The following is a 72089-nucleotide window of genomic DNA, read 5'->3' on the forward strand; positions in this document are numbered from 1 at the left end:
TCTCAGTGACTAGAATTTCACCTTTTGTATCCCTCAAGGGTAGGTAGCCGGGAACAAAATTTTGTCCAGGATGGTTGGGAATGGCCAAGGTGGTTCAGGTGGACAGAGAGCAAATTATGAAATATATCAAGGAGATCCAGGACAAGAATAAGCATAGTTTTGATGCTCGTGAGAAGGTAAAAGATCATGAATGGAAAGTGGGAGAGTTGGTGTATGTGAGGAATCCTAGATTGGTCAACAAATGTTTGAACAGCAAGTACATAGGACCTTCCAGAATTTCTGCAGTTAGGAAAGGGGTAGTCATCCTGGAGGGAGGAGAAGTCTGGTCGAAAGGGAAGATTGCTAAAGCATGTGAAGTGAGAACTGGTGTGGAAGCAGGAGACCGAGACAATGAAGAGGTGATAAGGATGGAGGAGGATGATGATGTTGAAGGTGTGGTAGGAAGGGAGGAGAGTGAGTGTATTCCAAAAGGGTTGAGTTGTTTACAGAGGTCCAGATTCAAGCCTGCCTGGATGAAAGACTATGGGCCTCATTACACGGTAGGCGGTAAGGGTTACCCTTACCGCCTTACTACGAGGTCACTTTGCGGGTTGGAGAATTTAACACCTGCTTTTTGCAGGCATTAAAAACCAACCCGCAAAGGGACCAGGGAGCTAATTACGGTACTGCAATTTGTGGTGCCGTAATTAGCACCTTCCCCATTCCCATTATGCCCTATGGGGCAAAAATGGGAATGGGGAAGGGCAATGGGGAAGGGGGAATTACCGCCCCACCAACCTTGGAATAGGGCGGTAATTCCCCTTTCCACCAAGGCGGTGCCAGTATTTTACCAGCATGGACCAAGGTGCTAATAGCACCTTGGTCCACCGCCATCCGTGTAATGAGGCCCTAAGTGTCTTAAAAATGTATTGGAAGTTATTTGCATTCATGCGTATCACGCATCTTCAAGTGTTATTTAGGATTATGCGGTTGTGTCTCACATATGTAAATTTGATTGGTTTGTTTTAACCTCTTTTCTGTTGTTATGTTATATATAATTTTCTGTTTCCATAAGGAGAGAGATATGTAGTGATTACGTGTTTTTTACGAACTCAGTGCCTCGCGAGCCGTGCTCTTTGTTTACTTTTATGAGAGCTTGAGTCGCGAGACACGGCGTACGTTGGGAGTGTGGCTGGGCGAGGACTTGCCTGCGGGCCCGCACAAATAAACTTAAAGTTTAATCCTTAACTCACCGCGTGGAGTCATCATTACATAAAGCAAGCATGAATTGTATTGTGTGTTTTAAGGTACAATAACAGAAGTGTCTTTTGATGTTTAATGAAAATCCTCATTTCCTGGAGCCATTAGTACCTAACGGTATGCCAATGGTATGATACAACAGTGCAGAGAGGCAAGGACTCCATGCCAAATTCTATATCTAATCTAATGGTCAAATGGTTATTTACATACCACTTTTGGCAAAAGCGCTGTACATACAACATATTTATCACAATTATCAACAAACCAAAGTCGGTACTCCTTTATCGACCTTAAAAGGATGAAAGGCTAAGTTGGCCTTGCCAGGATTCAAACCTGCAACCTACAGATCACACACAGATTGCAGCAATGAGTGCTCAACCGGCTGAGCTATCTTATTGGCTAACATCCTTCCGAGGTCGGTTGAATGAGTATCGACTGAGGTATAATAATAACAGTACCTAGATGTTGGACGAACCATTCATGAAGTGTTACTTTAAGTTAAATACCTATCTGGATTATCACAGGGACAGGTTTTGCTGAGCTTCTATTTCAATTACCAATGTAACTTTCACTTGTTTGTTTTTGAACAGCGCTTGCACTTCCTAGAGAGTCAGGTTTTGGATGTTTAATTGTAGTTTTGAAGATTTGAAAGGCTAGAATGGTGTAATGACAATCATTCATCCTTGAGCAAAGACTATGCTGCCACTGACCATTTATAGTAATGTGTACCCCATTGACTGCAAGGTTGAATGGATGTAAACTAGACTGTACATAGTCATAATTTTCCACACTGTTTTTATAATTAGAGTGTACATTAAATTATAAGTGTAAGAATGATGTGCCACTGCATGATTATGCACACCAGGCCTAAGAAAAATACAATTGTGCAATACTGGTTTGCTTTCACTGGAGAAAAAAAAGCATAATTTCTTACAAAATATTAATTCTCAATCGCAACTTAGTTTTCCATCTCATTAGTTATACAAAACTAAAATTCTAGGAAAAATAAATATGCACATTGCTTCTGTGTGCTCCATTCAAAAGAAGCTGAATGTAAAGAAACCATTCCTTATATCACAGTGTGCAGTTTTTTTTTTAACAGGCTTCAGAGAAATACATTCTGTTTCAGAGGTGGCTTGAAATTACACCCATGTAGATAAAAATCAAAAGAAGCCTTCTGGTTTCTGTCAAGTGCCCTGACCTTTGCACTGCCTCTGCTGTAAACCTATGTGTAAATGTACACAGGAAAATAATAAAGCTGTCGTATTTACAAGATTTTCATGTGTAAAAAGACCTAGTACACACCTTATCTGGAGCCCTGGTTACATCCAACGGGTACACCACTTGCAAGTGTCAGGTTCACTTGTCTCTTGAGATGGTTGTGCATAATTTATAGTAATTCTTTGTTGTTTATTTAACTACTTACACAGTTCAGATTAAAACGTACCTTATCTTCCATTGTTCAGAAGGAGATTTCCCCTGGCCATCATCGTGGTGAGGAGGCAGGGTCCTGATTGGATGAGAACAGTCAACAAGATGATTGGAGGCTGAGGTGGCTTGTGTGATGCTGGAAATGCATCGGAGGGACAGGGCCTCTGTATCTTTGTCCTTTACTGCCTTTTATCGTGTGTTCTGTCATATTTTCCGCACAGGAGTTCATGTGGGACTCCTGGCGGTGCAGCTCTCTCTCTTTTGGTTTGGTGAAAAGACCCGTGGGATACCCTTACAGCACCCATGGGTGGGGGTACAGCCAGACCAGGGTATGGGCTAGTGGCAGCTCCATGCTGAATTTGACAGGTGCGCTGAGTATCCTCCATTTTGGGATACCCCAGCCCCTGCCATTGGAGTCAGTTGATTCCTGATGGAAAACAAGATGGCCCCTGTGGTCTCTTGCTTTCTATTACCTGTTATCTTGTTTTCCCAAAGTCCTGACTCTGTCCCTCCCCCTGACTGGCTGTTGGGTGGAAGTTCCATACATGGTGTTGTTGTGAAGTCCAGTCCAGACTGACTGGAGCCTTCCCAGTGACTGTATGTTGTGGGTACGCCCTGTGGGTGGGACCTGGGTGAATGGAGTGTGTGACTAATAGGCACTTCTTGTTGTGGCTGTCTGGTTTCTGGTATGAGAGACAAAGACTGAGACAGCCCTGCCCGAAACTGGCCTGAATGCAGTGTGTAGTGTTGAATGGCTGGGTACTTGTCCCAATCTACATTCCTTGTTGTGAGTGTCTGAGAGGGAGGAGGATGGCCTAAATGCACTGTGTGCCTGATTGGCTGACTGAATGCATGAATGCCCTTCTGTATGATTGGCTGCTGAGAGTGACCCAGCAGTGTGGATGAGAGACAATATAGTATATCTGGGGACCTCTCACCACTGGAAATTGTTCAGAAGCTGTGTCTACACTTGAAGAGTAACTGCAACAGCTGATCCTCAACGCCCAGCTTGAAGAAGAAGACTTGCTGTTGCATTTGCTTCGACTTGATCTGAAAGCTGCCGAATTCGTCGAAGACTGATCAGAGAGAGGACCTGGTAAGGCACCCTCTTCCCTTGCTCCGAGGGACCATCGAGCAATGCTAACCTTTGCCGAAGCTCCCTGGAAGTCAGAGCCTCGAAAGGCTGCCGACCCGAGACGGGACTGCTCAGGAGAATGAAGCAAACCACCGGACTTTGCCGCTGTCGAAGTCGATTGCCGTCTACCAAGGTTCGCAGGTTTGTGTAACCGCTGGAGGCCCGTCGAAGTTGTGTTGTCCAGCCGTGGGGACCACTTGATGCCGTGCTGCCGACGACCAGAGCCGCCCGCTCCTTTGCCTAAGAACATTTGAATCCAAGGACTCCCTTGTCCACAACGTCGACCGCTTTGTCCTGCCGGAGAAAGTCGAGGACGACCAACGCGCCGAGGAGAATCCGCCGGTGGGTTTCCCGCCACCTGAAGGCCACAAAGACTTCGACGACTCGACACCCTTTTTGGGCCACAGTTCTTCTGAAACTCTTTGCGGTCCTGAACAATCCATCGCCGAGGTGCCCCGCACACCTCATCCTCGCAGGACGTCGCTGACAAGCACCGCCTGGATCGACATCGGGGTCTCGGCACCCTTGAACTTCTCATCGCCGCCGTCGATGACAAGTTCACCATCTTCGTCGCCTCTCGACGATCCGTGGCTCCTGCTTTAAAGGGAGTCACTCAAGAAGGATCCTTTGACGCGTCTTCAAAGAACTCTACTCCACCAGGTACATTGGGGGGGTAAAACCTTAATAGGAAGAAATAAGGCTATTGAACAATATATGGACTGGGCTTGTGCTATATATCTTTATTTTATAGGTTGCTGAGGTGGGGGGATCTCCACACAGAACTGTACCTAGTGGTAGGGGCCAGTAGTCTGCCTACCGCCTCTCTGCCAATGTTATGATACAACAGTGCAGAGAGGCAAGGACTCCATGCTAAATTCTATATCTAATCTAATGGTCAAATGGTTATTTATATACCACTTTTGGCAAAAGGGCTGTACATACAACATATTTATCACAATTATCAACAAACCAAAGTCGGTATTCCTTTATCGACCTGAAAAGGATGAAAGGCTAAGTTGGCCTTGCCAGGATTCGAACCTGCAACCTACAGATCACACACAGATTGCAGCAAGGAGTGCTCAACCGGCTGAGCTATCTTATTGGGTAACATCCTTCTGAGGTCGGTTAAATGAGTATCGACTGAGGTATAATAATAACAGTACCTAGATGTTGGACGAACCATTCATGAAGTGCTACTTCAAGTTAAATACCTATCTGGATTATCGCAGGGACAGGTTTTGCTGAGCTTCTATTTCAATTACCAATGTAACTTTCATTTGTTTGTTTTTGAACAGCGCTTGCACTTCCTAGAGAGTCAGGTTTTGGATGTTTAATTGTAGTTTTGAAGATTTGAAAGGCTAGAATGGTGTAATGACAATCATTCATCCTTGAGCAAAGACTATGCTGCCACTGACCTCTTATAGTAATGTGTACCCCATTGAGTGCATGGTTGAATGGATGTAAAGTAGACTGTACATAGTCATCATTTTCCACACTGTTTTTATAATTAGAGTGTACATTAAATTATAAGTGTAAGAATGATGTGCCACTGCATGATTATGCACACCAGGCCTAAGAAAAATACAATTGTGCAATACTGGTTTGCTTTCACTGGAGAAAAAAAAGCATAATTTCTTACAAAATATTAATTCTCAATTGCAACTTAGTTTTCCATCTCATTAGTTATACAATACTAAAATTCTAGAAAAAATAAATATGCACATTGCTTCTGTTTGCTCCATTCAAAAGAAGCTGAATGTAAAGAAACCATTCCTTTTATCACAGTGTGCAGTTTCCTTTTTTGAAAGGCTTCAGAGAAATACATTCTGTTTCAGAGGTGGCTTGAAATTACACCCATGTAGATAAAAATCAAAAGAAGCCTTCTGATTTCTGTCAAGTGCCCTGACCTTTGCACTGCCTCTGCTGTAAACCTATGTGTAAATGTACACAGGAAAATAATAAAGCTGTCGTATTTACAAGATTTTCATGTGTAAAAAGACCTAGTACACACCTTATCTGGAGCCCTGGTTAAATCCATTGGGTACACCACTTGCAAGTGTCAGGTTCACTTGTCTCTTGAGATGGTTGTGCATACTTTATAGTAATTCTTTGTTTTTTATTTAACTACTTACACAGTTCAGATTAAAACGTACCTTATCTTCCATTGTTCAGAAGGAGATTTCCCCTGGCCATCATGGTGGTGAGGAGGCAGGGTCCTGATTGGATGAGAACAGTCTGCAAGATGATTGGAGGCTGAGGTGGCTTGTGTGATGCTGGAAATGCATCAGAGGGACAGGGCCTCCGTATCCTTGTCCTTTACTGCCTTTTATCGTGTGTTCTGTCATATTTTCCCCACAGGAGTTCATGTGGGACTCCTGGCGGTGCAGCTCTCTCTCTTTTGGTTTGGTGAACAGACCCGTGGGATACCCTTACGGCACCCATGGGTGGGGGTACAACCAGAGCAGGGTATGGGCTGGTGGCAGCTCCATGCTGAATTTGACAGGTGCGCTGAGTATCCTCCATTTTGGGATACCCCGGCCCTGCAATTGGAGTCAGTTGATTCCTGATGGAAAACAAGATGGCCCCTGTGGTCTCTTGCTTTCTATTACCTGTTACCTTGTTTTCCAAAAGTCCTGGGAAGCCCTGACTCTGTCCCTTCCCCCTGACTGGCTGTTGGGTGGAAGTTCCATACATGGTGTTGTTGTGAAGTCCAGTCCAGACTGACTGGAGCCTTCCCAGTGACTGTATGTTGTGGGTACGCCCTGTGGGTGGGACCTGGGTGAATGGAGTGTGTGACCAATATGCACTTCTTGTTGTGGCTGTCTGGTTTCTGGTATGAGAGACAAAGACTGAGACAGCCCTGCCTGAAACTGGCCTGAATGCAGTGTGTAGTGTTGAATGGCTAAGTACTTGTCCCAATCCACATTCCTTGTTGTGAGTGTCTGAGAGGGAGGAGGATGGCCTGAATGCACTGTGTGCCTGATTGGCTGACTGACTGCATGAATGCCCTTCTGTATGATTGGCAGCTGCGAGTGACCCAGCAGTGTGGATGAGAGACAAGATAGTATATCTGGGGACCTCTCACCACTGGAAATTGTTCAGAAGCTGTGTCTACGCTTGAAGAGTAACTGGAACTGCTGATCCTCGACGCCCAGCTGGAAGAAGAAGACTTGCTGTTGCATTTGCTTCGACCTGATCTGAAAGCTGCCAAATTCGTCGAAGACTGATCTGAGAGAGGACCTGGTAAGGCGCCCTCTTCCCGTGCTCCGAGGGACCATCGAGCACTGCTAACCTTCGCCGAAGCTGCCTGGAAGTCAGACCCTCGAAAGGCTGCTGACCCGAGACGGGACCGCTGAGGAGAACGAAGCAAAGCACCCAGACTTTGCCGCTGTCGAAGTCTATTGCTGTCGACCAGGGTTTGCAGGTTTGTGTAACCGCTGGAGGCCCGTCGAAGTTGTGTTGTCCAGCCTTGGGGACCACTTGACGCTGTGCTGCCGACGACCGGAGCCGCCCGCTCCTTTGCCTAAGAACATTTGAATCCAAGTACTCCCTTCTCTGCAATGTCGACCGCTTTGTCCCACCACAGAAAGTCAAGGACGACCAACGCGCCGAGGAGAATCTGCCGGTGGGTTTCCTGCCACCTGAAGGCCACAAAGACTTCGACGACTCGATGCCCTTGTTGGGCCACAGTTCCTCTGAAACTCTTTGCGGTCCTGAACAATCCGTTGCCGAGGTGCCCCGCACACCTCATCCTCGCAGGACGTCGCTGACGAGCACCGCCTGGATCGACATCAGGGTCTCGGCACCTTTGAACTTCTTATCGCCGCCGTCGACGACAAGTTCACCATCTTCGACACCTCTTGACGATCCGTGGCTCCTGCTTTAAAGGGAGTCACTCAAGAAGGATCCTTTGATGCGTCTTCGAAGAACTCTACTCCACCAGGTACATTGGGGGGGTAAAACCTTAATAGGAGGAAATAGGCTATTGAACAATATATGGACTGGGCTTGTGCTATATATCTTTATTTTATAGGTTGCCCAGGTGGGGGGATCTCCACACAGAACTGTACCTAGTGGTAGGGGCCAGTAGTCTGCCTACCGTGTCAACCATCTTGCTTTCTTTCCTATCTCTATTGCTGGTTTCCGCGTTATTGATCTGTGTGACATTTTAACCGTACAGTTGATGCCCTTTAATGAGATTCGATAACATTGGTGGTACTACTTTAGAATTGTATATATTTATCATCGTTGATTTCCGAGTACAAAGTACGTTATTGTGATCGTGTACATACCTTTGAATATTAATTATATAAAGACTGTTTTCAGTAATACAGTGTGTGGACATTCCTTTGTGCGGGTTCGGGGACTATACTGTACTTAAGAACCAGCCTGCATCACCTCCTGAGACGCTAGGCCTTGATTGCTCAACAACGTTACCAATAATAGAGAATCTTGGCTGGGGTCCTCTGTGCCTCTCCTCTACCATATAGAGAGCGGATGTACAGACATCCCCCTCCAGTCTTTACAGATTGGAAACAGAACGAATTCCAAACTGCCTTTCATTGTCCTCACCTTAACAGGAAGGTCCCGTTTTTTGTATCTCTTGATGTAGTCCCCAATTTAATCTTTGAATTCAGACCAGGTTGGTGAAGAGGCAGGTTGGAGTCCAGAACAACAAGGGACAAGACAAACGGAGATCTAATGGGAGCGGCAGCCCTCTGATTTCTAGAGAAAAGTTCTTATACAAATCTACTGAAGAAGTAATTTGCATTCATGAGAAGTTAAGAAGTGACTACAAGTTTATTTTTAATCTCTTAGTTTAGGTATTTAGTCAGTTAGTTTTCAATGCCAAGAAAGCAACCCTTGTGAGTCCAATTTGGGAGCAGCGTTCTGCAAGGTACTGTAATTTTAAGATGACAGCAGTAAAACCAGTCACACTTGTAAGCGTTGATTTCCTCTCTGAAGGAAACTCTAGATTGATCTGCATGAACATTAAATGCTGTTAAGAAAGACTGCTGTCTGGGAAAAGACGTTGATAATAATATGCATGCGCTATGGCAGATCTTTCCTTTATTTGCTGCTGCTCGCTCGCATGTCACTGACAGTGTAATGATCGGTAGCACCTGGCAGTGATTTATAACATGAAAGTAAGCCTCGGACTGCATCTCACTGCGCATGTGCTCAGGGTGACCAGTGGTTTCCCAGGAAGAGAGTCAAGTGCAGCTTTCTCTCATATCCTGGATAGGAGTCTAGGAGTTAGAAGATAATATTCCTTGAAGAATCCAATAGAGGAGATAAAAATAAAGGACACTGATTACTTAAAGACTTATTCCAAGAGAGAGAAGTCTAGCACATAGATTCAAGGTATCTGCTGCCAGTTTGTTACTGGGGGTTTGAGTAGTCTAGGAGCCTGTTTGCCCAGGAGAGTCATTCCAGAAGAACAGTTTTCTAATCTGCCTCCATCTAGCAAATCAACAGACATGTTTCCAGACTGTGGGATGGTACAGAATTAGTTTGAACAGCTATTCCAAAGGGAACTTCTCATAAGGAAAAGTTTATTAAGGTTCTATTTAGAGTTGCTGAAATAAAACCTGCTTCCCAGCTCTCAAGGGAAGCACAACAGGTATAGAAAAGTACAGGGGAACTCAGGTGTGATGTTTTGATTAGGAAGGTATTAATCTTTTGTTTTCTCATCCTCTGCAGGTGCTCGGCTGATTGAAGAGAGAATAACCTGTGTTCTGTTTTTTGTTTTATCCACTTTCCCCTTTCCCTTTGGGGTGTAGAGAATTCTGCTGTTACAATCAGTAGTCGTCTATACATCTTAGAGGGACTGTGGTGCTCAGCAGCTCCCGCGGATTAAGATTCAGGACCGGACAGAATGAAAGGCCAAATAGTAAAATCTGGCTGAGCTGCTGGTCCCACCTAGAGAATATGGCAGAATTAATTAGGAACTGAGGGATGAGCTTCGGGTTCCCATCAGGAGAATGTGAAATTAAGTATGAGGGCAGAGGAGTTAGAGGAAGCCGTGGCTCAGATACAAGTCTCTTTAGGGCAGCCTAGTTTGGAGGCACGCGATCTTCAAGAGTAACCTCCTATGTTGATTAGGGAAGAACATGAGTTTAGGGGAAGGGTGGACAGGGGAATGGAGGTGTCAGCAGTACCTTTTCCTTTAGCCCCTCCTGAGCATTTTAATGGGGGCCCAAAAAGGTTTCAAATTGTCTTAACTCAATGTGAGTTACACTTCCTCTGCAGGCCTGGAAGTTTCCCCACCGAGGAAGCTAGGGTAGCGTTTGTTCTTTCATACCTGACTGGGGAAGCTGCTGCATGGTCAATATTATTAGTTAGCCAGAAGAATCCAGTTTTAAAGAGGTTTTTCTCAATTTCAGATGGACTTTAAGAAAATGTTTGGGAGAAGGCAGTTGTCACTTGAAATAGATGGCAAGTTATTGGAATTTAGGTAGGGGGGTAGACATTTGGTGAGCTACATCACTGAGTTCAAGTCATTGGTGATGGAAAGTAATTGGCCAGAGGAGAAGAGGACAACATTGTTTTATCGTGGTCTCAGGGATGACCTGAAGGATGCCTTGGCTAATATAGTGGATAGACCCTCTACCTTTGACGCTCTTATAGATTTGGTCATGCAGGTTGATTTCAGGTTAAATGAGAGGAGTGAGAGGCGGAGAGGTTGGGGAGAAACCAAATTGGTTCAGCGATTAGATACACCAAAGGATTTGGCTAACAAAGAGGATAAGTGAAAGGTTGCAGAGGCAGGGAGAAGAATTCAAGGTCCTTTGTCCAAGGAAGAGAAGGATAGGCCAAGACAAAATAATTTGTGCTTATATTGTGAAGTGGGCATTTCCTAGGTAACTGTCCGTATACTCCAAAGAGGTCCCAGTCATCTAATCTCAGAACACAGGTTGCTGCTAACACTCTTCAAACAGCTGTGCCACACATCACCATCAATGTATTTTTATTTCATTTGGGGGTCTTGAAGGGAGCTGGTCCAGCCATGATAGATTTGGGGGCAACTGGGAATTTCATTGACCAAGTGCTAGCTGACTCTTTAGGGATTCCCTTAGTGGCAAAGGAGATGTTGGAACAAGTCAGACTGGTGGATGGGTTTTGTTTAACATCAGGCCCCATCACTCACGATACGGTTCCGTTACATTTGTTTGCGAATGGTGATCATGGAGAGGAAATTGTTTTTGAGCTGATTGACGCCCCTCAGCTAAAGATAATTTTGGGTATGCCCTGGCTGACCTCACACAACCCCGTTATAGACTGGAGAAGGAGAGTAGTAGATTTCAGTTCTACCTTCTGTAAGGAACATTGTTTTCATTTCTTGGGTTGGAAAGATGAAGAGGTTAATGAGAAAAGAGTCAGAAATGCGCCTTTGGCAGATGGAGGTGGAGTCAGTCATTCAATTGGGGCGGTCATGGGAAGTTTACCTGAATGTTATAATGATTTTGTAGATGTTTTTGATGAATTAGAAGCCGGAGGGTTACCACCACACAGATCCTATGATTGTAAGATTGATTTGGAGGATGGAGCGATGTTACCCTGTAGTCGAGTGTATGCTTTGATGGAGAAGGAAAATGAGAACTTGAAAGAACATCTGGAAGAGAACCTAGCCAAGGTCTTCATAAAACACTCTCAGTCCCCAGCGGCCTCTCCCTTATTTTTTGTCCCAAAGAAGGATGGGAAGTTAAGGACTTGTATTGACTATCGCTCCCTGAACAGGGTTACCATCAAGAATCGTTATCCTTTGCCTCTGATTTCAGAGATGTTGGATCATAATCAGGAGGAGGTGATCTTTTCTAAGTTAGATTTACGAGGGGCATACCATCTGGTTAGGGTTAGGAGGGAGATGAATGGAAGACAGTGTTTAAGACACGATTTGGACTATTCGAGTATCTGGTTATGCCTTTTGGTTTGTGTAATGCTCCAGCCGCTTTCTAATTCTTTATAAATGACATTCTTAGAGAATTTCTGGATATCTTTGTGGTAGTTAACATTGATATCTTGATCTTCTCTTCTGATGAGGAACAGCATCGGAGACATGTCAGATTAGTTCTGGAAGGGTTGCGTGAAAATCACCTCTTTGCTAAACTAGAGAAAAGTCAGTTTCATACCAAGACTGTGGAATACCTCGGGTTTGTGATCTCTCCTTCAGGTTTAGAGATGGACGACAAGAAGGTGCAAGCTGTTAAAAACTGTCATACTGCAACTCGGGTGAAGGAAGTCCAAAGTTTTCATGGATTTGCCGATTTTATCAGAGATTCATTGAGGGGTTCTCCTAGATCATTCCTCCAATTACAAGGTTATTGAAGAAGGGGGTGGAATTTTGTTGGAATGACAAGGCTGAGAAGGCTTTTCAAGCTCTGATGAAGAAATTCATCTGAGGTCCAGTTTTGCTTCATCTGGATCCCTCTAAGGCCTTTTTTGTGGAGGTTGACGCATCAGATTTGGCCATGGGAGCTATCTTGTCCCAACAACATGAACGAACTGGGCAGCTGCATCCAATAGCGTATTTTTCCAAGAATTTCTCTGAAGCCGAGTGTAATTACACCATAATGGATCGGGAATTATTAGCTATAAAGGCAGCGTTCATGGAATGGCAGCATTATTTGATGGGGGCCAGACATATGGTCACAGTTCTTACAAATCATAAGCATTTGTTGTTTTTGAAATCAGCCATAACTCCTCGACAGTTGCTTTGGTCCCTGTTCTTTGCAGATTTTGACTTGTCATTACCGTCAGGCTGGGTAAACTGAATGGGAAGGTGGACGCTTTGTCAAGGCAGTTTCCTGGGTGTGAGCAAGAAGTGGAAATGAATTCCAAGCCAGTGATTCAAGAAGATAATTTTATCTCAGCTAGTTTGTCCACAAGTAAAGATTTGAAACAAGCGATTCAGAATACCTTGAGTCAAAAGGAGATAGAAGATTGGGTTTGTCAAGATCTGGCTAGATCTATTGTGGAGGGTTTACCTTGTTGTGGCGCCAAATTATATCTTTCCAGTGCAAAGTTACAAGAAAGAATTTTGCAGGAGTGTCGTGATTTTGGGTTAGTTGGGCACCCTGGGTTTCGAAAGACTTTGGATCTTGTGCAGAGACACTTTTGGTGGAGAACTATGAGAGTTGATACATTAAACTATGTGAAGACCTGCAAGACTTGTGCTAAGGTCAAGATATCTTGTGGTAAGCCAGTAGGGCTTCTGGAACCTTTGCCAATTCCTCTGCATCCATGGCACACAGTATCTTTGGACTTTATAGTGGATCTGCCTTTGGATCAAGGATGTACAGTTGTTCTTGTCATTGTGGATTGCTTAAACAAGGAGGCTCATTTTATCCCAATTAAGAATAAGGCCACAGTGCCAGCTTTAGCTCAAAGATTTTTACAGGAAGTGGTTCATTTACATGGTTTACCTAGTCGAGTAATCTTTGATCGAGGATCTCAGTTTGTTTCTAAATGCTGGAGGGCTTTTTGCAAGGAGCCTGGTATGGAAATCCAATTGACATCGGAATATCACCCTGAAGCAAATGGTCAAGTTGAGCGCGTCAACCAAGAACTGGAAAAATATCCTAGATTTTTTTGGCAAGATGGAAAGGTATGGATTGATCTGATTTGGATGGCCGAATTCGCTTACAACAACTCCAAAAAGGATTCGACTTCTATGTCTCCTTTTTATTGCAGTAGAGGTTTTCATCCACAATTTCTCAGAGAGCTAGTTCAGGGAGAATCTTCCAGTCCGGCAGTGGAGGAGAGATAACAAACCATGAGAGAGAGTTTGGTTAAGGCGGCTAAATCTTTACAGTTGAGTAAGGAGAGTTACAAAAGGTTTGCTGACAAGAGGCGTAACATCAGTCCAAGTTATAAAATAGGGGATTTGGTGTGGCTTTTAACTAGGTTTCTGAGGTTGAAGGGTCAAAACAAGTTTAGTCCCCGATTTGTTGGGCCTTTTGAAGTCGAGAGGGTTATCAATCCTGTGGCGGTAAAAATGAAGTTACCAGCTGGGTTGAAGGTGCACCCAACATTTCATGTTAGTTTGTTGAAGCCAGTGGTTAAAGGAACCAGATTACGTCCCATTTCTCAGGTGGTTTTAACTGAAGACAATGCAGAGGAGATTGAGGTCAGGACAATTTTATACTCTAGGACATCTCGAGGAAAAATACAGTATTTGGTAGATTTGGTGGGCTTTGGTCCTGAAGAAAGGTATTGGGAGTTTGCTGACGACGTGTATGCACCAATTCTGGTGGCTAAGTTTCGTAGGAAAAATCCAAGTAAGCCAGGCACTGGGGTCAGGGCTTGAGAAGGGGGTAGTGTGTGCCAGTGCTTGAGAAGGTGGTACTGTCAGGTTCACTTATCTCTTGAGATGGATGTGCTGTCATTTATAGCAATTCTTTGTTTATTTAACTACTTAAACAATTCATACACAGTTCAGATTAAAACATACCTTAACTTCCATTGTTCAGAAGGACAGTTCCCCAAGCCATCATGGTGGTGGAGGAGGCAGGGTCCTGATTGGATGAGAACATTCCGCAAGATGATTGGAGGCTGAGGTGACTTGGAAACAGAAAGCGAATTCCAAACTGCCTTTCAATGTCCTCACCTTAACAGGAAAGTACTGTTTTTTGTATCTCTTGAAGTAGGCCCCATTTTAATCTTTGAATTCAGCCCAGGTTGGTGAAGAGACAGGTTGGTGTCCAGATCAATGAGGAGCAAGACAAGCAGAGATCTGGTGGGAGCGCAGCACTCTGATTTCTAAAGTAAAGTTAAACAGTGACTGCAAGTTTATTTTTAATCTCTTAGTTTAGGTATTTAGTCAGTTAGTTTCAAATGCCAAGAAAGCAACCTTTGTGAGTCCAAGTTGGGAGCAGCGTTAAGCAAGGAACTGTCATTTTAAGATGACAGCAGTAAAACCAGTCACACTTGTAAGAGGTGATTTTCTCTCGGAAGGAAACTCTAGATTAATCTGCATGAACATTAAATGCTGTTAAGAAAGACTGCTGTGAGGGAAAAAGATGTTGATAATCTGCACGCGCTACGGCAGACCTTTCCTTTATTTGCTGCCACTCGCGCACATGTCACTGACAGCGTAATGATTGCTAGCGCCTGGCAGTAATAACACAAAAGTAAGCCCCGGACAGCATCTCACTGCGCATGCTCTCAGGATGTCCAGTGGTTTCTCAGGAAGAGAGTCAATCGCAGCTTTCTCTCATATCCTTGCAAGACCTGCATCTTCATCAATTATCATAAAGATGCCTAATGGTGTGGCGCAGCAACTATGTGCTAGTGTGTGATCACGTGCCACTAATCAGTATAGAAAAAATGTTTAATCCCAGCATGCTGTGAGGAGCCAGGAATGAGACATGGACACAGAGGATTCATGTTGTTTGTCATAGACTTTTATTGAAATTAAAATGGGCTGAAAAATGCCTCACTGTCCCTAATCTAGGAGGCATTTCCCTACCTCAACTAAAACTGTGTCTGTCAAGATGTCCAAAACAAAAATGTCATGGGTCCGAAATCCTATCCTAGACGTCACATCCTAAAACTAACTCTAAGGTGCAAAAGGGGTATTTTCTTTTGTTAAAAAAGTGCACAAATGTTCAACAAAAGGTATAACTCCAACAAAGGTTTCCAATTATCAATGTTAACTGTTCCAAAGGGGATGGATGACTCCATTCCCCAGGATTCTCTCCACCAAAGCAAATGTTCAAAGAATAGCCAAGTTCTAATGATCAAGAGGCTAACTCCCTCCTTGTGTTGCAACTCACTCCATGGGAAATGACTCCCTTCACCAGGATTCTACACTCAATGCAACTCCAAATAACATGACTTGGGTGCAGGTCCCAGACCAGCTAAACACATGCCATACTCTCCTGACAGTTTCTCTTTTACAATTGTTCATGGGTGTGAATCCCCGCTCTTCAACTGGCATACTCTCCTGCCAGCTTTTTACAATGCAATCTCTTCACTCAAACACTTGGTATACTCCCCTGCCAGGCTCTTTTACAATTTCCTTTTGGTGCAAATCCCTTGTCTGCTCTTCAGCTGGTATACCCTCCTGCCAGGACTTTACAATGCAATCTCTCTTTGTCATTCAGCACAAGGGGCATGGGTCTTCCCCTGTTATTTTATAGCAAAGTACTGTGACAATCAAGATGACACTGATTCCAATCAAGATTACTTGTCGACCCTCATTTGGCAACCAATTTGCTATTTCAGGGTCTCTTTGCCTCCTTCTCCACTCTGAGCTCAGCGATCACTTCTGAATTCTTTCAATCAACTTGCTCTCGTTCAGGTTCTCGCCTTGGTTTTCACTGGCCTCGAATGGCTTTCACCAGTCAGTGGGATGGAGCGTTATTGCTCCTTGCATTGGACCAAACCTGGCTTCCAGTTCCCGCTGCAACTTCCTTGTTCGGGTTTTTCTCTGGTTGACTGGTACTGCTGTACTACATGTCCAGTTCACTGCTCGCCTCTTCACTTCTCCCACAGGTAGCACTCTGCAGCCACGGCTCTCGGTTTTGCCTACTTCCTGGTCTGCCCGACTGCGGCAGCTCGGGTCAGCTCCCTCTCTCACTGCCTTCACTCCCCTGACCTCGTGGGTTCACCTCCAGGTTGGGATACCATCAGCTCTGCATCTCCCATCTGCCTCCAAGCTGATACTTGGAAAGGGAAGGTCCTTCCATCTTCTCACAGCAGCTGATTTAAACTCCTGCCTCCAGGCTGGAAGCTGCCCTGACAATCACACTATCCCAAAATCTAGACTTCATATTATGGTTCATACTCTTGCTCATTGCAGTCCTCTTCCACGTTTCGGTATATGTTGTGTCAAAGATGTAAAATATTTGGGTTCTCTGGGTGAGGGTATTGAAGGGGTTTATTACAGTATGCCATTAAGGCATGGGGAATGGATTGGTTATCCCTAATAGGAAAGGGGAATACCATGTGTCATTTGATGATGTTTGTTGGATCAGGTTGTTCTATTTCTGATTTCATTACAATGCATGGGGAGAGACTTCTACGATTGACTAAACAGCATTAAACAGATTCAAGACACATTACAAAGTGTGCTTTTATATCGTTGCCAGTCTTTAGGGTAATTGCAATGCTGGTGCTGTTTCCAGTACAAAGAAATCCAGACCACAGGAATTAATCCTCAATCTTCTCATTTTTTCCAAACTGCAAAGTTTTCAACAACACAGGGCCTGTTAAGATGCCTTAAAATCTCTTTTAAAAGAATGTTTGCTGCCTAAAGAAACTCAGTATTTGGTTAATGGAGTACTGCTTGCTGTTCTGACTGTAAAGCACACCCAATGCTTTGTGACTGGTCCATCCTTTGAACATTTAAACATATGTCCATTCTCATAACATTTCTGACTTCTTTGAAGGACCCGCTTTGGCATTTTCTTGTAGACCCCTGCTTATTCATCACATGCCCTAACTTAACAATTCAAAGAGATACTTCTTAGTAGTTTAAGCAGTTGCCATGTTTGAGTACAACACATTGGGCCTCATTACGACCGTGGCGGTCCGGAAATAACGGTGGCGGTAAACCCGCCGCCACCGTTGTTTCCGGACCGCCTGATCCCGACCCCTGCAGGCGGGAGGTGATGTTCCCGCCAGGTCTGACCTCGCGGGTTTAACACCGCCCGCCTGCAGGCAGACGAGGAAACACCGGCAGCATTACAAGATACTGCCGGTGTTTCCATGATCCCGATTCCCATTGAGTCCTATAGGACTCAATGGGAATGGGGATTTACACCATTCCGCCTCCGTGATTCCCGGAAAACCGGGGTTGTGATGCCCCGGTGATTCCGGGAATCACGGAGGCGGAATGGTAATACGAGTCCGGCGTTAACCAGGCGATTTTACCGCCTCGGTTAACGCCGGACTCGTAATGAGGCCCACTGTGATGCTCTTCAAAATACCCATTCTATAAGGGTCATTATTAGTACGGCGGTAGGGGGTTAACGGCACTGGTAAGGATGCCGGTGCCGTTAACCCCCTACCGCCGCATTCCAAGGTCCCTTAGCGGGAGCCGATAAGGGACCATGGAGCTAATAACGGGCCTGCTTTTTGCGGGCCTGTTATTAGCTCCTTCCCCATTCCCAATGAGCCCTATGGGGGCTCGAATGGGAATGGGGAATGGTTTTCTGAATGGGGACTTACTGGGTCCGCCAAGGTTGTAATGACCCGGTAAGTCCCCATTCAGAGAACCCGGACCCGGACACAAGTTTGTAGGCAAATCCAAAGCTGTGTATTGCTACCCAGCAATCCCAGATGCACTCAACAGTGACAATAAGTACCCTCTATTTTAAATCAAAATTCATTTAAACATTTGGCGCCAACAGGGCGTAAATTCTACGGTGTACAAACACCGCCTAAGTTTCTCTAGTTTCCAAAAGAGAATGTCATTACACAATTTAATGGTGTTAATAAGGATAAATTGTAAATACAGGTGTAAAATGAATGGAACAATCAGAACCAAGACATTAGAGTTAACTTTTGGATTTTAATCCTCTTTATCCAATAAATCGTACATGAATAAACAAAAAGTAATACGATCAGTGTACTCTATTTACATATGGAAAGAGCACTTGTGGGTGTTCCATATAACACAAGTAGGAACAAACGGCGTAGATAGAAAACAGCTCGTATAGAGCACCACAATTGCAAATCTGTATAGCAGTTACAGTTTACAAAGCTCTAAATGCATAGGTTCAACCATTTAACAATTTACAAATCAAGTCTCATATTTTGATATAACAAATGAGGCCGACGCATTTCGGTTCAAAGAACCATCTTCAGGGGATAGACTTCATTTTTCATATTCATAACCATTAAGTCATAGCACAGTCTCTGTGGAGTAGTAAAAGAAAGAAGATTTTTCAGTAGAACTCTTCAGTTTGTAAGAAATCCATTATCAAAGTGAAAAGAGTCAAAGTCACTAACCTTGCTGATGCAAGAGCCGAGACAAAGAAAAGAGATCCAGACAAAAAGCAACGGGTAGCCGAATGCCACAGATTGCTGAGATATCTATAGGGGTAAGATCAAAAGACCATCCATTTAGAAAAGCCAGATGGCTAACAGTCCATAGTAGAAAAATCAAGTAAAAAAGTAAACGGGCGGCAAAAGTACCAAATTAGGGGTGATATAAGTGCAGTAACAAATGAAGGCCCATACATACAAACCGTAACGAGTAACGGAAGTAGAGACATCAAGTAAGCCACACATGTGGAGAAATGCGTGAAGTTTAGGGGTAGCTGCACACCAACTCGAAAAGTGTACATCAGAGACGAGCACACCAACACAGTCAGTAACTCTCTTCAGAGCGAGTAACGTGAACCTGGGATATTCCGAGTGTGACAAGTCATGGAGGGAAACAGATAGCTTACCTTCGGATGCGTGGGAAAACAGATCATCTCGCCGCAGCCGTGCGCGCGAAGTGACTCTGTTCACACAATCCAAACAAAAGCGTCGCCTTGGTAACCTTGCGCATGCACGTGAGTGCACCACGGCGACGTCCATCTTGGTATGGGAAAAAACGAGTGTGGCGTAACCATGGAGATAATGAAACAAACTACAGTGACAATGTCACCGTGACAGAGCGGTCAGTGGGCCGGGCAGTATTGCATTGGATGAAAACAAAGGGACGCAAAATAGGTCATCACGAAGGTATGGAAAGAGTGTAAAGAGAACGCGCGCTTGGGGGCTGCAACCGCAGCTCAGAGGAACTGCGGGGTGCCCCCACGGCACGGAGGTAAACACAGTTCAAAGATCTATCAGCAGCCGTCAGCCAGCAAGTGTAAAAGGCAACAATAGGTCTAAGGTCCAACTAGGAACGGAAACAGCAGGAGATACAACTGGTGGGATCTAAACAAAGGGACGCAAAATAAGTCATCAGGAAGGTATGGAAAGAGTGTAAAGGGATCGCGCGCGTGGGGGCAGCAACCGTAGCACAGAGGAACTACGGGGTGCCCCCACGGCGCAGAGGTAAACACAGTTCAAAGATCTATCAGCAGCCGTCAGCCAGCAAGTGTAAAAGGCAACACATAGGTCTAAGGTCCAACTAGGAACGGAAACAGCAGTTGAGTTAAGAAGCCATCAGATCTTCGTGGCACATATTCCAGTAGCCTCTGGTGGGATTGTTCCTTGTTTTTAAAATATGAGCAAGTTGTTTTCTGAGAGACAATAACATTTAAAAAGAAAGACTTGAAGTATTTTCTAAATGTTCATTCTGCCTTCTGTTCTTAAAGAGTTTAAAAGTGAAATCACTGTTTGATTAAGGAGTGCAGTGCTTAGTGCTAATTTTAAAAGTAAATTAGAAGCCTGTTCAACTCTGTTTAGGAGTCTTCAGTGAGCGCACGAGTGAAAGGGGGTGCGTGTAATTGCAGAAACACTAAAATATAATAAGGCATCTGGCTGAAGGCAGAGTAACTTGTGAAGGTTCACCCACGAGATAGAATCTGATTCCGGTGGTGTGGAAGCACATACCAGTGTTAGTGAGCTGAAGTGATAAGTGATTTAGGATAAGACGTGTGAAGTGGCATTACACGGAAGGAGGGTTTTGTTTGTTTCCGTCTATGCTCAGCAATCTGTCGACACAGAAAACTGACTTTTCACATTAACGGTCGAACGAAGCTGTTATAGTGAGAGTAGCCGGCACTAACTGTTACGCACAGCCTAATCCTAACAATTGTGTGATAAAGACTAGGAAGCAGCATTTCTTTGTGCTCGCCACACTGAAAAGACCAGCTGCTTTAATGTTAAATCACAAATGCACATTAATTTGAAAGAAACAGCAGTTAAAAATCTATTAACTGAAAACTCTTAGGTGTAGCAAGAATAAAACTAAATATTTCGTAACCAGAATTCATTTGTTAAGATAGGCAATTTAAATATAAATAAACCAGTGTCTGTTGCGCTAACATTTTTAACTAGAGATTGATAAGCAAATCTGCACAGGAAGTCTTTCAAGGCACAGTTTCTTCCGCACCAAAGGCTCTAAATAATCCGCTTACCAGGACTCAGTCAAGGACTGAGGAGGTCTGAACTTTTGACCAAGAAGTTACTTTTTTTTAAAGAGTCAAGAAAAGATTCAAAGACGTTTCAGTTCTGAAAGATTTTCTAAGAGGTAGGAAAGAGAAATCAGTTTTATAGTGAAGAGAATAAAAGGGTTCTTTAAGCAACCCCTGGGCATCTAGCAGGGGTTATGCAAGAGCAGCAAGGGTGGAACCATGTGGGAAGCAGGAGTTAGTGAGCAATTTAACTAATGAGATGTCCTTCTCGTTGCACGTTTCAAGTATACTTCAGTGGTAGAAGACGCGAACTGAGTTTATTATTTTGTCCCATTCCCCTTTCCATTTGGGGTGCGAAGTGCATTGTCTGTTTATATTAACAGTTGGCTAAACACTTCAGAGGGTTTGTGGGGCCAGCAGCTTCTGTGGTTACTTCAGGATATTCGCCACCTTTTGCGACATTTGGCACCACCGGTTTGGAATGATTGATTAATGCCATCATCAGTGTGCACAAAAAATACTGAATCTCAATTCACCGGCCAGGACCTGTCATTAATTCCTGTTCAGAACATGGTTTACTACACCATAGAACACTTTGCAGATTGTTATTGATACTTATATGTATGTATGTAGTCTAGGAGTGTGCCCAAATTGAACTTGAGTGACTATTATGCACTAGCAGCAGAACAAAAGTACTTATAAACCATGGAGACCAATAGTTCATTAACATGGTAGTGTTGTCCTTTGTGAATGAATTCACTGCTTTGAAATGGACACTTATGGAGCAGTCAGTGCTAGAGGTTGGAGTCAGAAACCTTCACATCAAATTTGATCGGAGTTGTGGCTTATGGCCACCAAAACAACAGGCCATGTTAAGAATCTATCAACATAATGCGTATTGACTGGGCTGTGTACAATTACACGTTGCCTGTAGAGCCGCTCCAAGATCTTCAAGGAATGAAACATTTATAAAAAAGGACTCTGGTGTAAGCAAGATGTTGGTATCTCAAGTTGACTTCTTGCAGTTAAGCAGTGATTATGCAAGATGCCCATCTAGAGGTGCAATGATATGTGGGTGGTTGTAGCCTGAAACTTTGATTAACATCTTTCAGGAAAGCAATTTGTGACTATTTGTGATGCAACATTAGCACAAGTTACCCTTGATTGTTGGTTTTTGATTGGCACTGGAGGTCATGTGGCAGTTGTAAAGGCTTAAATAGAAATTAGCAAGGTTATAGTGTAAAAGCCAGGTGATACAGCAGGCCTCATAAACACATAGGCCGCTTGGCCCATTATCAGACATTTTGGGGGTAATTCATAGAATTCAGCGCACAAGTGGCGTACGCGGCTGGCACACAGTGTGCGCGTGCGAATCCCTGCGCCAGCTGCGTTCGCCAAAACCCATTTCCGCGCACAGCGTATTCATGGATTCCAGCTACCAAAACCAGCCGTGGCGCACAGTGGCGCAGCGACCCTGCAGCAGCGCCAGTTACGCCCCCAAGAACGCCTTTCGCGCAGGGAAAAGCCATCAAAATCCCCAATCCAGCGCAAAGGGCTGCGTTAACCCTGTACCAGCACGGCAAGCGGGCTACGTGTATCACTGGGGTGCGCGGGAAGTACCTCACGTCATTTCAGCTGTGTACGTGCATTTCAGGGGTGCGCGGGAAGTTCCACACGCGAATGTCCTGGCTACGTGTATTTCGGGGTGCGCGGGAAGTTTCACACGCGATATCAGCAGGGTACGTGTATTCCAGGGGTGCGCGGGAAGTTCCACACGCAAATGTCCAGGCTACGTGTATTTCGGGGTGCGCAGGAAGTTTCACACGCGATATCAGCAGGGTACGTGTATTCCAGGGGTGCGCGGGAAGTTACACACGTGATTTCAGCAGGGTACGTGTATTACAGGGGTGCGCTTGAAGTTCCACACGCGATTCCATCAGGGTACGTGTACATCAGGGGTGCGCGGGAATTTTCACACGTGAATTCAGCAGGGTACGTGTATATCAGGGGTGCGCAGGAAGTTCCACACGCGAATGTCCTGGCTACGTGTGTTTCGGGGTGCGTGGGAAGTTTCACACGCGATATCAGCAGGGTACGTGTATTCCAGGGGTGCACGGGAAGTTCCACACGCGAATGTCCAGGCTACGTGTATTTTGGGGTGCGCGGGAAGTTTCACACGCGATATCAGCAGGGTAAGTGTATTTCATGGGTGCGCGGGAAGTTCCACACGCGATTTCAGCAGGGTACGTGTATTACAGGGGTGCGCTTGAAGTTCCACACGCAATTCCATCAGGGTACGTGTACATCAGGGGTGCGCAGGAATTTTCACACGTGAATTCAGCAGGGTACGTGTATATCAGGGGTGCGTGGGAAGTTCCACACGCAAATGTCCTGGCTACGTGTATTTCGGGGTGTGCGGGAAGTTTCACACGCGATATCAGCAGGGTACGTGCATATCAGGGGTGCACGGGAAGTTCCACATGCGAATGTCCTGGCTACGTGTATTTCGGGGTGCGCGGGAAGTTCCACACGCGAATGTCCTGGCTATGTGTATTTTGGGGTGCGCGGGAAGTTTCACACGCGATATCAGCAGGGTACGTGTATTCCATGGGTGCGTGGGAAGTCACACACGCGAAGTCAGCAGGGTACGTGTATATCAGGGGTGCGCGGGAAGTTCCACACGCGAATGTCCTGGCTACGTGTATTTCGGGGTGCGCGGGAAGTTTCACACGCGATATCAGCAGGGTACGTGTATTACAGGGGTGCGCGGGGAGCACCAGACGTGAATTGCACGTGTGGGTCCTCCCAGGTGTTCCCTCTACACCCTCCATGGCCCCTGCAGGTGGCTCACACCACAGGGGCCTACCCTGCACATGTCCTGCAGGCACCCCATCCACCATGGCCATGCCCCCCAGCCAACCCACATGTCAATTTGCACTACTGCCCTCCAACGCATGTCCCCCTGCACCCCCAGCCACCAGGGGCACCCTCCACCAGGCCCCCACCCATGTCTCCCACCCCCCCACCCCCCAGCAGTGCAGGGGCAGCCTCCACCAGGCCACCACCCATGTCTCCCACCACCCCCACCCCCCAGCAGTGCAGGGGCACCCTCCAGCAGGCCCCCAACCATGTCTCCCACCACCCCCACCCCCCAGCACTGTGGGGCACCTGCCAGCAGGCCCCCACCCATGTCCAACTCATGTCCCCACCACCCCCACCCCCCAGCACTGTGGGGCACCTGCCAGCAGGCCCCCACCCATGTCCAACTCATGTTCCACACCACCCCCACCCCCCAGCACTGTGGGGCACCTGCCAGCAGGCCCCCACCCATGTCCAACTCATGTCCCCACCACCCCCACCCCCCAGCACGGTGGGGCACCTGCCAGCAGGCCCCCACCCATGTCCAACTCATGTTCCCCACCACCCCCACCCCCAGCACTGTGGGGCACCTGCCAGCAGGCCCCCACCCATGTCCAACTCATGTTCCCCACCACCCCCACCCCCCAGCACTGTGGGGCACCTGCCAGCAGGCCCCCACCCATGTCCAACTCATTTCCCCACCACCCCCACCCCCCAGCACTGTGGGGCACCTGCCAGCAGGCCCCCACCCATGTCCAACTCATGTCCCCACCACCCCCACCCCACAGCACTGTGGGGAACCTGCCAGCAGGCCCCCACCCATGTCCAACTCATGTTCCCCACCGCCCCCACCCCCCAGCACTGTGAGGCACCTGCCAGCAGGCCCCCACCCATGTCCAACTTATGTCCCCACCGCCCCCACCCCCCAGGACTGTGGGGCACCTGCCAGCAGGCCCCCACCCATGTCCAACTCATGTTCGCCACCACCCCCACCCCCCAGCAGTGCAGGGGCACCCTCCACCAGGCCCCCACCCATGTCCAACTCATGTTCCCCACCCCCCCGCCCCCCAGCACTGTGGGGCACCTGCCAGCAGGCCCCCACCCATGTCCAACTCATGTCCCCACCACCCCCACCCCCCAGCACTGTGGGGCACCTGCCAGCAGGCCCCCACCCATGTCCAACTCATGAAACCCACCACCCCAACCCCCAGCACTGTGGGGCACCTGCCAGCAGGGCCCCACCCATGTCCAATTCATGTCCCCAACACCCCCACCCCCCAGCACTGTGGGGAACCTGCCAGCAGGCCCCCACCCATGTCCAACTTATGTTCCCCACCACCCCCACCCCCCAGCAGTGCAGGGGCACCCTCCACCAGGCCCCCACCCATGTCCAACTCATGTTCCCCACCACCCCCACACCCCAGCACTGTTGGGCACCTGCCAGCAGGCCCCCACCCATGTCCAACTCATGTCCCCACCACCCCCACCCCCCAGCACTGTGGGGCACCTGCCAGCAGGCCCCCACCCATGTCCAACTCATGTTCCCCACCACCCCCACCCCCCAGCTGTGCAGGGGCACACTCCACCAGGCCCCCACCCATGTCCAACTCATGTCCCCACCACACCCACCCCCCAGCACTGTGGGGCACCTGCCAGCAGGCCCCCACCCATGTCCAACTCATTTCCCCACCACCCCCACCCCCCAGCACTGTGGGGAACCTGCCAGCAGGCACCCAGCCATGTCCAACTCATGTCCCCACCACTCCCACCCCCCAGCACTGTGGGGCACCTGCCAGCAGGCCCCCACCCATGTCCAACTCATGTCCCCACCACCCCCACCCCCCAGCACTGTGGGGCACCTGCCAGCAGGCCCCCACCCATGTCCAACTCATATTCCCCACCACCCCCACCCCCAGCAGTGCAGGGGCACCCTCCACCAGGCCCCCACCCATGTCCAACTCATGTTCTCCACCACCCCCACCCCCAGCACTGTGGGGCACCTGCCAGCAGGCCCCCACCCATGTCCAACTCATGTCCCCACCACCCCCACCCCCCAGCACTGTGGGGCATCTGCCAGCAGGCCCCCACCCATGTCCAACTCATGTTCCCCACCACCACCACCCCCCAGAAGTGCAGGGGCACCCTCCAGCAGGCCCCCACCCATGTCCAACTCATGTTCCCCACCCCCCCCACCCCCCAGCACTGTGGGGCACCTGCCAGCAGGCCCCCACCCATGTCCAACTCATGTCCCCACCACCCCCACCCCCCAGCACTGTGGGGCACCTGCCAGCAGGCCCCCACCCATGTCCAACTCATGTTCCCCACCACCCCCACCCCCCAGCACTGTGGGGCACCTGCCAGCAGGCCCCCACCCATGTCCAACTCATGTCCCCACCACCCCCACCCCACAGCACTGTGGGGCACCTGCCAGTAGGCCCCCACCCATGTCCAACTCATGTTCCCCACCACCCCCACCCCCAGCACTGTGAGGCACCTGCCAGCAGGCCCCCACCCATGTCCAACTTATGTCCCCACCACCCCCACCCCCAGGACTGTGGGGCACCTGCCAGCAGGCCCCCACCCATGTCCAACTCATGTCCCCACCACCCCCACCCCCCAGCACTGTGGGGCACCTGCCAGCAGGCCCCCACCCATGTCCAACTCGTGTTCGACACCACCCCCACCCCCCAGCAGTGCAGGGGCACCCTCCACCAGGCCCCCACCCATGTCCAACTCATGTTCCCCACCCCCCCACCCCCCAGCACTGTGGGGCACCTGCCAGCAGGCCCCCACCCATGTCCAACTCATGTCCCCACCACCCCCACCCCACAGCACTGTGGGGCACCTGCCAGTAGGCCCCCACCCATGTCCAACTCATGTTCCCCACCACCCCCACCCCCCAGCACTGTGAGGCACCTGCCAGCAGGCCCCCACCCATGTCCAACTTATGTCCCCACCACCCCCACCCCCCAGGACTGTGGGGCACCTGCCAGCAGGCCCCCACCCATGTCCAACTCATGTCCCCACCACCCCCACCCCCCAGCACTGTGGGGCACCTGCCAGCAGGCCCCCACCCATGTCCAACTCATGTTCGCCACCACCCCCACCCCCCAGCAGTGCAGGGGCACCCTCCACCGGGCCCCCACCCATGTCCAACTCATGTTCCCCACCCCCCCACCCCCCAGCACTGTGGGGCACCTGCCAGCAGGCCCCCACCCATGTCCAACACATGTCCCCACCACCCCCACCCCCCAGCACTGTGGGGCACCTGCCAGCAGGCCCCCACCCATGTCCAACTCATGTCCCCACCACCCCCACCCCCCAGCACTGTGGGGCACCTGCCAGCAGGCCCCCACCCATGTCCAACTCATGTCCCCACCACCCCCACCCCCCAGCACTGTGGGGCACCTGCCAGCAGGCCCCCACCCATGTCCAACTCATGTTCCCCACCACCCCAACCCCCAGCACTGTGGGGCACCTGCCAGCAGGGCCCCACCCATATCCAATTCATGTCCCCAACACCCCCACCCCCCAGCACTGTGGGGAACCTGCCAGCAGGCCCCCACCCATGTCCAACTTATGTTCCCCACCACCCCCACCCCCCAGCAGTGCAGGGGCACCCTCCACCAGGCCCCCACCCATGTCCAACTCATGTTCCCCACCACCCCCACACCCCAGCACTGTTGGGCACCTGCCAGCAGGCCCCCACCCATGTCCAACTCATGTCCCCACCACCCCCACCCCCCAGCACTGTGGGGCACCTGCCAGCAGGCCCCCACCCATGTCCAACTCATGTTCCCCACCACCCCCACCCCCCAGCAGTGCAGGGGCACACTCCACCAGGCCCCCACCCATGTCCAACTCATGTCCCCACCACACCCACCCCCCAGCACTGTGGGGCACCTGCCAGCAGGCCCCCACCCATGTCCAACTCATTTCCCCACCACCCCCACCCCCGGGCACTGTGGGGCACCTGCCAGCAGGCCCCCACCCATGTCCAACACATGTTCCCCACCACCCCCACCCCCCAGCACTGTGGGGAACCTGCCAGCAGGCACCCACCCATGTCCAACTCATGTCCCCACCACTCCCACCCCCCAGCACTGTGGGGCACCTGCCAGCAGTCCCCCACCCATGTCCAACTCATGTCCCCACCACCCCCACCCCCCAGCACTGTGGGGCACCTGCCAGCAGGCCCCCACCCATGTCCAACTCATATTCCCCACCACCCCCACCCCCCAGCAGTGCAGGGGCACCCTCCACCAGGCCCCCACCCATGTCCAACTCATGTTCTCCACCACCCCCACCCCCAGCACTGTGGGGCACCTGCCAGCAGGCCCCCACCCATGTCCAACTCATGTCCCCACCACCCCCACCCCCCAGCACTGTGGGGCATCTGCCAGCAGGCCCCCACCCATGTCCAACTCATGTTCCCCACCACCACCACCCCCCAGAAGTGCAGGGGCACCCTCCAGCAGGCCCCCACCCATGTCCAACTCATGTTCCCCACCCCCCCCACCCCCCAGCACTGTGGGGCACCTGCCAGCAGGCCCCCACCCATGTCCAACTCATGTCCCCACCACCCCCACCCCCCAGCACTGTGGGGCACCTGCCAGCAGGCCCCCACCCATGTCCAACTCATGTTCCCCACCACCCCCACCCCCCAGCACTGTGGGGCACCTGCCAGCAGGCCCCCACCCATGTCCAACTCATTTCCCCACCACCCCCACCCCCAGCACTGTGGGGCACCTGCCAGCAGGCCCCCACCCATGTCCAACTCATGTCCCCACCACCCCCACCCCACAGCACTGTGGGGCACCTGCCAGTAGGCCCCCACCCATGTCCAACTCATGTTCCCCACCACCCCCACCCCCCAGCACTGTGAGGCACCTGCCAGCAGGCCCCCACCCATGTCCAACTTATGTCCCCACCACCCCCACCCCCAGGACTGTGGGGCACCTGCCAGCAGGCCCCCACCCATGTCCAACTCATGTCCCCACCACCCCCACCCCCCAGCACTGTGGGGCACCTGCCAGCAGGCCCCCACCCATGTCCAACTCATGTTCGCCACCACCCCCACCCCCCAGCAGTGCAGGGGCACCCTCCACCAGGCCCCCACCCATGTCCAACTCATGTTCCCCACCCCCCACCCCCCAGCACTGTGGGGCACCTGCCAGCAGGCCCCCACCCATGTCCAACTCATGTCCCCACCACCCCCACCCCACAGCACTGTGGGGCACCTGCCAGTAGGCCCCCACCCATGTCCAACTCATGTTCCCCACCACCCCCACCCCCCAGCACTGTGAGGCACCTGCCAGCAGGCCCCCACCCATGTCCAACTTATGTCCCCACCACCCCCACCCCCCAGGACTGTGGGGCACCTGCCAGCAGGCCCCCACCCATGTCCAACTCATGTCCCCACCACCCCCACCCCCCAGCACTGTGGGGCACCTGCCAGCAGTCCCCCACCCATGTCCAACTCATGTCCCCACCACCCCCACCCCCCAGCACTGTGGGGCACCTGCCAGCAGGCCCCCACCCATGTCCAACTCATATTCCCCACCACCCCCACCCCCCAGCAGTGCAGGGGCACCCTCCACCAGGCCCCCACCCATGTCCAACTCATGTTCTCCACCACCCCCACCCCCAGCACTGTGGGGCACCTGCCAGCAGGCCCCCACCCATGTCCAACTCATGTCCCCACCACCCCCACCCCCCAGCACTGTGGGGCATCTGCCAGCAGGCCCCCACCCATGTCCAACTCATGTTCCCCACCACCACCACCCCCCAGAAGTGCAGGGGCACCCTCCAGCAGGCCCCCACCCATGTCCAACTCATGTTCCCCACCCCCCCCCACCCCCCAGCACTGTGGGGCACCTGCCAGCAGGCCCCCACCCATGTCCAACTCATGTCCCCACCACCCCCACCCCCCAGCACTGTGGGGCACCTGCCAGCAGGCCCCCACCCATGTCCAACTCATGTTCCCCACCACCCCCACCCCCCAGCACTGTGGGGCACCTGCCAGCAGGCCCCCACCCATGTCCAACTCATTTCCCCACCACCCCCACCCCCAGCACTGTGGGGCACCTGCCAGCAGGCCCCCACCCATGTCCAACTCATGTCCCCACCACCCCCACCCCCCAGCACTGTGGGGCACCTGCCAGCAGGCCCCCACCCATGTCCAACTCATGTCCCCACCACCCCCACCCCACAGCACTGTGGGGCACCTGCCAGTAGGCCCCCACCCATGTCCAACTCATGTTCCCCACCACCCCCCACCCCCCAGCACTGTGAGGCACCTGCCAGCAGGCCCCCACCCATGTCCAACTTATGTCCCCACCACCCCCACCCCCCAGGACTGTGGGGCACCTGCCAGCAGGCCCCCACCCATGTCCAACTCATGTCCCCACCACCCCCACCCCCCAGCACTGTGGGGCACCTGCCAGCAGGCCCCCACCCATGTCCAACTCATGTTCGCCACCACCCCCACCCCCCAGCAGTGCAGGGGCACCCTCCACCAGGCCCCCACCCATGTCCAACTCATGTTCCCCACCCCCCGACCCCCCAGCACTGTGGGGCACCTGCCAGCAGGCCCCAACCCATGTCCAACTCATGTCCCCACCACCCCCACCCCCCAGCACTGTGGGGCACCTGCCAGCAGGCCCCCACCCATGTCCAACTCATGTCCCCACCACCCCCACCCCCCAGCACTGTGGGCACCTGCCAGCAGGCCCCCACCCATGTCCAACTCATGTCCCCACCACCCCCACCCCCCAGCACTGTGGGGCACCTGCCAGCAGGCCCCCACCCATGTCCAACTCATGTTCCCCACCACCCCAACCCCCAGCACTGTGGGGCACCTGCCAGCAGGGCCCCACCCATATCCAATTCATGTCCCCAACACCCCCACCCCCCAGCACTGTGGGGAACCTGCCAGCAGGCCCCCACCCATGTCCAACTTATGTTCCCCACCACCCCCACCCCCCAGCAGTGCAGGGGCACCCTCCACCAGGCCCCCACCCATGTCCAACTCATGTTCCCCACCACCCCCACACCCCAGCACTGTTGGGCACCTGCCAGCAGGCCCCCACCCATGTCCAACTCATGTCCCCACCACCCCCACCCCCCAGCACTGTGGGGCACCTGCCAGCAGGCCCCCACCCATGTCCAACTCATGTTCCCCACCACCCCCACCCCCCAGCAGTGCAGGGGCACACTCCACCAGGCCCCCACCCATGTCCAACTCATGTCCCCACCACACCCACCCCCCAGCACTGTGGGGCACCTGCCAGCAGGCCCCCACCCATGTCCAACTCATTTCCCCACCACCCCCACCCCCGGGCACTGTGGGGCACCTGCCAGCAGGCCCCCACCCATGTCCAACACATGTTCCCCACCACCCCCACCCCCCAGCACTGTGGGGAACCTGCCAGCAGGCACCCACCCATGTCCAACTCATGTCCCCACCACTCCCACCCCCCAGCACTGTGGGGCACCTGCCAGCAGTCCCCCACCCATGTCCAACTCATGTCCCCACCACCCCCACCCCCCAGCACTGTGGGGCACCTGCCAGCAGGCCCCCACCCATGTCCAACTCATATTCCCCACCACCCCCACCCCCCAGCAGTGCAGGGGCACCCTCCACCAGGCCCCCACCCATGTCCAACTCATGTTCTCCACCACCCCCACCCCCAGCACTGTGGGGCACCTGCCAGCAGGCCCCCACCCATGTCCAACTCATGTCCCCACCACCCCCACCCCCCAGCACTGTGGGGCATCTGCCAGCAGGCCCCCACCCATGTCCAACTCATGTTCCCCACCACCACCACCCCCCAGAAGTGCAGGGGCACCCTCCAGCAGGCCCCCACCCATGTCCAACTCATGTTCCCCACCCCCCCCACCCCCCAGCACTGTGGGGCACCTGCCAGCAGGCCCCCACCCATGTCCAACTCATGTCCCCACCACCCCCACCCCCCAGCACTGTGGGTCACCTGCCAGCAGGCCCCCACCCATGTCCAACTCATGTTCCCCACCACCCCCACCCCCCAGCACTGTGGGGCACCTGCCAGCAGGCCCCCACCCATGTCCAACTCATTTCCCCACCACCCCCACCCCCAGCACTGTGGGGCACCTGCCAGCAGGCCCCCACCCATGTCCAACTCATGTCCCCACCACCCCCACCCCACAGCACTGTGGGGCACCTGCCAGTAGGCCCCCACCCATGTCCAACTCATGTTCCCCACCACCCCCACCCCCCAGCACTGTGAGGCACCTGCCAGCAGGCCCCCACCCATGTCCAACTTATGTCCCCACCACCCCACCCCCAGGACTGTGGGGCACCTGCCAGCAGGCCCCCACCCATGTCCAACTCATGTCCCCACCACCCCCACCCCCCAGCACTGTGGGGCACCTGCCAGCAGGCCCCCACCCATGTCCAACTCATGTTCGCCACCACCCCCACCCCCCAGCAGTGCAGGGGCACCCTCCACCAGGCCCCCACCCATGTCCAACTCATGTTCCCCACCCCCCCCACCCCCCAGCACTGTGGGGCACCTGCCAGCAGGCCCCCACCCATGTCCAACTCATGTCCCCACCACCCCCACCCCACAGCACTGTGGGGCACCTGCCAGTAGGTCCCCACCCATGTCCAACTCATGTTCCCCACCACCCCCACCCCCCAGCACTGTGAGGCACCTGCCAGCAGGCCCCCACCCATGTCCAACTTATGTCCCCACCACCCCCACCCCCCAGGACTGTGGGGCACCTGCCAGCAGGCCCCCACCCATGTCCAACTCATGTCCCCACCACCCCCACCCCCCAGCACTGTGGGGCACCTGCCAGCAGGCCCCCACCCATGTCCAACTCATGTTCGCCACCACCCCCACCCCCCAGCAGTGCAGGGGCACCCTCCACCAGGCCCCCACCCATGTCCAACTCATGTTCCCCACCCCCCCACCCCCCAGCACTGTGGGGCACCTGCCAGCAGGCCCCCACCCATGTCCAACTCATGTCCCCACCACCCCCACCCCCCAGCACTGTGGGGCACCTGCCAGCAGGCCCCCACCCATGTCCAACTCAGGTCCCCACCACCCCCACCCCCCAGCACTGTGGGGCACCTGCCAGCAGGCCCCCACCCATGTCCAACTCATGTTCCCCACCACCCCAACCCCCAGCACTGTGGGGCACCTGCCAGCAGGCCTCCACCCATGTCCAACTCATGTCCCCACCACCCCCACCCCCCAGCACTGTGGGGCACCTGCCAGCAGGCCCCCACCCATGTCCAACTCATGTCCCCACCACCCCCACCCCCCAGCACTGTGGGGCACCTGCCAGCAGGCCCCCACCCATGTCCAACTCATGTTCCCCACCACCCCAACCCCCAGCACTGTGGGGCACCTGCCAGCAGGGCCCCACCCATGTCCAATTCATGTCCCCAACACCCCCACCCCCCAGCACTGTGGGGAACCTGCCAGCAGGCCCCCACCCATGTCCAACTTATGTTCCCCACCACCCCCACCCCCCAGCAGTGCAGGGGCACCCTCCACCAGGCCCCCACCCATGTCCAACTCATGTTCCCCACCACCCCCACACCCCAGCACTGTTGGGCACCTGCCAGCAGGCCCCCACCCATGTCCAACTCATGTCCCCACCACCCCCACCCCCCAGCACTGTGGGGCACCTGCCAGCAGGCCCCCACCCATGTCCAACTCATGTTCCCCACCACCCCCACCCCCCAGCAGTGCAGGGGCACACTCCACCAGGCCCCCACCCATGTCCAACTCATGTCCCCACCACACCCACCCCCCAGCACTGTGGGGCACCTGCCAGCAGGCCCCCACCCATGTCCAACTCATTTCCCCACCACCCCCACCCCCGGGCACTGTGGGGCACCTGCCAGCAGGCCCCCACCCATGTCCAACACATGTTCCCCACCACCCCCACCCACCAGCACTGTGGGGAACCTGCCAGCAGGCACCCACCCATGTCCAACTCATGTCCCCACCACTCCCACCCCCCAGCACTGTGGGGCACCTGCCAGCAGGCCCCCACCCATGTCCAACTCATGTCCCCACCACCCCCACCCCCCAGCACTGTGGGGCACCTGCCAGCAGGCCCCCACCCATGTCCAACTCATATTCCCCACCACCCCCACCCCCCAGCAGTGCAGGGGCACCCTCCACCAGGCCCCCACCCATGTCCAACTCATGTTCTCCACCACCCCCACCCCCAGCACTGTGGGGCACCTGCCAGCAGGCCCCCACCCATGTCCAACTCATGTCCCCACCACCCCCACCCCCCAGCACTGTGGGGCATCTGCCAGCAGGCCCCCACCCATGTCCAACTCATGTTCCCCACCACCACCACCCCCCAGAAGTGCAGGGGCACCCTCCAGCAGGCCCCCACCCATGTCCAACTCATGTTCCCCACCACCCCCACCCCCCAGCACTGTGGGGCACCTGCCAGCAGGCCCCACCCATGTCCAACTCATGTCCCCACCACCCCCACCCCCCAGCACTGTGGGGCACCTGCCAGCAGGCCCCCACCCATGTCCAACTCATGTTCCCCACCACACCCACCCCCAGCACTGTGGGGCACCTGCCAGCAGGCCCCCACCCATGTCCAACTCATTTCCCCACCACCCCCACCCCCGGGCACTGTGGGGCACCTGCCAGCAGGCCCCCACCCATGTCCAACACATGTTCCCCACCACCCCACCCCCCCAGCACTGTGGGGAACCTGCCAGCAGGCACCCACCCATGTCCAACTCATGTCCCCACCACTCCCCCCCCCCCAGCACTGTGGGGCACCTGCCAGCAGGCCCCCACCCATGTCCAACTCATGTCCCCACCACCCCACCCCCCAGCACTGTGGGGCACCTGCCAGCAGGCCCCCACCCATGTCCAACTTATATTCCCCACCACCCCCACCCCCCAGCAGTGCAGGGGCACCCTCCACCAGGCCCCCACCCATGTCCAACTCATGTTCTCCACCACCCCCACCCCCAGCACTGTGGGGCACCTGCCAGCAGGCCCCCACCCATGTCCAACTCATGTCCCCACCACCCCCACCCCCCAGCACTGTGGGGCATCTGCCAGCAGGCCCCCACCCATGTCCAACTCATGTTCCCCACCACCACCACCCCCCAGAAGTGCAGGGGCACCCTCCAGCAGGCCCCCACCCATGTCCAACTCATGTTCCCCACCCCCCCCTCACCCCCCAGCACTGTGGGGCACCTGCCAGCAGGCCCCCACCCATGTCCAACTCATGTCCCCACCACCCCCACCCCCCAGCACTGTGGGGCACCTGCCAGCAGGCCCCCACCCATGTCCAACTCATGTTCCCCACCACCCCTCATCCCCCAGCACTGTGGGGCACCTGCCAGCAGGCCCCCACCCATGTCCAACTCATTTCCCCACCCCCCCCACCCCCAGCACTGTGGGGCACCTGCCAGCAGGCCCCCACCCATGTCCAACTCATGTCCCCACCACCCCCACCCCACAGCACTGTGGGGCACCTGCCAGTAGGCCCCCACCCATGTCCAACTCATGTTCCCCACCACCCCCACCCCCCAGCACTGTGAGGCACCTGCCAGCAGGCCCCCACCCATGTCCAACTTATGTCCCCACCACCCCCACCCCCAGGACTGTGGGGCACCTGCCAGCAGGCCCCCACCCATGTCCAACTCATGTCCCCACCACCCCACCCCCCAGCACTGTGGGGCACCTGCCAGCAGGCCCCCACCCATGTCCAACTCATGTTCGAAACCACCCCCACCCCCCAGCAGTGCAGGGGCACCCTCCACCAGGCCCCCACCCATGTCCAACTCATGTTCCCCACCCCCCCACCCCCCAGCACTGTGGGGCACCTGCCAGCAGGCCCCCACCCATGTCCAACTCATGTCCCCACCACCCCCACCCCACAGCACTGTGGGGCACCTGCCAGTAGGCCCCCACCCATGTCCAACTCATGTTCCCCACCACCCCCACCCCCCAGCACTGTGAGGCACCTGCCAGCAGGCCCCCACCCATGTCCAACTTATGTCCCCACCACCCCCACCCCCCAGGACTGTGGGGCACCTGCCAGCAGGCCCCCACCCATGTCCAACTCATGTCCCCACCACCCCCACCCCCCAGCACTGTGGGGCACCTGCCAGCAGGCCCCCACCCATGTCCAACTCATGTTCGCCACCACCCCCACCCCCCAGCAGTGCAGGGGCACCCTCCACCAGGCCCCCACCCATGTCCAACTCATGTTCCCCACCCCCCCCACCCCCAGCACTGTGGGGCACCTGCCAGCAGGCCCCCACCCATGTCCAACTCATGTCCCCACCACCCCCACCCCCCAGCACTGTGGGGCACCTGCCAGCAGGCCCCCACCCATGTCCAACTCATGTCCCCACCACCCCCACCCCCCAGCACTGTGGGGCACCTGCCAGCAGGCCCCCACCCATGTCCAACTCATGTTCCTCACCACCCCAACCCCCAGCACTGTGGGGCACCTGCCAGCAGGCCCCCACCCATGTCCAACTCATGTCCCCACCACCCCCACCCCCCAGCACTGTGGGGCACCTGCCAGCAGGCCCCCACCCATGTCCAACTCATGTCCCCACCACCCCCACCCCCCAGCACTGTGGGGCACCTGCCAGCAGGCCCCCACACATGTCCAACTCATGTTCCCCACCACCCCAACCCCCAGCACTGTGGGGCACCTGCCAGCAGGGCCCCACCCATGTCCAATTAATGTCCCCAACACCCCCACCCCCCAGCACTGTGGGGAACCTGCCAGCAGGCCCCACCCATGTCCAACTTATGTTCCCCACCACCCCCACCCCCCAGCAGTGCAGGGGCACCCTCCACCAGGCCCCCCACCCATGTCCAACTCATGTTCCCCACCACCCCCACACCCCAGCACTGTTGGGCACCTGCCAGCAGGCCCCCACCCATGTCCAACTCATGTCCCCACCACCCCCACCCCCCAGCACTGTGGGGCACCTGCCAGCAGGCCCCCACCCATGTCCAACTCATGTTCCCCACCACCCCCACCCCCCAGCAGTGCAGGGGCACACTCCACCAGGCCCCCACCCATGTCCAACTCATGTCCCCACCACACCCACCCCCCAGCACTGTGGGGCACCTGCCAGCAGGCCCCCACCCATGTCCAACTCATTTCCCCACCACCCCCACCCCCGGGCACTGTGGGGCACCTGCCAGCAGGCCCCCACCCATGTCCAACACATGTTCCCCACCACCCCCACCCACCAGCACTGTGGGGAACCTGCCAGCAGGCACCCACCCATGTCCAACTCATGTCCCCACCACTCCCACCCCCCAGCACTGTGGGGCACCTGCCAGCAGGCCCCCACCCATGTCCAACTCATGTCCCCACCACCCCCACCCCCCAGCACTGTGGGGCACCTGCCAGCAGGCCCCCACCCATGTCCAACTCATATTCCCCACCACCCCCACCCCCCAGCAGTGCAGGGGCACCCTCCACCAGGCCCCCCACCCATGTCCAACTCATGTTCTCCACCACCCCCACCCCCAGCACTGTGGGGCACCTGCCAGCAGGCCCCCACCCATGTCCAACTCATGTCCCCACCACCCCCACCCCCCAGCACTGTGGGGCATCTGCCAGCAGGCCCCCACCCATGTCCAACTCATGTTCCCCACCACCACCACCCCCCAGAAGTGCAGGGGCACCCTCCAGCAGGCCCCCACCCATGTCCAACTCATGTTCCCCACCACCCCCACCCCCCAGCACTGTGGGGCACCTGCCAGCAGGCCCCCACCCATGTCCAACTCATGTCCCCACCACCCCCACCCCCCAGCACTGTGGGGCACCTGCCAGCAGGCCCCCACCCATGTCCAACTCATGTTCCCCACCACACCCACCCCCCAGCACTGTGGGCACCTGCCAGCAGGCCCCCACCCATGTACAACTCATTTCCCCACCACCCCCACCCCCGGGCACTGTGGGGCACCTGCCAGCAGGCCCCCACCCATGTCCAACACATGTTCCCCACCACCCCCACCCCCCAGCACTGTGGGGAACCTGCCAGCAGGCACCCACCCATGTCCAACTCATGTCCCCACCACTCCCACCCCCCAGCACTGTGGGGCACCTGCCAGCAGGCCCCCACCCATGTCCAACTCATGTCCCCACCACCCCCACCCCCCAGCACTGTGGGGCACCTGCCAGCAGGCCCCCACCCATGTCCAACTTATATTCCCCACCACCCCCACCCCCCAGCAGTGCAGGGGCACCCTCCACCAGGCCCCCACCCATGTCCAACTCATGTTCTCCACCACCCCCACCCCCAGCACTGTGGGGCACCTGCCAGCAGGCCCCCACCCATGTCCAACTCATGTCCCCACCACCCCCACCCCCCAGCACTGTGGGGCATCTGCCAGCAGGCCCCCACCCATGTCCAACTCATGTTCCCCCACCACCACCACCCCCAGAAGTGCAGGGGCACCCTCCAGCAGGCCCCCACCCATGTCCAACTCATGTTCCCCACCCCCCCCACCCCCCAGCACTGTGGGGCACCTGCCAGCAGGCCCCCACCCATGTCCAACTCATGTCCCCACCACCCCCACCCCCCAGCACTGTGGGGCACCTGCCAGCAGGCCCCGACCCATGTCCAACTCATGTTCCCCACCACCCCCCACCCCCCAGCACTGTGGGGCACCTGCCAGCAGGCCCCCACCCATGTCCAACTCATTTCCCCACACCCCCACCCCCAGCACTGTGGGGCACCTGCCAGCAGGCCCCCACCTATGTCCAACTCATGTCCCCACCACCCCCACCCCACAGCACTGTGGGGCACCTGCCAGTAGGCCCCCACCCATGTCCAACTCATGTTCCCCACCACCCCCACCCCCCAGCACTGTGAGGCACCTGCCAGCAGGCCCCCACCCATGTCCAACTTATGTCCCCACCACCCCCACCCCCAGGACTGTGGGGCACCTGCCAGCAGGCCCCCACCCATGTCCAACTCATGTCCCCACCACCCCCACCCCCCAGCACTGTGGGGCACCTGCCAGCAGGCCCCCACCCATGTCCAACTCATGTTCGCCACCACCCCCACCCCCCAGCAGTGCAGGGGCACCCTCCACCAGGCCCCCACCCATGTCCAACTCATGTTCCCCACCCCCCCACCCCCCAGCACTGTGGGGCACCTGCCAGCAGGCCCCCACCCATGTCCAACTCATGTCCCCACCACCCCCACCCCACAGCACTGTGGGGCACCTGCCAGTAGGCCCCCACCCATGTCCAACTCATGTTCCCCACCACCCCCACCCCCCAGCACTGTGAGGCACCTGCCAGCAGGCCCCCACCCATGTCCAACTTATGTCCCCACCACCCCCACCCCCCAGGACTGTGGGGCACCTGCCAGCAGGCCCCCACCCATGTCCAACTCATGTCCCCACCACCCCCACCCCCCAGCACTGTGGGGCACCTGCCAGCAGGCCCCCACCCATGTCCAACTCATGTTCGCCACCACCCCCACCCCCCAGCAGTGCAGGGGCACCCTCCACCAGGCCCCCACCCATGTCCAACTCATGTTCCCCACCCCCCCACCCCCCAGCACTGTGGGGCACCTGCCAGCAGGCCCCCACCCATGTCCAACTCATGTCCCCACCACCCCCACCCCCCAGCACTGTGGGGCACCTGCCAGCAGGCCCCCACCCATGTCCAACTCATGTCCCCACCACCCCCACCCCCCAGCACTGTGGGGCACCTGCCAGCAGGCCCCCACCCATGTCCAACTCATGTTCCCCACCACCCCAACCCCCAGCACTGTGGGGCACCTGCCAGCAGGCCCCCACCCATGTCCAACTCATGTCCCCACCACCCCCACCCCCCAGCACTGTGGGGCACCTGCCAGCAGGCCCCCACCCATGTCCAACTCATGTCCCCACCACCCCCACCCCCCAGCACTGTGGGGCACCTGCCAGCAGGCCCCCACACATGTCCAACTCATGTTCCCCACCACCCCAACCCCCAGCACTGTGGGGCACCTGCCAGCAGGGCCCCACCCATGTCCAATTCATGTCCCCAACACCCCCACCCCCCAGCACTGTGGGGAACCTGCCAGCAGGCCCCCACCCATGTCCAACTTATGTTCCCCACCACCCCCACCCCCCAGCAGTGCAGGGGCACCCTCCACCAGGCCCCCACCCATGTCCAACTCATGTTCCCCACCACCCCCACACCCCAGCACTGTTGGGCACCTGCCAGCAGGCCCCCACCCATGTCCAACTCATGTCCCCACCACCCCCACCCCCCAGCACTGTGGGGCACCTGCCAGCAGGCCCCCACCCATGTCCAACTCATGTTCCCCACCACCCCCACCCCCCAGCAGTGCAGGGGCACACTCCACCAGGCCCCCACCCATGTCCAACTCATGTCCCCACCACACCCACCCCCCAGCACTGTGGGGCACCTGCCAGCAGGCCCCCACCCATGTCCAACTCATTTCCCCACCACCCCCACCCCCGGGCACTGTGGGGCACCTGCCAGCAGGCCCCCACCCATGTCCAACACATGTTCCCCACCACCCCCACCCCCCAGCACTGTGGGGAACCTGCCAGCAGGCACCCACCCATGTCCAACTCATGTCCCCACCACTCCCACCCCCCAGCACTGTGGGGCACCTGCCAGCAGGCCCCCACCCATGTCCAACTCATGTCCCCACCACCCCCACCCCCCAGCACTGTGGGGCACCTGCCAGCAGGCCCCCACCCATGTCCAACTCATATTCCCCACCACCCCCACCCCCCAGCAGTGCAGGGGCACCCTCCACCAGGCCCCCACCCATGTCCAACTCATGTTCTCCACCACCCCCACCCCCAGCACTGTGGGGCACCTGCCAGCAGGCCCCCACCCATGTCCAACTCATGTCCCCACCACCCCCACCCCCCAGCACTGTGGGGCATCTGCCAGCAGGCCCCCACCCATGTCCAACTCATGTTCCCCACCACCACCACCCCCCAGAAGTGCAGGGGCACCCTCCAGCAGGCCCCCACCCATGTCCAACTCATGTTCCCCACCACCCCCACCCCCCAGCACTGTGGGGCACCTGCCAGCAGGCCCCCACCCATGTCCAACTCATGTCCCCACCACCCCCACCCCCCAGCACTGTGGGGCACCTGCCAGCAGGCCCCCACCCATGTCCAACTCATGTTCCCCACCACCCCCACCCCCCAGCACTGTGAGGCACCTGCCAGCAGGCCCCCACCCATGTCCAACTTATGTCCCCACCACCCCCACCCCCAGGACTGTGGGGCACCTGCCAGCAGGCCCCCACCCATGTCCAACTCATGTCCCCACCACCCCCACCCCCCAGCACTGTGGGGCACCTGCCAGCAGGCCCCCACCCATGTCCAACTCATGTTCGCCACCACCCCCACCCCCCAGCAGTGCAGGGGCACCCTCCACCAGGCCCCCACCCATGTCCAACTCATGTTCCCCACCCCCCCACCCCCCAGCACTGTGGGGCACCTGCCAGCAGGCCCCCACCCATGTCCAACTCATGTCCCCACCACCCCCACCCCACAGCACTGTGGGGCACCTGCCAGTAGGCCCCCACCCATGTCCAACTCATGTTCCCCACCACCCCCACCCCCCAGCACTGTGAGGCACCTGCCAGCAGGCCCCCACCCATGTCCAACTTATGTCCCCACCACCCCCACCCCCCAGGACTGTGGGGCACCTGCCAGCAGGCCCCCACCCATGTCCAACTCATGTACCCACCACCCCCACCCCCCAGCACTGTGGGGCACCTGCCAGCAGGCCCCCACCCATGTCCAACTCATGTTCGCCACCACCCCCACCCCCCAGCAGTGCAGGGGCACCCTCCACCAGGCCCCACCCATGTCCAACTCATGTTCCCCACCCCCCCCACCCCCCAGCACTGTGGGGCACCTGCCAGCAGGCCCCCACCCATGTCCAACTCATGTCCCCACCACCCCCACCCCCCAGCACTGTGGGGCACCTGCCAGCAGGCCCCCACCCATGTCCAACTCATGTTCCCCACCACCCCAACCCCCAGCACTGTGGGGCACCTGCCAGCAGGCCCCCACCCATGTCCAATTCATGTCCCCAACACCCCCACCCCCCAGCACTGTGGGGAACCTGCCAGCAGGCCCCCACCCATGTCCAACTTATGTTCCCCACCACCCCCACCCCCCAGCAGTGCAGGGGCACCCTCCACCAGGCCCCCACCCATGTCCAACTCATGTTCCACACCACCCCCACACCCCAGCACTGTTGGGCACCTGCCAGCAGGCCCCCACCCATGCCCAACTCATGTCCCCACCACCCCCCAGCACTGTGGGGCACCTGCCAGCAGGCCCCCACCCATGTCCAACTCATGTTCCCCACCACCCCCACCCCCCAGCAGTGCAGGGGCACACTCCACCAGGCCCCCACCCATGTCCAACTCATGTCCCCACCACACCCACCCCCCAGCACTGTGGGGCACCTGCCAGCAGGCCCCCACCCATGTCCAAGTCATTTCCCCACCACCCCCACCCCCCAGCACTGTGGGGCACCTGCCAGCAGGCCCCCACCCATGTCCAACACATGTTCCCCACCACCCCCTCCCCCCAGCACTGTGGGGAACCTGCCAGCAGGAACCCACCCATGTCCAACTCATGTCCCCACCACTCCCACCCCCCAGCACTGTGGGGCACCTGCCAGCAGGCCCCCACCCATGTCCAACTCATGTCCCCACCACCCCCACCCCCCAGCACTGTGGGGCACCTGCCAGTAGGCCCCCACCCATGTCCAACTCATATTCCCCACCACCCCCACCCCCCAGCAGTGCAGAGGCACCCTCCACCAGGCCCCCACCCATGTCCAACTCATGTTCTCCACCACCCCCACCCCCAGCACTGTGGGGCACCTGCCAGCAGGCCCCCACCCATGTCCAACTCATGTCCCCACCACCCCCACCCCCCAGCACTGTGGGGCATCTGCCAGCAGGCCCCCACCCATGTCCAACTCATGTTCCCCACCACCACCACCCCCCAGCAGTGCAGGGGCACCCTCCAGCAGGCCCCCACCCATGTCCAACTCATGTTCCCCACCACCCCCACCCCCCAGCACTGTGGGGCACCTGCCAGCAGGCCCCCACCCATGTCCAACTCATGTCCCCACCCCCCAGCACTGTGGGGCACCTGCCAGCAGGCCCCCACCCATGTCCAACACATGTTCCCCACCCAAACCCCCCTCCGCCCCCCAGCACTGTGGGGAACCTGCCAGCAGGCCCCCACCCATGTCCAACTCATGTCCCCACCACTCCCACCCCCCAGCACTGTGGGGCACCTGCCAGCAGGCCCCCACCCATGTCCAACACATGTTCCCCACCACCCCTTCCCCCCAGCACTGTGGGGAACCTGCCAGCAGGCCCCCACCCATGTCCAACACATGTTCCCCACCACCCCCACCCCCCAGCACTGTGGGTAACCTGCCAGCAGGCCCCCACCCATGTCCAACTCATGTCCCCACCACCCCCACCCCCCAGCACTGTGGGGCACCTGCCAGCAGGCCCCCACCCATGTCCAACTCATGTTCCCCACCACCCCCACCCCCCAGCAGTGCAGGGGCACCCTCCACCAGGCCCCCACCCATGTCCAACTCATGTTCTCCACCACACCCACCCCCCAGCACTGTGGGGCACCTGCCAGCAGGCCCCCACCCATGTCCAACTCATGTCCCCACCACCCCCACCCTCCAGCACTGTGGGGCACCTGCCAGCAGGCCCCCACCCATGTCCAACTCATGTTCCCCACCACCCCCACCCCCCAGCACTGTGGGGCACCTGCCAGCAGGCCCCCACCCATGTCCAACTCATGTCCCCACCACCCCCACCCCCCAGCAGTGCAGGGGCACCTTCCAGCAGGCCCCCACCGATGTCCAACTCATGTTCCCCACCCCCCCACCCCCCAGCACTGTGGGGCACCTGCCAGCAGGCCCCCACCCATGTCCAACTCATGTCCCCACCACCCCCACCCCCCAGCACTGTGGGGCACCTGCCAGCAGGCCCCCACCCATGTCCAACTCATGTTCCCCACCACCCCCACCCCCCAGCAGTGCAGGGGCACCCTCCACCAGGCCCCCACTCATGTCCAACTCATGTTCCCCAATACCCCCACCCCCCACCACTGTGGGGCACCTGCGAGCAGGCCCCCACCCTTTTCCAACTCATGTCCCCACCACCCACACCCCCCAGCACTGTGGGGCACCTGCCAACAGGCCCCCACCCATGTCCAACTCATGTCCCCACCACCCCCACCCCCCAGCACTGTGGGGCACCTGCCAGCAGGCCCCCACCCATGTCCAACTCATGTTCCCCACCACCCCCACCCCCCAGCAGTGCAGGGGCACCCTCCACCAGGCCCCCACCCATGTCCAACTCATGTTCCCCAATACCCCCACCCCCCACCACTGTGGGGCACCTGCGAGCAGGCCCCCACCCATTTCCAACTCATGTCCCCACCACCCACACCCCCCAGCACTGTGGGGCACCTGCCACCAGGCCCCCACCCATGTCCAACTCATGTTCCCCACCACCCCCACCCCCCACCACTGTGTGGCACCTGCGAGCAGGCCCCCACCCATGTCCAACTCATGTCCCCACCACCCCCACCCCCCAGCACTGCAGGGCACCTGCCAATAGGCCCCCACCCATGTCCAACTCATGTTCCCCACCACCCCCACCCCCCAGCACTGTCGGACACCTGCCAGCAGGCCCCCACCCATGTCCAACTCATGTCCCCACCCCCCCACCCCCCAGCACTGCAGGGCACCTGCCAATAGGCCCCCACCCATGTCCAACTCATGTTCCCCACCACCCCCACCCCCCAGCACTGTCGGACACCTGCCAGCAGGCCCCCACCCATGTGCAACTCATGTTCCCCAGCCAACATGTCATCACAATCTAGATCCCTGGTCCCTATGGTCAGCCTCCAAATGCAAAACACCCACCCGAGTATTGCATCCACCCACTCAGAAATGGCAATTACATGACAGAACACCAATTGCAAGTTTCAAAACAAACACATGTCCCTCACATACACCCAATGGGTGTCAGTGAATCTCAAAGCCCATATCATGATATGCATGAAACCAATGAGATGATACTACACATTGAAGTTCGATAAAAAAAATATGTATTAAAGGAAACATAAATAGATTCAAAAATAAAGAAACAGAAATGGGAATGTACAAAAATAAAAAGAAGCATGTCTGTGAAAAAAAGCAAAACCAAAAATCATAATCCAAAGTAATGGTGTCCAAAGTCACTGTCCACAAAAGCAAATCCAATGGGAAATAATAATTGAAAGCCATTGCTCCATGGGTAAATTGTGAAAGAAAAATAAAATCCAACAGTGAACTATGTACAGATGAACAAGCCAGGGTCCATTATCCCAACAAAAGAAATGAAACCTATCTAACAACACTAACTAATAAAATAAACTATATACAAAAATGTGGCCAATGTCCAAGAGGTCCAAAATAAATCAAAAAACAAAGGAAACCTAACACTACCTACATAACTATGTACAAGGGCAGCGGGCTAGTCTGACGGCTCACTTTTGGATGTCCCGGGCCAGGGCATCATCGAACTCCTGCTCAATGTCCCGGAGGCGGTCCTCCTCCATGGCCCCGAGGGTCCACAGGGCCGTCGACGTGTCCACCTCCAACCCCCTGTGGATTGCTTCGAGGCACTCGGCCCGTCTCAGGGCCCTCCGCATGGAGTTCTCCGCCCTGACCATTGTGAGCCGTGCCTCTCCGCCCGCTGCCGCTCCGCATCTATGGCGTGGCCCAACCGCTGCCACACGGAAGCCACTCTCTGTCCTGGGTCCTCCTGCCCTCCGTCCGATGCCTGCCCCTCCGCTGTTGAAGGCCCCGAGCCTTCATGGCTCTCATCACATTGCTGCTGCTGCTGTGCCTCTGCCCGTGCACTGCCTCCTGCTGCCTGCACATCCTCCGCCGGCTGGGGTGCAGTCGTTGATGTGGCCACCACTGCTGGACGTCCGACTCCCGACTGTGGCAGGGATACCTCCTCCACCAGCCTGGCTGCACCGTCAGAGGCAGCTCCACAGGGCACCCAGGTGACTGATGGGTGGGAAGATGGCACGGAGGACGACTGGCGCGTAGGGGGTTCAGTTGAGGAGGGGGTCGTAGCAAGCCCCATCAAACGGAGGAATCCGGCCTGGGTGACCTGTCCCAGCAGGCTGACGTGGTCAATGAGCCATTCGAGATGACGTGCAGTCTCCTCATGAAAAGACTGCAGGTCACCTTGCATGGCCCGTTGACGCAATGCCACACCAGTCAGGACAGGCTCAACCCGGACCCGGATAGCCACGTCCGCAGGCAGAGGAAGGCCAGTTGTCGTTTGCTCATCCCCTGCCTGAAAACGGGTCTGGACATAGGCATCCCTGCTGGTGCAAGATGATGCAGGGACAGGATTGCACACAGGCACCTCCGCGGCGGCCTGTGCTGCCTCCTTTCCCTAGTCCTTCACTGCACCACTAGCACCAGTGGGATCCCCACCTCCAGACCCCATCTCTGTTGCTTGCACGGCCTCCTCCTCCACCAAACCCCCCACCAACCTGGATGACTCCGTGCCATCTTCCCCCGTTGGGCCCTGTGGGGTCCCAGCTGCCCCTTCTGCTGCCGAGGAGTCCAACTCCAACCTCTGCCTCTGGGACCTCCCCCCGGCAGCTGCGCCTGGGACACGGCACCGGACTCCTCACTCCCCGACGAGATGACAACATGGGAGGGGAGCCGGGCCTTGCTTCTCCGGCTGGCGGTGGGATCCCCGCCGCTGTGCTCCACAGCACCTTCTCCGCCCTCTTCATCAGTTGACGCTGCAGACAGGGAGAAATAAAACACAGGCATCAGGGCACTGTACAATGGACACATACACTCATGACAGTTGTACATGAGTGGCATTGGCAAACCTCAGACATGCCATCACAATCCCCAACACACATGTCATTTCAACTCGCACACATGAGCCATACCACAGCGTTATCGCAACTGCCAGCACCATCCATACCCATACAACAGCATGAGCAGGCAAAGCTGAGCCAGACATCACATGCAACACAGGAAGTGCACCACACATGTACAGACACCACCACACTTGCATGCATGTGTACACCTCTGCCAAGTGTCGCAGTGTTCAGATGGGCATCCATGTCACATCTGCCAATCAGGCTTCCACATCCCGCTGTCACATGCATCCATGTTGCATCACTGTTGCACCCTTGTCAAATACACACAAATGCACATGTACACAGTGCTGATACATGCAGCTGAAAACAACATACATGCGTGACATCACGGACATGTCTACTTACATACACATTCATCCAAACATGTGTGCCCGCACTACTGCACTTGGCATGCAAGCCTACACACACAAGCACCATCCATGTCTCACACATTACAGCCCTCGCATGTGTTAGCCCCACAGCCCTGTACACCCCCACCCATACTCGACCCCATACAAACAGATGTGCAACCTGCACACTACTGAAACATCACCACACGCACAGCTCACAATCAGGATGCATGTACACTTACCGCTCAACTCCAGACGGGTCTGCCTCTCAAGGACCTGGACGTGGAGCGCTGAGAATATGCGTTCCAGGACCCTCATCTGGTCTTCCGACAAGTGGCCCCGGCGCCCTTGGCATCCCCTGCCTTCAAGAGGCGCCGGGCCTTGTTCAGGGTCCTGGACCTGAAGTCCTCCCAGCGCTTCTTGACATGTTGGAAGTCGCGGACTGCCACCCCCTCCGCGTTGATGGCAGTCACGATGTCAGTCCAGATCCGAGTCCGTCCTTCCTTGTCGGCGCGGGAACTTCCGAAGAGGGCATCATACTGCCCCAGGACTTGCTCCACCAGGACACCAACTTCGGTGGCACTGAAGCTGGTGCCCCTCTGCCTCTCTGGCCGGGGGTTGTCAGTGGTGCCAGATGTTGTAGTGCCCGACATGACAACCCCAGAGGCAGGAGTGGGTGGGCAACTGGGTCCTGGGGCTGGGCTGTGGAGCGATGGAATCCCAGTCGGGAGTCTTCGGTTCCAGCAGGGGTGGTCACAGCAACAGCACCCCTGGCTGATGTGCAGGCAGCAAATGGCAGGGCACGTGGGCAGCAGGCAGTCAGGCAGCAGCAGATGGCAGGTGGGAGCATGCTCTGGGCTCTGGGGGGCAGTAGTTCGGCCTTCGGGGCAGGAGCGTAGTCTTCCGTGTGCTTACACGTGGCCAGCTTGATACGGAGTGATTTGGCACGTGAAAATTCGGCACGTCAGCGTGTAATTCGAGGAAAGGCCCTTAGCGATTAAGCGCGTCTGCACGCATACGCAATTTCATTGGACAGAAGGCCCCTCAAGCGCAAGCGCCCCTGTGACGTGACGCGCACAGGCGTGCATGGGCATTTCAGCACGCGTGAAAAACTGCACGTCCGCGTGTAATACGAGGAAAGGGCCCATGCGCGTAAGTGACATGACGCGCGCATGCGTTTCCCTCAGCACGGGTTAAAGGTGAGCGGGCCCAGCAGTTCGCTGTACGTGCCTTTCGTGGAGACCGACGTGTGTTGCTGCTTCCGGTTGTTTCGTGCGCCATCACAACTTCACAGCTATCAAGGACGTATCTCTTCTTTTGGCGGCGGTATTGGCTACGCATGTTTTTCTGCATCGCGCTAGTCACACGGTGAGTCGCACACGCTCTTTTTCCCACTGTGGGTGCCCCTGTGTATCGCACCCATTTTCGATGTCATAGTAGCCTGCGTGTCCCACACGTACGCGTTATTCGTGTTACTGGGTGCCACCGCGTACTGCAGGAGGTTGAATCCACGCACGTAGGCTGCAGGGTTGCGTGCACGGTTTTATTGCAGTTTTGGGGTGCCTGAGCATTGCGTGACCCGTCACTACATCACCGGGGTCACATACAGCCTTGCAGGTGCAGGGGGGCTGTTAACATCTTGCTTCCCACCCCCTTCACCCCAATTGGCCAGGTCAATTGTGGTGTACACCTCCCATTGGCACCACTCCATCTGTGCCGGCACTACTACATCTGTGCCATGGTTGGGAGGACATCAAAGGGGAGGGGCGCCTCAGCTGGGCGTACTCCTCGTGGCGGGCGTGGTCGGGGACGTGGCCGTGGTGACCAGGGAGTGGGGGGACTCCAGGGTGTCCAGGGCAGCCACAGAGGGGGAAGAGGCAGGGGTGCGCCACTTGAGCACAATGTTGTGCCATGTGTCGGTGCAGTCATGCCACCACCCCCTGTGGTTCCGGGGGATGCAGCTTCTGCATCTGGCACTGGCGCCCGTGTGACCCGGCAGTCCGTTCCATCGACTGCCACGGGCCGAAAGGGTAGTGGTAGCTGCAGGTGCAGCTGTGGACACCGTCACCCAGGCTCGGGGTCTGCCAGCGCAGGCTGCGTTGGCACTTGAAGAGCCCTTGGTAGATCTCCAACAGGCCAGGGGGGAAACCATAGAGGCATGCCGGGCTGCTCAGACCAAAACATATGTCCCTGGGGGAGTCATGTTATCTGCTGCCCCGAACAGCCGGGTGTTGCCAAGTGCAGGGGCAGATGCACCCAAGAGCACCCCGGTTGTGAGTCTGCCAACCAGGACTGTTGCGGTCAATGACCCTGCCACAGCTGATGTTGCTGCGCAGGGTCCATTAGTGGGCACCCAGCTGCCACCGACACAAGTCAGGCCTTTGGTCATCCCTCCACCTGCCACTCCCTTGGCTCAATCCACCGAACCCACTGGCCATACTGGTCAGGGCGGCATTAGCCAGCCATGGTCTGCGCCACAGTCCAAGAGGAGGAAGGTTGCACCTGCAGCACAGGCTGGGACCGCACACACAGCCACGACCTCCTGCACGTCGAGGAAGAAGCCTTTCTGTAAGCAGGAACTGGACTTCCTCGTGGACTATGTGCGGGGCCACAGCCGTGACATGCTAGTGGGTGCCAATAGTCAGACTACGGCTGCCCAACGTGACACCCACTGGAAGCATGTTGCGGAACATGTCAGTTCATTCGGCCATGAGGTGTGCATGGCGCAAGAGTGCAAAAAGCGTTGGAATGACATCAAACGCAGCACTAAGGCTAAGTGTGCCTCTAATTACAACTTGACTCTGGTGACTGGCGGTGGGCTTGCACCAGAGGAGGAAGAGCTCACTCTGCATGAGGCACTCGTTGCGGAGTTCATACCACCTGAATTGGTCGAAGGAGTGGGCGAGATGCTGGACTTTGATGCCCAGTCCAGTGAGTGTTGATGCGTGTTTGTTGAGGACGTGTGTGTTTCACTTGTGGGATGTGTTGTGCATGATTGCCGCTACATGTGACATGTACATGGTTCTGATGTGTAATTAATGCAATGCTTCCGTCATGCATGTCTCCTCTGCCTGCATGCGGGGACTCCATGTAGGCATGCTCCCTTGCCCCTCCTCCGCCACTCTGCACCCCAGTTCCACCTTTGCACTGGTGTTCTTCAATCTTGCCAATGTGTACTTTCTTGTTCATGCGTCCTGTGTAGATGCTAACTTCCAGCGTAGAATCTGCCAAACATATGCCGTGTGGTACAGCCTTAGTACTTGATGCAGGGTATCTCACTTGTACTGTGCATAGGTCAGATGTCCCGCACGGACATGAGTGCCCATTCATGCTCCATGTGCATTGCACGCATGCCCCTATGTGTCCTTAACTGGATGATCACTGTAATACAAGTCCTTGGTTACATACATTGCCTGCCATCTCTTCAGCCTTCCCATGTCAACTGTGGTTCAGTCCTGCGTTGCACACATGTTTAGGGTCTGACAATCTGTGTGGCTCACAGGCCTCAGCCTGTTCAATGGCCAATGACTCTGTCCAACTGTTGTTGTGTCTTCTTCACACATGGGCGGAATCCAGAGTTTTCATCATGTGTCCTGTTTACTGTCCCAGCATCATTTGCAGTGTTGTCACTTGAATCACATTAAGCTGTTGATGCCAGTCAACACTGCCTGTCAATACACAGGTGTATGGTCAGCCTTTTGATACCATGCTAGGCATCCCTGCTTTGGTACTGGGGTGGAGGGGTGCTTGGCTTCTAGATATGGTACACATTGAATGCACAATGCACGTGATGTCTGAATTTGACATTGCACTGCCTTCACATTTCCTGGCACACACCATGGAGTCCTTGTACATGTAGGTAGTGAGTGGCGTACACATTTTCTGCACTGCATAGACCCACTTCCATGGAAACTGCCACCTTTCAACAGGTCTGATCACAGAAGCAATTCAAAGTTGAACCAGCATGCATGCCAGGTTATATGTTGTGTGTCACATGTCTGCCTGATGCGTTTGCTGTCGGTGTGTGTGTGTGTTGTGTGCTTCTGACATGTGTAGTGACATTTTTTCTCTCTATTTTTCAGGTGATGACGCAATGGAGGCAGAGGATGGTGTTGTCATGCCAGACACAGGGTTGTTACCACTACATCAACCCGGCACTAGTGGGGGTCGTGGGGTGGTAGGCCACGAAAACCCCCAAGTGCTATAGTCCATCTTGTCTCTGGCTGCCTATGAGTCCAGCCTTGATGACGACTCTGACGTCCATGTTGAGTTGGATGAGCATCAAGTCCATGTGTCAGGGGTGAGTGATTCTGATGTGGACACTCCTCTGTCTGTGACACCTGCACTGAGGGATCAGACAGTCTTGGTTCCTCCGCCCATGGTGGATTGGGACGCAGGGTCACCCTCCACACCAGTCACTGATGTGCCTGGGACATCACGTCGACGGGGGCATGTAGTCGTGCAGCTGCGGGCAGTGCCAACAAAGCGAGGACCCCCGGTCCTTGGGTCCCGCAGGGGTCAAGCCCGGCAATGCGGCCGCCGCGCGCAACCGCAGTATACTGAGTGGGAGCAAGACATGACTGCCAATTCAGAACGGCAGGGGGCATCAATGGAGAACATCGCTGAGAGCATGGAGCGTGTGGCCCGATCTGTGCTCCCCCCTGCTAGGCAGGTGCTTCTCCAGCAGCAGGCGGCACGGTCCACGGCCCGCTCGCTCAGGCTGGGCATGGCAGCCTCAGACAGGGCACGCCAGGCTGAAATGTCGTCTCTGCGTCAAGCAATTGCTGCTCACACAGAGGCGCACATGGATGCCCTGAGGAAGGAGTATGCTTCCCTCAGATCCACTCTGGGTGTCCTTATGATGTCCCAGAGGCAGCAGGCAGAGGAGAGGTTTGCACAGCTTGAGCGTACCATCTCGGCTGAGCTACAGGCTTGCCGGGAGGTGCAGCGGTTGTCCAGCCAGGCCTTGCAGGAGGAACTCCGTGTTACACATGCTACCTTGCAAGAGGAAGCACGTGTATCACGTGAGGTTCTGCATACAGACCTACGTCACATCGCCACACAGAACCAGGCTCACCCGTCCGGCAGACTTGCTGCCGACGAGGGGCAAGCTGCGGCTAGGCGTGGCCAGGCTACTGTGCCACGTCCTCCTTTCCAGGATGAGCCAGACTCGGACGACCATCTATCTCCCACATAGGTCGGGTTGTGCAGGCGTTGAGCCCATGGAGGTTTTTTTTTTGGCTCAGCATCATCGCATGTGGATGTTGAGCAGCACCCTGTACCTCCCCCTCCTGGGTGCCTCCCCTCCCCTCCCCGGGTCGTATGTGGCCATTTTTTATTTTTCTTTTAGTTTAGTTAGTTAAGTTTCTGTTTGATAGTTAGTTTAATTAGGTAATGTAGGTTTTCCATAGTTAGTGTAATTAGTTAATAGTTAATATAGTTTAAAATTGCTTGTCTATTGTGCTTTCATGTGACGGTGCGGTACTTTGTGGCTTTTGAAGGCATCCACTGTCTGTTCCAGCTGGGCCCTTCAGGCTTGTCTTGTGTATGTGTTTGCTGCTTGGGGTCCTTGACTCACATATGCCACTCCTGCCTCCCTTATCCATGGGCTCGCAAGGATGGTTCGGTGTCACAAACTTTTGCACAATGGCTTTGGACTGTCATATCTGTGGCATGTCTGGTGCTCTGTGACTTGTGTTTACACCCCTAGTGGGGATGATTTTGGTGTTATTGTCCACTGTTCAGCTTTTTCTAGATGGGGTGTTTCATGATTAATGTGTACATTAATTGCTATGCATTCTGTAGTATGTTTCTTATCTTTACTGTACACGTGCTTGTTGCAATTCATGCTGTAGATAGTGTTCCACACTTTGGATGTGAAAGATGGACTGATGATGTGATTTATGATGTGACTCTCTGACATGGTCAAGTAATGAGATGCCTGAAGAGACACACACAGATGACTTTGATGTATTAATCATGTGTTTCATGCCCTTTCTGCAGGGGTATGAGCCTCAAGAGCACCTTTGCCAGCAGACATGGCCCATTGGACGACGGAATTCTGGACACGTTTGTTGGTGCCCACATGCACATGTGTGCACAAGCAGAGGCACAGGGATTGCAGACCTACATCCTAGAACTGCTGACGTGTTCCAAGGAACTCCAGGCAAGGTGAGCAGCACAGGGGGGCCACAACACAGCAAAGTTTGCACCAGGCGAGTTGCACATGCAGGCTTAGTCACAGCACTGAGGGTGAGCTTGAACGAATATTGGTGTTGAAGCACACAATGCAGCTCAGAAGTTTTGGTGGACTGATGGCTGTTGATTGTAAGGTTGTCTGGGACACCTGCAGGGGCAGTGGCACATACTCTCCGGTACACCAAGGTCCATTGAGGCACTTGTATCAACCATGTAGCCTTCCGAGACATGGAAAGGGGCAGCTCACAGGGACATACAGCAAGGGACATACTCGGGTGCAGTGCATTTCATTTCCATGTACTTTATGATAAATGCACTGCCAACTTTGTTTCGGTCATGGTGGTACGCAACTTGCTCTGAAGTCATGGCCTGCTATATGGGTCTGTCTGCTCACCCAGGGAACATTGCATGTTGTGTGAATTGTGACACATTGGTGTTCCATTTGCCACGCACCCACCGGCGGCTGACTTACTGCATTGACTGTGTATGACCCGACACAGGGGTAATGTTATATATGGGTACGAAGCATCTACACCAGATTGTCTGTTTGTAGAGTAGTTCGTTGCTATGGGGCATGTTTGGTTGTGTGTTTTTGTGTAATTGGCACGTACAGGTTGTTGACTGTGGCTCTCTTTGCAGCATTGCAGTGCTCCTTTAACCGGACCTGAGAGTGCGCAGGCAGGAGGCCAGCACTCAAAACCAGAGCTAAGTGTCTTGTTGTTTTTCTTTCAAACTGCTCTGCATAGGCTTGCTGTGGGGTGCACTAATGCATGGATGTATGTGTGATTCAATTTGGTATGTTTTTTTCCCCCTAATCACCCGGAATCCTATGCAATTTTGAACCCTGTACCCTCTACCCGGTGTTCCTGCTTCCCGTACCTATCCAAGCAACGTTCCCTAACCCTCTTTCCCCGCTGGGGTTGCGGATGCCTGTGTAAGCCCCGAACTTGCAGGCGCCAAAACCCTAGAGGGGGTGGTTGGTTTGTACCACTCCTAAGCCTGACCTACAGAAGCCCATGACAATGATGTCCAGGTTTGTTTGGATTGTGAATGTTTTCTTGCAGGTAGTACATTTTCATGCATTCCCTACTTTCATGTGTCATTCCTCCTCCCCTCTCCTGCCACTCATTCCAGTTATCCAGTGTGCCAACACCTGTCCCGACTGCATATCCCTGAACCTCCTTCCCCACCAGGGTCTCAGGGGCCTGTGTGAGTTTGACCTTGCAGGCACCCGGGACACGGTGGGGGTGGTTGTTTCGTGACACTCCCGCGCCTGTACACGGGACCTGTGACAGTACACATCCGTTCATGGTGCATCATCCTATGTTATGTACCACACATGGTTCACATCCTGTTGTGACATTGTTTTACTGTGCTACCTTGGTTGTTGCACCATTGTGGTAGTACTTGGCCTTTGTGAGGTACTGCTACATCAAGTCATCTACTGGAGGGTGTTCTGGTTCGTTTTTATGCCTTGGATTTTGTGATTTTGGAAATGAGTGTGGATTCTGAGGGTGCAGGCACCTTTTTACACACAAGGTGGGAGATGGTGTTGAAGGGTAAAGGTGATCCTGTGGCCAGCTGGAATTGAGAGTTGAAGGCTCCATGACCCAGGTGCAGTTGTTCAGTGGGTCATGGTCATTTGTGAGGGGGGGGGTTGTTGTTGATAGTTGCCTTGCCCTGCAGTGTGATGGGAACTCTGACATTGCAATGGTGGTATCCTATGTACATGTTGTGTTCTGCTGATCAATGCCTGTTCATGTGTTGTGTTTACCTTTCAGGTGCGAGGGGATAGTTGTGGTTTGACATGCTGGGGTGTACACATGGTGAATGTTCACATGTGATGTGTAGAGAACACTGATGGTCACTTGAGTGCACATGCATATGTTGAGTGCATGTCCTTGCAGACCCACACACTTGCACTCTGATGCACTACATGTACTCCCACCCTTGCATATCCACGTGTACACTGTTTGCCTTCTGGTGGCCACTGTGTCCCTGCAGCACATGTTCTGTGACCAATTAAGGATCCTGTACATGCCTAATTTGCTTTTTGATGTGGTCTGTCGCTTAGATGTGATGCTCAGCGTGTGCATCACACACAATGGCTGTTCACTGTGCTGTGCGCTGAGCAGTGTGTTGCAGGAGTAGGACACAGCACACAGAAGCTGCAGTGTTGATTTTGCAATGCACAATGTGCATGTAGACAGGCATTCATTGTTATGTTACGTCTACAACTCTTGTAATGCATTTGGAAATGACTTATTTTGGGTGGGAGGTTGTTGGTCTGTCATTTCATCTGATTCCAGGTCAGGCATCATTGTCTGATGCCACTGTACATTTTGGACATGGCAATGTGTACCTTATTGTTACTGTGTTGGTGTATGGGTATTGCTTGCCATGTCATGTTGTGGTTTGGGAGGGTTTGAGTGACATAACAGTGATGGCCATGGCCTGTTTTGCAGGTGTGTGTGATGCGCACCTTGCATGTCAGGGTCATCCGCTTCTCAGAGCAACTGGCTGGGGGTAGATCTCTCTCCGCGGCAGGGCCCTCCCTCTGGAACAGCCTTCCTGCCTCACTTGAACTTGAGAGGAACCATCTCTGGTTCGGGAAGCACCTCAAGACCTTCCTCTTTGCTTCTGCTTTCTCTCTGCCTCTCCCTTGCGGAATTCTTCACTGGAACTGCACTGGATCTGCAACTGGGCCACTCTCACCGGCCTCGGTCCCTGGCCCAGCCACTCTCCACTTGCACTGCCTCCCTGGCAACCCCTGCACTGCGGTACTGTCCCTTTATCCCTACAGCCCCCCCTTCCCAGCACTTGTCTGCACTTACCTTTGCAGTTGCCACCAGCTGACCTATGTATTTGTTTTTTGGTCTGCTTCCCCTGTACTGCACTCCCCCCCTCCCCTTCCCCTTGCACTTTTCCCTTCCCCCTACCCCTGCACTTGCACAATCTAAATGACACCTGGCCTAGTAGTACCGTTGTCTGTCTTCCCTTGTTCCCCCCTCCCTGCCTCATCGCACCTTGAAATACTTGTGTATAGGCCATATCATGTCATATGTCATATGTGTGCCTTTTGGTCACACAGGATAGCTTGTGTTTAAGTAGCTAGGGATGCAGACGATGTGGCACTTCCATGGCAACTATCTCAGGGTGGTAGGGTTGTGACAGTTGACTGTCTCTTTGTCATCATCGATTGTCACCTGGTATGTGTCAGGCCTGTGTGCACTCCGCAGGGGTGGGAGTTTATGTGAAAAATGTGGCCACAAGCTAGGTCCCGGCCATCCTTGCCACGTGCCCTGTCCCCTCCCATGGGCAGCGCCTGTGCCTGTGGTTGGGGATGTGGGGGCACCACCATGTCCACCGGGACGCCCTGCCGTTTTGCAACATTGTGCAGGACACATGCTGCCACAGTGATCCTGCACACTACTGGTGGTGCATAGAGTAGTTGCCCGCCAGAGCGGTCAAGGGAGCGGAAACGTGACTTGAGCACTCCGAATGTGCGCTCCACTATGGCCCTGGTTGCAATATGGGCGGCGTTGTATCTTACCTGGGGTGGTGTGGTGGGGTTCCGGATTGGCGTTATCATGTGGTTGCTCAGAGGGTAGGCACTGTCCCCTGGGGAGGTGATAATAGTTGAGATTATTAGGGTTTGGGTATTTGTCTGTGTGTGACTTGCATGCATGTGCAAGGGCATTTGTACTCATCTAGGAGCCATGCGTCGCCATGCTGCCCAGCTTCCAGGGCCCGGCTCAGGCGGAAATTCTGTATATGAAACTGTCATGGGTGGAGCCAGGGTAGTTTGCATAGACAGAGGTGATGATTCCCTTTGCATCGCATACCACCTGTACATTGATGGAATGCCAGTGCTTGCGGTTTTGGTAGATGTGCACAGTGGCCCTAGGTGGACGTAGGGCCACATGGGTGCAATCTATGGCACCGAGCACTTTGGGAAGTGTGCCACCCTGAAAAAATCCAGGACAACGGCCTGCCTTTCTGCGGGTGTTCTGGGCATGTCTATGTGCCTGCGGACTGAGGGGCACGCTGTCATGATTGCCAGTACCTGGTGTAGGCAGCGTGACTGTGTGGCCTGTGAGACCCCCCCCACTATGGCAGTAGTCCGCTGAAATGACCCAGTGGCCAAAAAATACAGGACATTGAGCACCTTCTCCAAGGGGCTCAATGCTTGGGAGCAAAGGGTGGGGGATGTAAGGTCATCTTCCCACTCCCTGACCAGGTCTAGGATGATGTGGGGTGGAAACCTATACCTGCCATAGACCTGGTCGTCAGGCATCCCAAAAAGGCTTGTCCGTGGTGCCCTGGCTATTCTCCTCCTCCTGCGGTGTCCCACAATCAGTGCTGCGACAAATGGGGCATTCATCGTAGCTGCATATATGTGTTTGTTGTTTGCACGCACTTTTGTACTGTGCGCCGGGACGCTTCCGCCTGCATTCGTGTGGCGGACGCGTTGACGCCTCTGTGCGTCTTTTGCCGTGCGCGGATTTCCCGTATTCGGATCCATGAATACTGGTTGTTCGCGTGCGTGTGGGCGTTCCGTGTACTTCCCTGCAGTACTTCCCCAGTTACGCCTTCTTTTTCACGCGTTGTTCCCCATTCCGCGTGTTACGCCCACTGTTCCACCCACTTTGGTTGTGTGCGCCGCGCTATGTGCGCTTTTGCTGTGCACATAGCGCATGCCGTGTACGCCTGCATGCGCCATGGCTGGATTGGGCGCACGGACAGCGGGAAACACGTGCAGCATCTTCCTTGAATCGCACGCGTGCGCTGCATTTCTCACGCTTGCGCTCCCTTGCGCCTGCTTGCGCATGGATTTTCGGCGCACGTTTGTTCCATGAATCGGCCCCTTTGTTTCTTGTTCCCACACTGTTCAATTATTCCCTTTACTTGCTCCTATCTGAACCACACCATACTTTGTATTACAAATAAAAACACTTGTGCATTTCCAATTAACTGGACCTGTGTTGTGTCCATACTCAGCACCGCCCATGATATTAATAAAACAGAACTTCCTTTCACTGCTCAGTCAGCATAAGCATGGTTGATTGCTATCTAATTGCAACTTACATGATCAGTAGAATTGAAAACAAGGCAACAAGCGCATCCTAGGAGCAGGTAACCCAACAGATAGTTAGAATTGATAAGCAGTGGTGGCTCGCTAATAGGGGCATGCTCAGGCATTGCCCCTCCATTTGGGACCCAAAAAGTTGCTTTAAGATAACATGTCCATGTCAAGTTTCAAAACGGGAATAAAGGCAATCACTCTTGATGTCTGTAAAAACAGTCAACTTTTATTCAAACTGAACACAAACTTAAAAGCAAGATAGATTGTCTGGGCCTCATTACGAGTATGGAGGCAGCCATGCCCTTAATAAGGGCATGGCTGCCTCCATACCGGGCTCCAGTACCGGGTTCCTCCAATGAGTACTTACCGGGCTATTCCAACCATGGAGGACCCAGTAAGTCCTCATTGAAAAAAACATTCCCCATTCCCATTTGAGCCCACATACGGCTCAATGGGAATGGGGATGGAGCTAATAACGGGCCCGTTAATAACGGGCCCGTTATTAGCTCCTTGGTCCCCTCGCGGGACCCGGAAAGGACATCTGGTTTTACCAGACGTCTGTTCCGGGTCCTGCAAGGGAACCTCGTAATAGGCTTTCCCGTAATGAAGGGTGTTGGTCCTGTACCCGCACCCTTCATTACGGGAGTGCCTATGTTGTAATGAGGCCTCCTGTCGTTGTTTAGAAGTCTAGCTTCTCTTGACTACTGAAATGAAATTTCTTTAGATTCTTCCAGAAGCTGTGCCAGAATCAGTCCCTCAACTTGTCACTTAACCAGAACTTTTCTTATCTACTAAATTTAACTTGAACGTTCTCCACCCACGTTCAATCCCATCTTAAAAGTCTTTGCATTCTTTCTTCTTTGTTTTTATATTTCTCTCCTTCCACTTTGGACTCTATTTCTTATTATTGAATTCTGACTTTCTCTTTATCCTTTTGTTAGTCTCTTTTCCTAGCTGCAGCTCCACTGATGACTCCTAGAGTTCCTCGCAGCAGGCTTAACATTAATTCTTGGTACTTGCAGTTCCACTGATGGCTCCTAGAGGTCCTCGCAGCAGGCTTAACATTAGTTCTTGGTACCTGCAGTTTCACTGATGGCTCCTAGAGGTCCTCGAAGCAGGCTTAACATTAGTTCTTGGTACCTGCAGTTCCACTGATGGCTCCTAGAGGTCCGCGCAGCAGGCTTAACATTAAGTCCTCACAACCCAGGCCTTTCTTTTCTCTACCAGGCCTTTCTTTTCTCTACATTCGGGAAGTGAGATCAGCTGTTTCAGCTCTTCAATCTTTCAGCTTGGCTGAGTCCCTTATCACTTCTCTTCACTTCTCTCAGTGCTCCTCACAAACTCAGCTGTCAGTTATCAGCTGTTTGTGGAGCTTCTCTTTTCACTGACCACAACAAAGTCAATGGGCCTCATTACGAGTCAGTCGGTCCGAAAATAACGGTGGCGATAAACCCGCCGCCACCGTTGTTTCTGGACTGGCTGATCTCGAGTTCTGCAGGCGGGAGGTGTCATTCCCACCAGGTCTGACCTGGCGGGTTTAACACCACCTGCCTGCAGGCGGACGTGGAAACACTGGCACCATTATGAGATGGTGCCGGTATTTCCACTTCCCCATTCCCATGGAGTCCTATGGGACTCCATGGGAATGGGGATTTACCGAATTCCGCCTCCGGAATTACCGGGTCACTGGGGTTGTAATGCCCCAGTGATTCTGGGAATCACGGAGGCAGAATGATGATACGAGTCTGGCGGTAACTTGCCGTTTTTTCCGGCTCGGTTACCGCTGGACTCGTAATGAGGCCCAATGTCTATAAATATATTAACTTATTTCTGCGGATTTTACTTCAGGCTTCCTTCCAGCGCAGCTCACACTCCGATCAATGTTTCTTCCTCTAACTATTTAAAACAAACTCTTTATCTGAAGATCATTTTTCAGGGCTACCTTCTAATAATCCCAGGCATAACGGCACTCCCTCTCTTCATCCTCCATCACCTGGCAACCAGAACACACAGGAGGCTAGCTTAGAAAATAGCACCTACGATCTCTTCTCCAATTCGCCAGTTATAAATGTCCTTTATCTTGTATATGTCCCGCCCTCATACTCATTCCTTTATTCTGAATAATGCTGTGAGGTGCTGTGAGGCTGATGTTATCAGATAACATCCTCTGGTTTCATATACTTTAACCCCTCATGTGATTGACCCCTTCACAGAGTCCACCATAATGCAAATGTAGCTTTTGTATTCTAAAAAGAAGCAACATGTGTAGACTATTTGTAAATAAACAGGGCATTTTCTAAGTCCCCAGGCCATTAAACAAGGAGCTTCAGAAAGAAGTAACACGTTTATGCCTGCCTTATCACACTTTTTGTGTTCCAGGTTGTTTTAATGTTTTTTGGAGGCAGAAAGGTGGGGTTGTAGGCCAGCATGCCCTTTACACACTGGTGTGAAACTAATGTGTTCCTATGGAATCCACATGTGTTTTGAAAATGACTGAAGCTAGGTGAATTCCACAGGAATCTATTATAAATGATGTATGCCATGTTCAAATGGCAAGTGGCACTTACAATGTTTTTGTTATTAAATGCAAAATGGAGGCATAAAGGCAATTTTGCCTGTTTTTTTACCCCTTTTCTTTTCACTTTGTACTGCAAATGACTACTATTGAGATGCCCCCATGGAATAGGATCAGTCTACTACCACAGTTCACAGCTTGACTGCCCCAGTGGGTGTTTTAACTGCACAATATCTCAGCAGATGGACAGGGCACTTACAATGTTTGTATTATGAAATGCAAAAATGTGGCATAAAGGCAATTGTGCCTGTTTTTACCCCTTTTCTTTGCACTTTGTACTGCAAATGACTACTATTGTGCTGCCCACATGGAATGGGATCAGTCTGTTACCCCAGCTCACACCTTGACTGCCCCAGTGTTTTTTTTTCTGCACAATATCTTGGCATGATGGACAGTTTTATTGGCAATGACCATTACTATCATGCTTTATCCACACTTGCTGGTAAGTTGTTCCAATCAGGAGTAGGGATGGAGGAAAAGGGTGATCAGAGGTGTAATCACTGGGCCTGACAGGAGCTCAAAGGGACTTGTGCAAGGACTGGGCCTTAATAACTGGAGAATCAGGAGTCTTCTGATCCCATATTGTTTAACCATAGAGGTTGCCCTCAACCCCGCTTCTCTAGTAGTGGTCCTAGCTGGCATTCCATCCCTCACAGGAATTCAGGAACACTTGGGCTTTGATGAATCAATCAGCACACTGGCTTAAGGTCAGGAGAACGTTGGGAGATCTAAATCCAGCAGCCATAATTATGACCCGCAGAGTGAGATTGGTGAGCCCTAGAATACAAAACATAGCTGGTGATTGTGAGGTCTTGTTCCTTTCACATAAGTAATGGGTATGGAAGGTACTTGAATCCAAGCAGAGAATCTGACCTCAGATTGATGGAACAGGCATAATATTGCTTTTAGGATATTGTTATCCTCTGCATCGATTCCAACCAATGACTCGTAGGAAGCCAATTAGATCTTATCGCCCAGACATATTTCCTTGTATATGGACTTTCACGGGTTGAAGGCCCCACTTGTTCAGAGCTACAAAGATTAATCAATGGTACAACCTGCCTCCCTCTCTCCTAGGCTGCACCCTTTCTTCATTGTTCTCACTTGCCTATTGCCTCTACCCTCCATCATGTATCTTGATTTTCCTCCATTCTTCATCCTAAATTTCTCCTTTCCTTTTCTCATAGCCGTTAGGCTCGAATTGGTGTAACTTCCACATCAGTCTCAAGGCTTCCCATCTTCCTTCCCGCTGCACCCACTGCCCTCAAGATGCTCTGTGCTCCCAGGATCTCCAACCTCATTTAGCCCCATCGTCTACCGCACAAAACCTGCTCCATTACTCCATCTCCTTTCCCTCTTTCACTTGGCCTCTGGAATGCACAATCCCTCTGGAACAAGTCGTCCTATATCACTGACCACTTCGATTCTTATCACCTTCAATTTTCATTTCTTGCTGTCACAGAAATGTGGATCGTCCCTCAGAATTATGCAATACTAGTAGCTCTCCACACTGACTCTGCTACCTTCTCCCACTCTTCCAGACAAGTTGGGAAGGGCAGCGGTGTGGGGTCACACATCAATAAGGCCCTCAGAAATGTCCCTCTACCTCTCTTTGACATCAACTCTGCTTTTGACACGCCACTATTCAAAAACTTTCCTCCTCTCATTGTTCTAGATCTATATCAACCCCCTGGTCCTCTTAAGCTCATTCTTCCCTAATCTGAACCTTCTCCTTGAGTCACTTTCTACCGATATCCCTATTGTAATGCGGGGGGACTTTACCTTTCCAAGCCCTCTGCAGCCGCCTGCCTTGAACTGAAACCCCTCCCATCTGATCACTCTCTCAACTCGCTCCATGCCCAGCCTACTGACTCTGGTAGGAGCTCTGTTGACCTTCTCTTTCTCTCTTGATCATGTATTTCTCTCTTATTTGCTCTCCTCTGACCTCTCCATTGACCCTAATCCCTCTGATCACTCCATTGTTTCCTTTAATATCTCGGCCCCTATGCCTTCTACTCCTCATCTCCCCTCTGCAATGACTTATAGGAAATTAAATTCAGGCAGGACTCTCTTGCCCCTTACCTTGATGATGTGATAACCTCCCTCTTGTCTCTTTCCCCTATTCATGCCATTTCCAATGACTGTGCTATTTCTGACTTTCACTATGCACTTATGACTCCTCTTGACAAACATTATCCCACCCACACATTAACACCTCCCCATCTCCATTCTCAGCTTTGGATTATCTTTGAAATTCAGACACTCAAAACAAATATTTGCTGTGACCTACGATGCAGGTGCACATTACAGACACCTTCCCTGCTCCTAGACTGCAAAAATTATTTTGCAGCCCTAACCTGCACTGGTCTCTGCCAAAATCTCCTTCACAAACCTAATCTTCTCCCATCGCAATAACCCCTGCAAACTTTCATCTACCCCCAAACCTTGCTCGCACGTCACAAGCCAATATCCATCGCCTCCTCCCTTTCTGCTAATCATTCCTCTAATATTTGTGGCAGTCTCAATGCCCTCCTCCCCAAGCCTATCACTGTCAACCAGCTCTCACCCCAATCTCTACTACGCTTAACAACCTCTCACCTACCTCTCCTATTGAATTGGCCGCCTTCTGACATAGTGCCAACCCATCTTGCACTTCCATCAACCCTTTTCCTCCCCAAATGGTCAAAGAAGGGCCTCATTACACGGTAGGCGGTGAGCCATGGCGCTATTAGCGCCATGGCTCATGCCGGTAAAATACCGGCACCGCCTTGGCGGAAAGGGGATTTACCGCCCCATCCCAAGGTTGGAGGGGCGGTAAATCCCCCTTCCGCCATTGCCCTTCCCCATTCCCATTTCTGCCCCATAGGGCTCAATGGGAATGGGGAAGGCGCTAATTACGGCACCGCAATTTAGCGGTGCCGTAATTAGCTCCGAGGTCCCTTAGCGGGTTGGTATTTAACGCCTGCAAAAAGCAGGCGTTAAAACACCAACCCGCTAAGGGACCTCGTAGTAAGGCGGCAGGGATTTACCGGTACCGTTATTTTACCGGTACCGGTAAATCCCTACCGCCTACCGTGTAATGAGGCCCTTAGTTTCAATTACTTGCAATCATGTGCCTGACCTTTTTAGCCTCTCTCTCTGCTGGACTCGACCCTGCCTCCTTCAATTTGGCAACTGTCCTACCCCTATTGAAGAAACCGTCTGCTGACCAAAATGTCTGATCAAACTATCTTCCATTTTCTCTCCTTATCCATTATTCAAACATCCTAAACAAGTGGTCTTTGACCGGATCACTGAGTACCTTGGAGATAATGTCCTTGGAGATGCACTCAATCTGGTATCTGTAGTAAACACTCCACCTAGACTGCACTCAAGTATGTCTCACACTTTTTAACTCTAATGCTCAGCACTCCAAAAACTTTTTGTTGCTTTTGAAACTGTCAACCCCTGCCCTTTACTCATCCCCCGAGAGGGCCTTGGGTTTTCCAAATCTACTCTTGCCTGGATCACCTCCTACCTAGAAAGTCGATCCTTTAAAATCTTGTGCAACTCACAAACATCTGACCCTCACCCTGTCAGTGTCCCCCAAGGATCAGTCCTTGGACCTCTGCTCTTTACCCTTTCTACCTCTACACTAGTAAGACATATTTCATCCTTTGGCTTTCACTATCATTTGTTTGCTGATGGAACTCAAATATTTTTCTCCTTTTCTTCCTTCACCCCTGCCATATCCTAACACATTACAAACGGTCTCACTGAAATTCATCACTGGATGGCTCTATGCTGCCTCATGCTGAACTCTTCAAAAACTGAAGTCATCTTTCTCCGTTTCCAATGGCATCCCTTTCCTCCACCTACCAAGATTCTCCCCCACGTCTGCCAACCAACAAAATGTGGGTTGGCTCTCCATGAACAACCACTCTCTTGTCAAGTTACTTTTCACTTTTACTACAAAGCTATCAATGGTCTTGCGCCTCAGTACCTGTCTGATTATGTTAAAGTTTACTCACCATCTTGTTCCCTCTAATCATCCTCTGCACTCAACCTCACCATCCCAGAGCCCCCCTTTGCCTCCTCTCGCTTCCACTATTTCACCCTACTTTATATTATTTATTGTTCATTTGTAATGTGCCTATACACAAGTGTTTTGAGTCGCATCAAGGCAGGAGGGGGTAGAACAGGAAGGGGGAAGTAGCGACATTCAGATCATGCACGTGCGATAACGAGAAGTGCATGGGGGGATAAAGATGGCGAAGTGCAGGAACTGGGAGGACACATGTGAAGGAAAGTGCAAAGGGGGCCAGGTGGGCAGGGACATGGACACTTAGGGGCCGATTCATGGAACAAACGTGTGCCGAAAAAAGTGGCGCAAGCTGCGATTCATGGAAGTCCCTGCGCGTGTTTTTCTCAGGATGTGCGCCAAACCCGTGCGTGGCGCACATGGGCGTACACGTCATTGCAACATCCCAAACGCTGTGTGCGACTCGCACAGGGAAATTGCACAATATCTGCGCACACACCAAAAAGGGGGCGGGACACGGGGCGTAACACACGGAATGGGGAACAACGCGTGAAACAGAAGGCGTAACTGGGGAAGTACTGCAGGGAAATGCATGGAACGCCCACACGCACACGAACAACCCGTATTCATGGATTGGAATACGGGAAACCCGCGCACGGCAAAAGACGCACATAGGCGTCAACGCATCCGCCACACGAAGGCAGGCGGAAGTGTCCCCGCGCACAGTATAAAAGTGCATGCAAACAACAAACACGTATATACAGCTACGATGAATGCCCCATTTGTCGCAGCACTGATCGTGGGACACGGCAGTCGGAGGAGAATAGCAAGGGCCCACATTTTTTTACCCCGGACCAGCCTTTTTAGGATGCCTGACGACCACGTCTATGGCAGGTATAGGTTTCCACCTCATATCATCCTAGACCTCGTCAGGGAGTGGGAAGATGACCTTACTTCCCCCACCCTGTGCTCCCAAGCATTGAGCCCCTTGGAGAAGCTGGTCAATGTCCTGCTTTTTTTGGCCACTGGGTCATTTCAGCGGACCACTGCCATAGTGGGTGGGTCTCACAGGCCACGCAGTCACGCTGCCTACACCAGGTGTTGGTAATCATCACTGCACGCCCCTCAGTCCGCAGGCACATATACATGCCCAGAACACCTGCAGAAAGGCAGGCCGTGGTCCAGGGCTTTTACAGGGTGGCACACTTCCCCAAAGTGCTTGGTGCCATAGATTGCACCCATGTGGCCCTATGTCCACCCAGGGCCAATGAGCACATCTACCGAAACCGCAAGCACTGGCATTCCATCAAAGTGCAGGTTGTATGCGATGCTAAAGGAATCATCACCTCTGTCTATGCAAACTACCCTGGCTCCAACCATGACAATTTCATATACAGAATGTCCGCCCTGAGCCGGGCCCTGGAAGCTGGGCAGCATGGTGACACATGGCTCCTAGGTGAGTACAAATGCCTGTGTCACACAGAGACAAATACCCAAACCCTAATAATCTCAACTATCATCACCTCCCCAGGGGTCAGTGCCTACCCTCTGAGCAACCACATGATGACGCCAACCCGGAACCCCACCACACCACCCCAGGTAAAATACAACGATGCCCATATTGCAACCAAGGGCATAGTGGAGCGCGCATTCGGAGTGCTCAAGTCACGCTTTTGCTCCCTTGACCGCTCTGGTGGGCAGCTACTATATGCACCCCCAGTAGTGTGCAGGATCATTGTGGCAGCATGTGTCCTGCACAATGTTGCAACATGGCGGGAGGTACCGGTGGACATGGTGGTGCCCCCACATCCCCAATTACAGGCACAGGCGCTGCCCATGGGAGGGGACAGGGCACGTGGCGAGGCAGCCCGGACCCAGCTTGTGGCCACATTTTTCACCTAAACTCCCACCCCTTCAGAGTGCACACAGTCCTGGCACATTCCAGGTGACAATCAATGATGACATAGAGACAGTCAACTGTCACAATCTTACCACCCTGAGAATGTTCTGTTGGGGCGAGTTCTGTCCCAGCGCAGAAGTAGCAAGAACTCCTACCTCCACTTGGTGGTCTTGGCACCTGGAGTAGATAAACACAGGTCACCACAACCCCCTCAGGGAAAGAGGGTTAGGGTCCACGGGTTGGATAGGTTTGGGGGAGGTAGGATAACCGGATTGAGTTTTTGGGAGAGATTCTGGACAGGCGGGGGAATATTAGGGGAAACATGCTCCTTGACTCCGACCTTGGTGCTTTTGCTTCGATGACTGTGATTACATGATTAACTTCACGTTCTCATTCACACATCCATGCTCTCATTTCTATCTCTACCATGCTTTACCCAAGGCGGGGCCCCGCACTCAGTTGTTAGCCTGCACTGAGTTGTGCCCCCCTTACAATGGTATCTCTCGCAAGCGTTACCCAAGAAGAGATCCACACTCAGTTTGAATATAGCACTGAAGTTAACCTCCTTAGTTCGTTCCTAACATGAATTCTAACATAGCACATTTGCATTAACTGTGATAGCGTCTCAGCAGCGAATCCATACTATGGTATCACTTGCATGCTTTTCCCAAGATGAGACCCAACACCCAGTTTGAATGTAGCACTGGGTTTGCCTCCTTAGCACTTTCCAAACACGAATCTAACATGGCACATATGCATTAACTGTGGTGTGGTAACGTTTCACATAAAACATGCAAAGCACTTAGCTCAGGCTTCTCTGTATGTTCTTTCCGCTTGCCGGCTCGATAGTCTGGGGGCCCGTAGGGAGGTGTGGGCGTTTAAGCAAACGAAATGCTCCTGGTGAGAAAAGGAAAAATTAGCATGCGCCTTTTGTGTACTTCGGTAACGGTTCATTCCACAACACCCACAACTGGCGGGTTAGTTAAAAACACATTCTGTGTCAGGTATTCTGTGCTGTGTGCCTGCTCGGCTCTCCCAGCTGTCAGGCAGTCAACCAGAGCCTCTAACGGGGGTTAGTTTACTAGGTAAGTAGTTACAGCATGCTTCGTATCAATAGTCAATACAAATAACTTATCTCAGGTGTCGTGGGGCCTGAAGATAATGTTCCTGCAGCGAGGGGGGCCCGCGTAAGACTTGAGCTCTGTAAGGCACGTCCTCTCGGGAGCAGAGTCGAGCGCGAACAAGCGTTCGCCAGTCGCGCATGCGCACAAGCTTTTTGTGCGCATGCGTGTTGATCCAGGGCGTTGGCTTGGACGTTCCGGGCCGTCTGTAGGCTCCTTGTGCTTGTTTTCTCCCGGCAATGCATCCGGGCTGCTGTGGCTGTAGTCACACGGTGGAGTGCTGCTGGGAAATGTAGTTTTTCCCGGTTTTGCTTTTGCAAGCCTTCTTTTGCCACACGAGACACACCTACAGGAGGGGCATGGATGGCATCTACTTAGTGAACACCCTCTCATAATACCAGCAACCACCTTTCCCTTGTTTTTCCCCAAAGGGTTTGGTCTTGGCCTTGGGTTTATAACATGTTCCCACGGAAGTGCCACATTGTGTGTATCCCTAGCTACTTAAAAATAAACAATCCTGTGTGACCAAAAGGAACACATGCAAGGTGTGTATCACACACCCCTGCAAAACAGTCCATCACAATCCCTGGTATGTCACCCAAACCCTGCCAAACCACATAACCCTTGTCTGCTACACCATGACATGGCATGCAATAGCAAAAGACAAACACATGACCAATAATATAAGAGACATGTCATAATTGAACACTGGCATGAGACAATGATGCCTCACATGGAATCAGATGAAATGACTGACCAACAACCTCCCACACATACAAAGACAGACACAAATGTTTTCCAACAGTCGTAGCATGAACACAACACTGAATGCCATTCACCTGCACATTGGGCATGGCAAAATCCAAACTCCCCAACCCGTGCGCTGTGTGTGTCTCCTGCAACACACTGCACAGCACACAGCACTTTGAGCAGCCATTGTGTTGCAGATACACCTTGAGCATCACATGAAAAAAACTAATGAAATCTACAAGCAAATGATGCATGTACAGGGTACCCAATGGCAATAGATCATGTGCTGCATGGACACCACAGGCCTGAAACTGCAATCTGTGTGCACCTGTGGCCATGGAAGTGTGGATGTACGTGTAGTTGATCATTGTGCAACTGTGTGTGTCATTAGGGACATGCACTCAATATATGCATGTGAAATCAAGTGACCCTCAGTGTTCTGTACATATCACATGTGAACATTGGCCATGTGAACACCCCAGTATGTCAAACCACACCAATCCCCTGACACCTGAAAAAGTAAAGACAACACAGGAACAAGCATTGAGCAGCACAACACATCATGTACATAGTACCCCACATTTACAATGTAGGCCAAGCCAACTGTCCAACAACAAAAGGCCCTCACTTACACATCACTGTGACCTTCTGAACAACTGTCTCTGGGTATGTAGCCTTCTTCCTTCAAGTCTACCTGGCTACAGGATCACCCTACCCCTTGGGCTCCATGTTCCAGCTTGTGTGTAAATAGGGTCCTACCCCCTCAGAGGCCACCTTGACTGGTAAAAATGCCACATCGCAGAGAATTCCAAGTAGGCAAACCCACAAACCAGTGAAAAAGGCTGTAGGCACCAAAAAACCCTGGAAGAGTTTCCAGTAGATGACTTGAGGTAGCAGGAAATGTCAAAGCACATGTACAAGCACAATGATAGAACAAACAAGGTTGCACAGTTGAACAATGGTCCAACAGGATGGGTACCATTCCTGGTACATAACATACAATGATGATGCAACAACTGATGGGTACTGTCACAGCTCCAGTGTCCAGGCACAGGAGTGGCACAAACCAACCTCCCCCTCCGTAGTCTGCATGCCTGCAAGGTCAAACTAACACAGGCCTCTGAGACCCGGCGGGGAAGGAGGGTCAGGGATATGTTGCATGGACGGGCATTGGTATTCAGGATAACCGGAAAGAGGGGCAGGAGAGTGGATGTGGATTTGCAAGGAAAAGTAGGCAAAATACAACTAATCACAAAAACACAAACTCAATTAGAGAAAACATGCTCATCATGCACATTGTACCAAATCAGTCAAATGAAAGCCAAATAGACTTATCTCTGTGGTGAGTGCTGTCCTCTTGCCTGCGCACTCTCAGGTCTGGTAACAGGAGCACTTCAATGCTGCAAAGAGAGCGTGAGTTACTAATCTGAATGTGTGTTTACAACACATACACACACATCCATCCATGCCCCAAAGTAAGTGACATCTCCACAAACAAACTGCCCTGTCTGCTGTTATGTACCCATATGTTAGCTTGGGCCACCGATGGTACATACACTGTCAATGCAGTAATGCCGGCACATGTGGCTGCGCGGGAAATGGAAGACCAATGGGTCAAGAATTAGACATGATACAATGGTCCCTGGGTGAGCTGCTAGACACGTATAGCAAGGTGCAACTTCAGTACAAGATGCGTTCTGGCCGCCGCAGATTTAAGTAGGAAGTGCACATGGCAATTTGCACATGCAAATGACATGCACTCACCACAAGTCTGAGTCTCGCTGGTTGTCCCTGTGCGCTGTATCAGTTACTGGCCAGGAACACTACTACCCTAATTACTCTGATTCAATGGAGCAGGGGGTACTCGAGGATATGTTTGATGGCCCCTGCGTGTGCCCCTGACAACTAGTAAAGGCACTTTGCATTTGGCCCTCAACGCATGTCAGCTGTACTGTGTGCTTCTCCAACAATGCCTGGCAAAGCTCCACAGCAATGGTGCCACTTAGCATCCATGTGCAAGTGGCCTGGTGGAAGGTAGTCTGTGGTGTGGGCCCTTGTGTTGCTCACCTTGCCAGGATCTCCTGGAAACACGCCTGCTTCTGTCGGACGTCTGAGCACAAGCCCAGTGCATCTGCTTGCGCACACATGCGCATGTCTGCACCACCGAACGTGCCCAGTTTCTGTATTAGTCGTCCCTGTGTCTGCTGGCAAAGGTAGTCTGGAGGCTCATCTTCCTGCAGAAAGGGCATGAAATAAATTAATATGGCTTGACAGTTCCCTGTGTGTGTGTCTACATGCTGGTTGTCACTGGGCCAGGTTACAGAACTACATCCAAACTCCTCCCACCATCATTGTCACTTTGACAGGCCAAGGTTGCAGGCTACTGTCTACGGCAGGGGTCTCCAACCTTTATGTTGGCGTGAGCTACTTTCAGTTTGGGGGCCAACAGCGAGAGCTACTTGCGGGCGATATCAGCGGTCGGGGTTGTTCATAAACAATGGAACTTTTTTTTTGCTGTAATTTTCCCTTCATAAATATAGGAATAACATATCCCTTCACGTTTAAGTTAATAAGTTCAAAAATCTCTTTATTGCATTTTTTTATTAGAAGTTCTCATAAAAAGACTTTCACAATGTAGGAAAATTAGACATTCAGTGTGAAGGTTGACACTGCATGCCATCCACCAGTGCCCTGTTGTCGGGTGTATAACTTGATACAGCAACTCGGATGGAGTCACTAAGATGCTCATCGGTCAGGTGGGTTCGAAATTTCGATTTGATGAAGTTCATATCTGAAAATGCAGATTCAAAGAGATAGGTGGAACCAAACAGAGAAGTCACTTTTAATGCTGCTTTGCAAATGTTACTGTACTCCTGTAGAGTGTGTTTATTGATCCCTTAATGTACACAAAATCACTACATTACCAACTGTATTTTGAGTGCACCCAGCCAGGGAAGTGATTTAAAGTGGAACTGATGCACAGTGTGGAGTTTGGAAAGAAGCAGCATGAAAGAAGTTGCCCCATTTTAAAACTTCTATTTTGCCTGGGACCAACAAGGCTGCAGCTATTAATCAAACGGCAGGGCTCCAAGCACACATAAATGGACTTATTCCATCACTGTCTCACAACTTGAAGATCTAGTAAAGTTTCTAGAACTCCAGAAGCAGATGGTACATACAATTATCTACTCAAAATGTTTCCCACTATCCCTTTGCATACTGGCAATGCTGGACGTGCCAGCTAAACTAATTGCCTGTGTCTTGCTTAACAAACTACACGCATGGAATACTACATCTGATGTTATTCCCAAAAATCAAACTGGTTTTCTGAAAAATCATAGTACACTGGACAATATTTTAACATTAGTCTCGGTCATTGAATCAGCTT

This window comes from Ambystoma mexicanum, chromosome 9 (genome assembly GCF_040938575.1).
Source record: "Ambystoma mexicanum isolate Mex_15411 chromosome 9, UKY_AmexF1_1, whole genome shotgun sequence".
NCBI classification, from domain to species: domain Eukaryota; kingdom Metazoa; phylum Chordata; class Amphibia; order Caudata; family Ambystomatidae; genus Ambystoma; species Ambystoma mexicanum.